Genomic DNA, 52,270 nt, shown 5'->3' with positions numbered 1-52,270 from the left:
TTTTAAGTTACTTTAGCTATAGTTGCATGGTAACCTTCATGTTTTCAACACTCCTTACATTATTTTAAAAACTAGCATACAGCTGGATAGAATCACAGACTTTCTATCAGGTTTGATTCTTATGTTAAATAATTGCTACTGAAGCTGACCTATTGATGTACATATGGAAGATCATTTTGGCAAATATGTAGCTTCATTAAATGAAGCCTTAATTATTATTATTATTATTTCATGGAAGTAACTCACGTTAAGAGGGGGCAAGAGGTTTGAAGTCTGTAACCTTATTCAATTGGTCAAAGAAGTCTTGGATAGAAGAAAAATAAGTCAGGACATGCAAGCTCTGCCATTGGTCAGTTCTTACAACTTTGAATACCACACACTTAAACTGAAAACTATAGATGGAAAAAACAACAAACGAACCTAACAGTTTTCAAACAATAACTGCGTCACTTTAATAAATTCAATTTTCATTGGGGGTAAAAACAAAAAGAAACATGAAGAAATAACTATCAAAGCTCATTGTCAGACTTCCAGAAAACATTAGGCTGTAATAAATGAGAAACTGTTGTACAAATCCATAAAAAAAATTATAACAACATAGAGTAAGGAATAATTGATGAGTAAAAACACGTTGATGAGTCAAAAAGCTTTATATAGCGATAAAAACAGCAAAAACCAATATGTCTTCTTTCTCCAGACAGTCTTAGTCAGACTTTGAGTCATTAAATAATACAAGAATGTACGCAAGCATGACAGTGAACAAAATCAAATATAACGCTATATAAATGGCAGCTTTCTGACCTTTTACACCTAAACTACAAAAGTATATATTTGTTCTAAATATGTTACCCTCAGTGAGAATGTTACACTTGAGTAACTCAAACTAAAACAGCATTGTCTGGGATAGATTTTTCTACTTTTTACAGTTTTAGAAGAAGGCCATAGATCAATTGATTCCTTCAGATATATTGAATGTTCTTTATCACTAATATCAATCTGAACCGAAACATCTAGATAAAGATAAAAACACTTCCTAAGAGTAGCACAAAAGTTCTCAAGTTCTTTTTTTATCTGCTAAAAGCTTGTGTAGTGTCTGCTAGCTTTAAATGACTTTCTGTATAGACAGTTTAAATGTAATATTGAACATAAATAGTACTTATCAGTACTGACAATAATTATACTCTTGCAAAACTTTGGCTGTCCTCCCATGATGTAGAGATTGAAAAAAAAGTAGATATTCTTAGAGAACAAAGGATATGTAAATTATGTCACAAAGCAATTGGAAATGAATACCATTTTGTTTAATTTGTAAAACTTTGTCCTTGGTAAGAGATAGATATAATGACAAAAATTCTTCATGCTAATCATTTTTATATGATAAACCAACATTATTTTTTGGTCTGCCTTATTTCTGAGTTTGTATAATGATATTGTTTTGCTTTAAATTTTGAACTCTCCATCTCTAACTGTATGGACTTCAATATTATTTACAGCAGTGTTATAAAGACTGGTCAGACGTCATTAATGTACCAGGTAGCTTAGATGTACACGGGTGCTAATCCAGTCAGTATGGCTGCCAGAACTTGAAGGATGAATGCATTTTTCACTGTATTATGATAAATGTATTACAAAAAAATCATCCATAAATATATTTCTCTGATAAATCACTGGTGTAACTTAGTATACAACTATTCAAAGCAAGAAAAGGATTTACTTCAATTTTTCTGATGCTAACGTTATTTACATTTATGCATGTTATGATATCCTTTAAAGCCGCAAAAATCCCTGCCCTGGAAGGGAGAATTTTGTAGGCGTGTTTATCAGATAAATCATGCAAAGGACGCTGTACCTTTGCTAAATTTAGCTGATGTAAACAAACACTATAGCAGCCAATTACTGATCAGCAGCTCCCTTCCTAGAGTAATATTTCAAGTTTCTACTGGAAAGTTAACACTGCCACGTGTATTTGTTTACAACCTACATTTCATGACCCCATTTACTCCGCCCCGGGATTTTCAAATTTTTGACAGTTAACTGATTTTTTTTTTCACAAAGTACATTTAAGTGAATCTTTTGTGATATTTTCTCTGCCATTTTATTTCAAATGTTGCAAAGAAGTTATACAAAAAGTTTTTAGGCAAAATACTTCTTGGTTATTTTACTATTTCAAAAAAGGGCTGTTAGATGTGAAGCATGTCAAAAATTCCATGAAAATCTGCCCCAGCGCCATCTAGTGGCTTAAATAGTCAAGTTGTAGGTTTAAATTAAAGTCTTATCACTCAGTATTATATGTAGGACAGGACGCCATCCCAACAAAATAGAGTTGTGCTCAGCTGAGGAAAAGCCCCACGCTATTTTATCTTGCACAAATGTGTAATTTTGCATTTAATTATTTTATAGTTTTGACAACTAATACCAATTTCAGTACATGTAAATTATAACAATTTAAACCTACCAATTTTGTACATCTATAATTATGTTCATTCTTATTATTATTGTTATAACATTGTGTTTTGATTACACAATAGGGAATATTGGAGGGTAGGTGGAGGGGTTAGCAAACTGACTGACTTGTAACATTTGAAGAACTGCAAATGTACAAACTTCACTGTCCTTTGATGATACCTCACAACTTTAAATACACATTAGCTTGCTTTTGTTTTAGGGGACACTTAGAATTTCAAATATTTACATTATCTCAAGCTGGAAGGTGTGGGTGGGGAGTGGTGTTGGTACTCTGTCATAGAAATTATAACTTTGACCTTGAGTATACAGTCGAGACTGTCATATGTGACTTTCCAAGGGATCTTCAGAAAAAGGTCACATATGACAGGGAGTCTCTAAATACAGTCTCAAAGAAAATTAAATTTAAGTATCATCTAGCTGTCTATATACCATTGAGATCCTTTATGTCTTGTGATTGATATTGTGATTGAGTGTATACCACACTTGCAAAAAAATATATATATGGATATAATTATGCAAATAAAACAACTTTCAAACATCAAAGAATATGTAAAATGTGTACTGAAAATATTTGTGCACATTATATTTAATCAATAAATTACATGCATTGATTACTTATTGGAAAATTTAACTTAGAATTTATAGAAAATAAAGTTCTAATTACCTCCCTTTAATGGCCTTTATTTATATTAAATGTTAAATTGGGTGATATCTTTATAAATAATGCTTATTTGAACTTACAATATTGACAAATCTTAATTTGGGCATCATATTTATGAAATAAAACCATGAAAAATTGTGTTACAGGATATTTCAACATATCCATATCCAAAGCTTTTTCTGGTTTAGTATCAATATTTTTTCCGTATTAATTATGCAGTGCGTGGGCACTCTATAATTAAAAAAAAATCTAACACAAGTCTTAACCAATTTACTCAGGCCATAATGTACATTACACACACATCGATTGCGTCATGCTTCCCATAAACAGACGCTACGTCACTCGATACCTGCATTTATACATGTCAACTGTGTAATTGAGATAGATGTGTGTAGACTTTGTTTGCCACTGGATTATAATTGGACTTAATTATTTTGGCCCTCTGGGTGTTATAATAGATATTATTTATCTGATTTAACGGACAATTAAAAGGTGTGAAAGTCGTTTAAATCAGACCAAACATTGCATTGGGACCTGACAATTAGGGTCGCTTGTCACATATGACAGGGAGTCGTTTAATTCAGACCATTTATATAGGAAAATACGTTGGGAGTACTGAAACAAGGTCGGATAAGACAGGGAGTCGTTTAAATCAGGGGGTCGCTAAGGCAGTCTCGACTGTATTATGTTTATTTTTATATTGCACAAATAATTTCAGGTCTTTAACCCTGTATTCTGCTTATACCTTACCACTCATCTACACACTTTTTGTTTCCTATATTTGCAGGTAACAAAGAACAAGGAGAAAAACAAATCAGGGGAAGTAACTCACCTTTCTAATGCATCTCCCTCAAGCACTGTTTGTACAGGGAGATAACCCAGACGAGGATGTTTTCGAAAATGCCGTTTGGTTTTGAACTTATTTTTGACAACTTTGGTGAAATCTCGAATATCTTCCCCAGAAGAGGTCTGTAAAGAAAAGTAAACAGTATAATTATCATAACAATACAATAATTTTTTTTTTAAATTATAATTATAATCATTATAATTATTATAATTACAATTCACACAAACAGCTTCAACTATCTAAAGCTAAAAGCATTTGACAGATGTAGAGTGTTTATGGCAATAATTTATAGTACAAGAAATGTACCCTGAAAAAAACTAACCAATAAATCTAAAATTTATCCGACTAAAACCTAGAACAACTTAGTCGATGTCAAGATTTCTTTAGCTCAGATTTTTTTTTAAATGCAACCTGTAGATGTGCACTCTTTACATCATATACAGACACCACAAACTGTCTAAAAGGCAGCTTTATACCTTCTTTCTATTAATTAAAATTTAATTTAAACTTTCTTATGGATCAAACCAGTGATTGCCAACACAATGATTTACCATTGTAATTTCTCCATTAACGCTTAACCTGTTAATTTCTAAAAAGGACTTGTCCGGCTTCTATTTTGGACAATTTTCCATAATCAATTATGGGGATATCAAGATGAAGATAAGAAGTTGATCAGCCAACAGTATCAAGCCTGTTCAGACAACATGGTGTGCAGGCTGGCCTGGCTCTATATTAGTGGCATAGGCTCATCACTTTCGTGTACAGAAGAGAAAGGGTTAAGACAAATATTACGATAGAAAACTTACAGTTGAACAGTATTCTTGTATAGGATGAGTTAATTTATGGTGTTTTGCCCGCCGTCCTGAGAAGAAACAATTCTGGCACATGTCGAAGCTAAAACATCGTAAACATCGATATCTGAAATTTAAATACCAACCCTACAATCAGTAAAGAAGTTCAAATTTCACATGTAAAATTTTAACATGGAAATGTCCTTATTTTAATTTACATCTGTCAATTGTTAATAAGAAATATTCCAGATATAAAATATTTATGTGACCTGACCAGACTGCAAAGATGGTTGCTGATATACACTCAAGTCATTATAACTGCTTCAACTCAAAAAGGTTTATATAGAACAATAAATTAAATAAAATTCAAAAACATGCAGTACCATATGCCAATTCTTTAAGAAGATTTTATATTTCTAAGTAAACATAATCAACTTTTTTCCTTAAAAAAATCAAGTCATTTTTATTGATTTTTAAGTAATGATAAACAAATAACGCATGACACTATATGACACTATCATGTAACATCTCTTCTGAGAATCTTATTGCATTTAAAGACCTAAAATCTTATTTTTTAAATAATTCAAAGAAAGTAAAACAAACAAATACATAAATCATATAAATACCTTAACCCTACAATTGGAAACGTTTTACAAATATTGCACTTTGCTTGATGTTTGGCATTTTCCGCTGCCGCCAAACGATGCATGACTGGTACCCAGACGAGCGATTGCGGTTCCATTCGTAACCATTCTAGGAACGTTTTAACCTCTATCTCTGGTTTACCTTTTACCTGAAAATATCATCTAAACTTTATAATAATTCTCATTTTCATAAAAAACAAAACAATACAGTATATATCTAAAGATTAAATCAACCCTTGTATAATTAAAAACACTATAACTTATAACAGTTTGAGCTTGAAACTGTTAAGAATTTGATGGTCATAATTCTTCATATTTTTGAAAGATCAAAGAATTCAGCAATTGACCCCTCTTTGCTTTTATATAAACCTTAAATTTTTCAAATATGGTTAATAGTAAAGTATAACAGATATCTTTAAAGATATTGATATTAAATTTCAGTTTAAGTTTTTCATTCAATCCACTTTGTAAAAGTAGTGAGATTGAAACAAGGTTAATGATAAAACCAGATCGCAATCATGATAAAAAATCATTACAACACTTAGTATTCATGGAATCTTCCTGTTGTTGAAGCAATTTGAAGAATACCTTTTCAAAACAGCGGCTAACATCACATAACTACAATAATTTATGTAAATCTTCTCTTTTTTCTAGTTTCAATACCAACATGAAACAATTTGAAGGATTGTGACAATACCTTTTCAAAACAACTTCTAACACTTGGTTCCACATTACTGCCACCAAATGCCGCAACCTCACCAAGCTGCCGGGGTACTTGCATACAATCATGGAGTAACAAGCCAAGTTTACGCTGATCTGTTAAACCATTCTTATCTGCTATCAACCGGAACAAAACTAAAACATAAAATATTCATAATTCTATAATGAAATCTCTATAACCCATATAATAACTAGACAACTTCAATATTAATAACCATTAATTGATTTTCTACCCTAATTATAATAACAGACTATGATCAAATTAAGTTTTTCAAAAACTGGTCTAAAAGTTAAAATGACTATATATTCTGGATGATGACCAATGATAGAGTTACCCTTGTTCACAAGTTTATACCAACACAGTACACAACCATACATGGTTTTCATTTTTATGTAAGGCAACAGATGTGCCAATGAGTACAACCAACCAATTTGGCAAAAGGGCATTTTAAACTACAGGCTAAAATCAAACTGACTTTAACCGTATTTTAACCAATGATATGGATTTCAAATCTGTTACTTATGAAAACACTGCAACCATATCTTATTTTGAAATATAAAATAGGACATTGTTATATTACATTTGCTCATATGAAGCAGAACAAGAATATAAAACCTTTAGTAGCTTTCCCTCTGGATATAAATTCCTAGTTTTATTATATTCATAATTCACTAAATACAGTGCAAAAATGTTATAGTACTTATAAAGCTACATATAAAATTCAATTTTTGTGAGCGTTTCCTTTTAGTGGCTGTCTCCACAGAGTAGTATAAATATTTATTTCATTGAAATAAGGCCAGACACAAGGTCAGACAGCATGACTACATGTGTAATATAGACAAATTTCTCCCCCATGGTTTTATATCTTGTATCAGACAATAACTTCCATATATCACAAACACTAGAAATGTCCCCACATACATTCACATTTGTACTGTCAACCTAAAGTATTTCCCACCCTGCAGAAATCCCTGGATATTTCTTTCAGGAAAAAACATGAAGCTTTAATTTATACTATTTCTTTTAGACTAAGGCACTTACAACCAAAATGATAAATCCCCAGGGCAACCAGATTCATGTCGATTTCAAATTACTTCTTTATGTTATAAAACACTTTTAAAATAATTTCATATTTTCTATGTTTCATGCTAAAATTGTATGTAAAACATAAAAGCTTTGAACTCTGCTTATTGAAAGGTGAAGCACAGCTTTCTCTCTCAGGAAATAAAACTGAAGCCATAAAGGAAATAATGAAATATAACTTCCAGCAGTAAAACAATCAGATTTGATGTAAACTTTTAAAAGCTAAAGGCACATAAATGAAACTGTACAACCAGTACATGTTGTCAGATTTTATAAAGTAATTTCTAACATTTTTTAGTGTCCAGCTTTATTTGTCATCCAATAAAATCGCTGTTTTTTTGTTAATTTTCATAGAAGAACAAAAGTCCGTTCTGTATGATATTCTGTTAATAGTTGCCTTCTATGTTTAATAGTACTTCATAGAACTGACTTCGTACAAATAGTTGTCACGTAATACAGAAAATATTAATGAAGCCAAATAAAGTTTGACACTAAGTATGTTAGTATTCAGCCTAGCTGTTCTACAGAAATTAGAAACATTCAGTCGCTATAGTTTCTGTCGAAGTTTCTATTTTCTGTAGAACAGCTAGGCTGAACACTAACATATACATAAGGTTTAATAAGCTATAGAACTTACATTTATATTTGTCATCTACGTGACCATTACACATTAATATCACACCGACCTTGAACGACAAAACACGAATTTTACCACTTCTCGTTCTGAAAGTGAAAAGAAAAATTGTTATGGATGGCATCATAAAGAAGAAACTTAAGTACGTTTAATGACGGAGCACTTTGAGCATGCTCAAAACAAATGCTGTCACTCGGCGTTCTGATAAGTGTGCAACGGGATCGCAGTGAGGAACCCAAAGCAACTCGGAAGCATCTCCTACAACTCAACAGGAAGGCGTGAAAGCGCAGAAGGATCACCAAATGAATGCCGTGGAGATTGTGCAGAGTCTCTTCTGTGCTATCACAGAGCTTTATGATTTCAGTCTTAGCATTGTGAAAGCAAAAGAACGCATTATGATGCCAAGGAAGCTCCGTAACAACACCATGATTGCCATGAAGTCTCCATGTCATCAAAAATTGCAGATTTTTCTTGCAATCTCACAAAATTTTGTTACATTTAACAACCCCGTGCAAACACAGTCTTGTGTGGCAGGGCCTTTACATGTCTATTATTATCCACCTATTATTTTTCTTATGGATATCAACAGATATCAAAAGGCAGCCACTGAATTGTACTGCCCACAAAGGTATCAATTTATATCTAGCCAAAGTAAACTATTCTTTAAAATTTATATCAAAATATTGAAAATGTGCAGCTTAAGTGTAATCACTCCTCAATGAGGCAACACACAATCGGGAAAAGAAATTCCTATATGTTCTTCAACATTATTTCTGTAATAAACTTACACATCATAAACATTTAACATCCAGTTTAGCACCAAGTCTACACAAAGTGGAACATTGATAATATTGTTGTTATTTTTAGCGGATGCTTCATACATGGCCGCCACACAGTTTATAATCTCGATAACGTCCATGAGGTTGTCATTGTGACCACGTAATCCTTGCTTCTCAAACCAGTCTGTTGCTGCTTCCATATCAACAAGATCCACTGTAAATATATCAAGACCCACATTAGATATATATCAAGATCCGCATAAGATATAACAGACCCGCTGTAAATACATCAAGATCCACAGTAAATAAAAAACAAGATCCACTGTAAATAAAAAACAAGATCCACTGTAAATATAAAACAAGATTCACTGTAAATATATCAATAAGACCCACATAAGATATATAACAGACCCACTGTTAATATAAAATAAGACCCACATTAGATATAACAAGATCCACTGTAAATACACAATAAGACCCACATAAGATATATAATAAGAACCACTGTAAATATATCAATAAGACCCACATTAGATATATAACAAGAACCACTGTAAATATATCAATAAGACCCGCATTAGATCTGGCATATTTCAGAGAGAATTTGAGAATTTAAAGAATCTGAATGATACAAAACAGCATTTTGTTAACAAACTGAGATGACTAGTATTTAAGAAACTGAAGTGTTTTAGACGGAACTTACAGCAGAGTTTTTTCTGTACTAGACGTAGTTTCATGGCTGTTCTATATGCTGCAAACCTTGCATTGTTTAGATCATCTGTAATAATATAATATACATTTATTATATACTTTATATACTATGCTATAGTTAAATACTTCTTTTAACAAAAGAATAATTATACATACATGTATCATAAAATGACATAAAGAAAGACACTATAATCACGTTAAATAACTGTCTCCACAAAATTAACCCGACACTCAATACATTCCTGTTTCTTGATGATTTATCAGAGATATAAATCTCTTATTGAAGAAATGTGTCTCAAATAAATAACATGTGGGTCTAAAAGCTTCACCAAAGTGTATGTCAAGGCAAGTATCACATTTTTCTAGTCTTTGCAGAAATGTATCATTTTCTCCAACCCTTATGCTTTATAGCATTACAAGCATCATAGCAAACTGGTAATTAGTAATTTAGAGTACCGGTAATGTAATTTTTACTATGATATCACTGTTTGATATTACCAACAACAAATGACACTGACAATCAATTAATGACATATTTTAATAGAATGACATCACTTTTAACTTCACAATATAATATACAAGAATAGACTAACATATTATTTATATAACTTACTAAGAGCTTCCATAAGTTGAGTCATCTCTGGATGGTCCCAATGAGTGGTTTGTGTTGTATGACTGAAATAAAACATGACAAAATAATTATAATATTTTTAAAACTGCTGTCCTATTTATGGTTTCTTCTTTTATTTTCATTTTGTTTAACAGCACCCCTGTTATTTGAAAAAGCTTGTTGTCAGTTGTCTAACAGTTACTTACTTACTTATTTACTTATACTCACTAACTTACTTCTTTACTTTACTTATACTTACTTACTTATTTACTTTACTTATACTTACTTCTTTTCTTAACCTTTCTTACTTACTTCTTTACTTTACTTATACTTACTTACTTACTTACTCTACTTATACCTACTTACTTCTTTACTTTACTTATACAAATGTACTTACTTACTTCTTAACTTTACTTATACTTACATACTTTAACTTACTTTGCTAATACTTACTTACTTACTTCTTTACTTATACTTACTTACTTACTTACACACACACACACACACACACACACACACACACACACACACACAAGTAACTGACAACTTCTCCACATGAATCAACAACAGTTGAGTGAAATGACATTTAAAATACTGCCTTCAACTATATATTTACAGAACAATACATACTTAAATTTAAATTTTTTTTATATACCTAACACTAACCAACCAGGTTAACATGGACGGATGCGGTCATCTATGTGCCTCATGAAACTCAATATTTTCTATATCATTAATATTTGTAGCTTATGTAAATCGTTCTTGCTATAAGAACTCAAAAAATTCCATTTGTACACATATTAACAAAATGTAAAGAAATTATTTGAAATAAGTTTTTATATTACCATTTACAATACAAGATATACAAGATGTGAGTACACTTACTTGACATAATATACAAGATGTGAGTACACTTACTTGACATAATATACAAGATGTGAGTACACTTACTTGACATAATATACAAGATGTGAGTACACTTACTTGACATAATATACAAGAATGTGAGTACACTTACTTGACATAATAAACAAGATATGAGTACACTTACTTGACATAATAAGGCACTTTGTTACCAGCAACTGATCGTTCCCATGGAGGTTCAACTGACGCTGAAAGTGAAAAGTTTCAAATAATTAATAACTCTGATAAACAAAAATAAAACATCAAATATTCTAGGCTTATTTCAGTTTAAAAGAAAACTTTTATTTGGCCATATTGTTGCAAGTTTTAAAATACTGCATGTTTGTAACTATGATTTTTCGATCACTAATCATGAAGTGTCTATAATCTATATCCATGGCTGCAGTAAATTTTCCTCAAATAAATACACTGTGCTACATAATAATTTTGTCATTAAAAATTTCTGACAGATTATATGGCGATAAAATCAACATTTTTTGCAATATAACCACTGTCTAGCATCTGCGGTTATTATAAGCTAACCATCATCCATACAGGGTTGTATAATATAACCTTAAAAAAAATCACTTATGGTATATGTTAATTGCACATGTAATTAAGATTTTTGTTTCCCTGTCATTGCTTAACAAAAATAAGGTTTGCCAGTTAGTCTTATAATTTTATCAAGATGAAAGTAGGAACTAGTAAAGTGGAGATGACAAGCATAAAAATACAACATTTCAATGTTCTTTTTCCTAACCAGTACTCATACACAAGTATGTATTAAAGTCATAGATATACATTAGTATTAGGACTGAAGTTATAGTATTTTGTTGGAAAGAATATCACCTTTATCAATAACACCTTTATAATTCTCATGGACAATTTTTTTTTTTTGCCAGTCATCTTCATATCTAACAAGTTTTAAGAATAAAGTTTGTATGATAAGATTTAATGTTTACAAGCTTCATTAGCCAATCAGAATGCATGAATTAGTCACATGACAATAATTATCTTTACGCTCTGTAATACACGATCATCCCATTAAAATCTTACAAATATCCCAGTCATATAAATAGAAAAAATTTATCTTTAAATATCTTACTTGTCAGCAAAGAATAAAAAGGAGTCAATACCATCCATATATTGAATTCTTTTTTTATATATATATATATATATATATATATTTCAAACAGATTATAGACGATTTTAAAGCACAAAATTTTGCTTTACCATGAACAAGTCATATGTACATGGACGAGTAAAATTTTCAAAATTAAAATCATTAAAATAAATTAGATAGTAATCTTGAATGGACATTCTCTATAGCAGTATATATGCAGAACATTTTATCTTTAGTCAATAATGTTCCTGTCCTTTGAAGCAAAAATTTTCAGTATTTCAATACAGAGTAAAAACAGATATAAGGGAGAGAAAAATGATAATACCTTTAAGTAAAATGTCCATGTTCATTTATTTATTAAACTTTTATAATCCTGCAACTTTTTATGCAATCACTTTATCTAACTGTCTACAACTAAGTGCTTTATATCTTATTATATAGTTATAACTTAATTTGGTAATAAGTTAATCTAGTATATAGCTGTTTTCATTATTTATGGCACAGGTCTACTTTTAATGTGTGCGTAAATCGGTCATTCTATTATATAAACAGAAACTGACAAAATTCACACTCGGACAAACTGCAGCAAAACAAAATAAAGATAAGGCAAGCATTATCACTAGGATTGACCTTATTTAGAAAATTTGTGTGAATGGCGAAGATAAAGTTACGTAAACAACCTTGAAATTTTCCGGCTAATTATGAGATAATCCAAGTTCACAAATATATTAAGAATAACAGCAGGAGTTTGAAACTTAACGAAATCTTCAACTTTATCTAGACTTAAATATCCTTAAATTAGTAAACAAACATTTTTCTACAAATTGTTGAATTTTAATCATCTTTTTTTTTTCCATCAAAAATATTATACTAAGTTTTAGGATTTGGAATTTACTCAGTTCATCACATTTTTTACTCCTTACATTTAAAAGTAAACAATACAAGTACTCCTTACATTTAAAAAAATCATTTCCCCTTAACAATACAAGTTAAGTCCATGTCAAAGAAAAATCATAACAAATTTTCAACTTAATTGTTTTTTTAATTAATTTTAATAGCATAAACAATATTTACATTTATTTCTGTTCATAGACAAAGCCATTTTGCCAAATACTCAAATTAAAACAGCACAAAAAAAAACCCTATTATTTTGTTAAGTTGTTGAATTTTTACTATATTAGTGACCATGTTTAACATTTCACAAGGTTATACTCAATCATGGGGTCAAACATCTACACAGATGGGTAATGATAAAAATAATTCTTAAAGACCCACCACTAGTTAGTCATGTCTTTAACTTCAAAGGCCCCATCGACATTGTCTTTTTGTTTTGAATGAATATATTCTATAACTCATTCTGTACAGTAACAAGAGCTTCCAGTCAGACAGTAAACTTGGTTATTTTCTGTGCTTTAATACTAAAATAATACCCTTGAAGATGTTTTTCTTATAAGAGATAGGACTTCAAAATTAACTTATAACAACATATTTTGAAGTTATACTGGGCCTTTAACTTCACCGAGTTAATAAGAGATAACGTGAGACAATGAACTCTATCTGTTAATACATCATAACATTTCAACTTGAATGAATTTTACAATATTTCATTGAACTATATATATTTGATTGTTATCAACATCAATTAAGAAAGACTGACAACCTAATCAACCATAGCTGATTTATGTATTTAGCTATTTGTTATCTCAGTACTTATTTTTGTAACAAGAGCTGTCGGTAGGACAGCAACGCTCGACTATTCTTAGTGCTTAATAGTAAAAAAAATGCTTGATAGAGTTACCTCCTCCTGTTTACAGGTTGGGGTCATGATGGTGAACAAGTGTGCAAAGTTTCAAAGCCATATGTCAATGGACTTTGAAAATATTTGAACTATTACAAAAACTTTAACGTAAATTCTAAGTCGAAAAAGGGGCATAATTCTGTCAAAATGCTTGATAGAGTTACCTCCTCCTGTCTACAGGTTGGGGTCATGATGGTGAACAAGTGTGCAAAGTTTCAAAACCGATATGTCAATGGACTTTGAAAATATTTGAACTATTACAAAAACTTTAACGTAAATTCTAAGTCGAAAAAGGGGCATAATTCTGTCAAAATGCTTGATAGAGTTACCTCCTCCTGTTTACAGGTTGGGGTCATGATGTTGAACAAGTGTGCAAAGTTTCAAAGCCATATGTCAATGGACTTTGAAAATATTTGAACTATTACAAAAACTTTAATGTAAATTCTAAGTCGAAAAAGGGGCATAATTCTGTCAAAATGCTTGATAGAGTTACCTCCTCCTGTCTTCAGGTTGGGGTCATGATGGTGAACAAGTGTGCAAAGTTTCAAAGCCATATGTCAATGGACTTTGAAAATATTTGAACTATTACAAAAACTTTAACGTAAATTCTAAGTCTAAAAAGGGGCATAATTCTGTCAAAATGCTTGATAGAGTTACCTCCTCCTGTCTACAGGTTGGGGTCATGATGGTGAACAAGTGTGCAAAGTTTCAAAGCCATATGTCAATGGACTTTGAAAATATTTGAACTATTACAAAAACTTAAACGTAAATTCTAAGTCGAAAAAGGGGCATAATTCTGTCAAAATGCTTGATAGAGTTACCTCCTCCTGTCTACAGGTTGGGGTCATGATGGTGAACAAGTGTGCAAAGTTTCAAAGCCATATGTCAATGGACTTTGAAAATATTTGAACTATTACAAAAACTTTAACATAAGTGGTTACGCCGACGCCGACGCTCGGGTGATTGCAATAGCTCTACTTATTCTTATCGAATAGTCGAGCTAAAAAATACTTATTTCTGTTAAATATCAAAAGCCAAGTTTATGTCCAATCATATTTATCTGAGGTTTTAGTTCAAATACTGTATAATGAATAGAATAAAGTTATAACTAAAATGTTTCTTTTTTATTGCCCTTTATTGGACTACGTACACAAATTCATAGCAATTAATAAATCAAGTCTTTTTTTCTATCATAAATACTTTTACATTACATAATTACTGATTTTCTTCTTTTTTATTTTTTTTTAAATTTAAATAGTTCAACTGTATTTTTACAAAAGTTGAAAAAATGGTTGCGTTATGTGCCTTTAAATTTTTAAATTTATGAAATTCTATAGAAATAATCTTCATCATAAACATTTATTATTCTTCTCAACTATGTCTTTAATTAACACCTCAAGTTCTATAATAGCATAAAAACACCTTTAAGAAAAATATTTATGTTTTTTTAATTCCCCTTTAAATAGAACACCTCGAGGGGTGAAAGCGAAAGAGGTCTAAGTGACATTTTTTCAGAAAATCACTTTTTTATATAAATGTGTTTGAAATCTGTATATACATCTTCTGTGAAAAAATCTTGAACACAACACATTAATTTTTATATATATTTAAAAAATACGAAAAAAGACTAAGTGAAATATGAAAAAACAGTCATGCGAAAAAGGTCTAAGTGAACATAGTCACTTAGACTTTTTTCGCAATTATTTTATAAAAAAATGTGATGGTCTAAGTGACAAAAATTATAAGCAGTATTTCATTTTCAGTTTTAAAGTATGTTTTATAATGATTACTGTTGATAAAAGTAGTACTGTTAATAGGATGATATCATTTTTGCATATTTTCATGTATTTTTTTCACTTAGACTTTTTTCGTATTCAGTGCTGAAACTGTGTATACTCTAGTAACTGAATGCGAAAAAAGTCTAAGTGAAAAAATGTTTGCCTATTGACAAAATTTTAAAAACCTGAATGATATAATTGTTATTTCATGTTATAAAGTCAATGTTCATTACTTTTGGAAGAGAATAACCCTTCATAATGTGACATTTTAAGTTATTCTAAAGTCAGTTTAAGCAGTATTTTAAAATGTATAAGGTGGTCCTCTCAAATAATTTGATATATTATTCCAACCATATTGCATAGTTGAGCTAATAAAAGTAGAAAAATGTAAACAAAGTAGTATTTTGACTTCCAAACAAATTCACTGTAACTGCATATACCTATAGTTAAAGATCAGATGAACTTTTGCATGTAGATCTCATTGCCCCACCGTATTTGTTTTACCTTCATTTTGATTCGTATTTCCCGAAAAAGCTTATTTTAAGCCATGCAATCAAAACATCCTTTACAGATAGGCATTAGACAAAGTATCTCTGTTTATACAGTCTATTTGCTTTAAAATGGAAGTAAAACAAATTGTTCATTTTTGTGCGAAAAAACAAATTGTTCATTTTTGTTCAAAAAAAAAAATGAAGTAATTTGAAACAAATAAATGGAAAATAACTATGCAAAATTGTTTTTGCCTGTTTACCTGCCGGCTATATAGACAACGCCTTGTCTGTTCTAGAAATAATCAAAATTACCTACTCTATATTGGTTTTCAAGTGATTAAAATAAGAAACTGCTTCACTGTCAAAATTGTGAAAGCTTACCATTATTTAAAGGGTTGCGAGAAGGTGACCTCCTGTTAGTGCCCGTCAAGGTGACCTCCTGTTAGTGCCCATCAGATCCTTAGTGTTACGTTAATAAGGGGCAGATTGGTATAAATTTAATACAAGTAATATAGTAAACAGCAGCAATGCAAGATCAGATTTGGGTTAGCAGAAGGATGTTTGTTTATATACACATTTTAATAGAACATTTTGAGTTTTTGACAAAATACAAATTGAGAGACTAATAAACGATCATACTAGAAAAAATTCTTAATTAAAAAAATACATCGTATTTAAAATGCAAAGTATGTATCAGTGACAATGATTATGATTATCATTATTTTACTTTTATAACTACAGTGCATGATGACTATAATAGTTCATGATCCTGAACTTAGATTGGTACCCAAAATAAACATTTATAAACAAGTAGAAGCATTCTGTAATTTATCTCATGGCACAATTAGTCCAGAATAACACAGAAGTAATGTAAGGCATGCACATACGAGGGGATTGAGTCAGAAAATATCCGGACTTTTGACTCTTTCTCGAAAACCATTCAACATTTTTAAAAAAAATCTTCTACTCTTTTTTCAAAAATATTCTCCAGCTACGTCTACGCACTTTTGCCATCTTCGTGGGAGCTTTTGTATTCCCGCTGTGAACCATGACGTAGACCTATGCTTTAGGTACTGTGTAACAGCAGATATCAAAGCAGCCCTGGTCTTAAATTTCTTTCCAGCAAGCAATTTTTTCAGTTCTGGAAACAAATAAAAGTCACAGGGGGCGAGGTCTGGGCTATAAGGAGGGTGAAGACAACAATTGCCATTTGTAAGAGTTGATAACCTGCACTGTAGCTGCTGCGATATGGGAGGGGCATTATCGTGAAGAAGGAGGACATTTTTCTGTTCTAACCTTGGATGCATTTGCTTCAGCTTTTCTCTGAGATTTTTCAGAATTACTTCAGAATAGTACTTGGCGGTGACAGTTTGACCTTTTGGCATGAAATGAGTAAGTATCATTCCTCGTGAATCCTAAAAGGCAACAAGCATGACTTTGCCAGCCGAAGGAGACAGCTTAAACTTTTTAGGAGGTGGGGAACCAGCTCATTTCCACTGCTTTGACTGAGCTTTTGTCTCAGGTTCGGAATAATGAACCCACATCTCATCTCCAGTGATAATGGGGTTCAAAAACTTATCTCCTTCACGATTAAAACGACTTAAATGTTCATTTGCATTGGTTACTTTGGTTGCCTTTTGATCTGCGGACAGCTGTCTAGGCACCCTCCTGGCACTTACCTTGCTCATGTCTAGGTGTTCGTGTAAAATCTTGTGTGCCGATGCCTTACCGATGCTAAACTTGTTGCCTACATCCTCCAAAGTTACTCGACGATTTTTGTTGACAAAAGCTTTAACATTTGCTACCATTGTTGGGTCACCGGCTCAGCTGGCCGCCCAGTCCTAGGCCTGTCACAAAAACACTTATTCTGCCTTCACGAAACTGAGAAACCCGGTGAAGAAGGTTGAACATAATACACATTTATCAGAAAATCTTTTTTTAAGCCTCTGAAAGATGTGGCAGGGCTTTTCACCTTTCTGCAACCAGAAACTTTATTACAGAGCGTTGTTCCTCTTTAAACACATTTATTTAAGCTTGATTGCGAAACAAGTTCTTGCAACTTAATATTTTATCACTTTCGAGTCCGCTTCCTGGAACCAACCAGTACTGGTGTCATATGGAGAAACATGGTCGTCACCCGTGAAACATGGTTGTTCCTGTAACAAAAGAGTCCATGATAGACAAAACACCTATCATATATCAGAGGGCAAAATACTGTGTATACACAAACTATCATTGAAAATAGACTGACCACGTTATTGGCGAATGAATGTAGTTTTCACCAATATATAATGTGTGTACATGTATATAGCTGCACATGGAAAGAGAGGAGCATGGAAAGTCCAGATATTTTCTCTGACCGTCCCTCGTACTATATTAGCATCCTAGCCTTCTTAGGCACATCCTTACATTTTTATCAGCACATATTATGAATTACTGCAGATTTGCTTTTTAACAATCAAGCTAATTGTAAAAGGAAATCAGCCCTAGTTCAACTTCATAATGTTCATCTTACACATTTTTTATGTATGCTGTACAATAACAAATTTTTTTTTGTTGCGTTCAGAAGAAGGAAATATAGTAACTGCCCCAATGATAAAATGATTTTGAAATTTTATATTAGAAAAATTGTTGGCTTTTTTATGTAATCAAAACATTAAAGGCCCCATTTTTTGCCTCAGAAAGCTTTTATTTTACAAAAAGCTTTTAATTTTGATGTACTTTTTATAGGAATCCCCAAACATTACTCATTGGCACAACTATCTTTTTATTACATGCTTTTCCGTGTTTTTAAGAAATATATCAGTGATATAAAACTGGTAATTTCACTTGGTTTGAAACAGTGAAAATTACCACTTTTGGATAATTTTCACTGTTTTTGAATTTAAGCCCCTTACGTGTTTCAGTTGAAATACCCAGCGTGCACAGTACTGGGTACCACTTTAATGACGTGACGTCGTAAATGACGTCACGTTTTAATTATCATTTGGCGCGCTTTTCATTCAGTATTTAGGTTAAAAATGTCTTTTTAAAACCCGTTTCTTTTTGCAGTGTAATAAAAAAAAATTTGTTTAGTTAGTGTAGATTGAAATAGATTTCACCTTGTGAACACCAAAAAGTTCGAATTTCACTCGTGGCTGCGCCACTCGTGAAATATTCCTTTTGGTGCTCACTCGGTGAAATATATTCCGATCTTACACTGAACTAAACAAATATCCTCTATTTCATCTGTTGATTTTTGGACAATTATAGGGTACATGCAGTTTACAATGACTTTGTATGGAAGTCAAAATACTACTTTGTTTATATTTTTCTACCTTTATAACAAATTATTTTATGTTTATCACTACTTTCTTTCAGGTTACATCTTCTAAAATTCTCTCTAAAACCATTATTTTATCATTTGACCTTTCTAAAGATGCTTCTGAGGCATAATGTGCCTTTAAAGCAAATAAACTATATTGTATTACATTATATTGGTTAATATTGCAACATTAATAGGGTCAGTTTTTCAGGCATAAAAATTTGTGCACAAAGGATCCTTAGTCATAATATTTTTAGTGATATTTTATTTATAAAAAGTTGGAACCTTGATGTTGTGACAATGTTGGGCCACGTGAAAGGTGATATTGTGCCAATGGTGCAGCCATAAGAAGCACACATGAAACTGTTGTCTGATTTTGACAGGTGTAGGTGTTAGAGTCCATATACTTGGCACACGCCTATTTTGACATGATTTTGTAATTATAAGATCTATATAATGCCTACATAGTTTTAAGTTTTAAATATTAAAAAATATGTTAGTCATGACATATAATAGATCTTTATATATTTAAAGATTGGATGGCTTATTTCATACAGAATTATATTTAAATTATTACAAAGAATGTACAACTCATTAAAACCTATTTAAAGCTCAAAAAGCTAATTGTCTATAGACTTACAATGTTAATTTATATCAAAATATAGTGGGCGTAGCTGCCTTTAATATTAAATGTTAAATTAAATGAGGTAACAGCAATACATTAACAATAAAAAATTAATAGAATGTCATTAAGTATAAGTATTATCCTTTGTGCAACTGTTAAGAAGTAACAAACTCATTTGTATTGCATGAAAATAAAGAAGAAAAGCACTATATTTTATAATGTAGCAACCCCATTGATATCAAATTGTCAAACTCCTTATAATGATGGTCAGTTAAAGAAAATTTAAATACTAATTTAGTGCTTTTTTATGACAATGCCACAGGAAATGCTTGTTCAGAAAGCAAATGTAAACCATGGGCCCCTCCAAAACTGGCCATAACGGTTTGATTACCTAATTTTTCCTATCAAAATCATGTGATACAGGGTGTTGTTTTCTTGACAGCTCAACAAAAAGATGCATATCACATTCTATAGTTTCATTTTGTCAGATGATTATCATATTTTATTTATCACTGTCCATAAGCATCATCCTCATCAACAGAGTTGAAATAGTTTTTGTAACAGCTGGTAACTTGCCACTTATATTTTTACTTGTGCTGTATCTTAAAAAGCTGTTATAACAATTTGCAGTGATTGGTGTTTTGTATGAATTTAGTGTAACTAGAGGTAACTGTAAATCACTGTAGCAGTCATTGGTGAAATAGCTTTTGTAGTAATGGTAACGTTTGTGATGAAGTGATAGCTGTTTACAGTTACAGAATTATAATATCTGTCATATTTTGCTGGTTTCAGATTGGGAATATTCGTCCCTACGGGACCTGCCCCATGGGTGTGTTCCAGAAGGACAGATTATTCTGATCCTTCAACCGAAAACATGTGTCAGTTATTTTTTCTTGCATAATTTCTACCATAATTCAATCATATTTTAAATACTTTATCTTAATAAAACAACTTACTCCATGGAAATTAATGTCATTACACCCGTAACTTAATTTCTTATAAACTGCGTATGAAATTACAACTTCATTTTCATTCGGCAAAGTCATATCATCCTTAGAATGCCATTGTTATAGCATGTGACTCATTCTGGCACCCCCCATGATAGATGAAATTTCAGGAATGGCTAAAATAGTGGTCTTAGTAGTCACTTTTCACTATCATTGCTACAGAATCTTCAGTTAATACTACTACTTATGTGATATCATAGTAAACTGAAGATACTATAGCTACTGGGTTGACTATAAGCTGAAAGATACTGTAGCAGCAAATAGTGATGTAGTGGTAATTATTGATAATTTAGTGGTTGTAGTACTAAAGCAGTGATAGTGATACAAAATTGTAAGTATTAAAAGTGTAATCAAAGAAGTATATTTCATGTAGTTTGCTGTTGATACTGTAGCAGTTATATTGATAGTATTGAGAGACTAGTGGAAATGTTAGCTGTTGAATACTTCAGCATTGTATTGTTTGTTTTGTCACCTGGACACTGTAAAGGTTACATGGCACTTTCCAGCTTAAAATGGTAAAGGGAAGACCATCATGCACTATTTCAGGCACATTTGGACACCTAAGTAGAACCACCATCCTAGTTGTATACTTTCTCAATTGAAAGAATAATAAAGTAATTGTAATTTAACCCACAGTTGTGAAGTTGAAGTGTTTTGAAGCTGGCCATCTTAACCAATTTTACTATGGATCCCCTAGAAGTGATAATAAAAGTAGTGTTACACTTGTGTAGCTGTTGATACTTCTAAGCAATGACAGTTATTGTAGAGTGAGACTTGAAGAATTTTTAGCTGTTGATTACTGCTACAGTGATTTTCTTTCAGTTTAGAATTGTGGAATTGTTAGCTGGAATTGTTTTCAGTGACATTGATTGTAGAGTTTGGACTTGTGGCATTGTTGCATGTTGATACTATAGCAGTGACAGTGATTGTAGAGGTGGACTTGTGGAATTGTTAGCTGTGATACTGTAGCAGTGCAGTGATTGTAGAGTTGGACTTGTTGTGGCATTGTTGCATGTTTGATACTGTAGCAGTGGCAGTGATTGTAGAGTTGGACTTGTGGCATTGTTAGCTGTTGATAATGTAGCAGTGATAGTGTTGTAGAGTTGGACTTGTGGGAATTGTTAGCTGTTTTGAAACTGTAGCAGTGGCAGTGATTGTAGAGTTGAACTTGTTGGCATTGTTGCATGTTGATACTGTAGTAGTGACAGTGATTGTAGAGTTGAACTTGTGGAATTGTTGCATGTTGATACTTTAGCAGTGACAGTGATTGTAGAGTTGAACTTGTGGAATTGTTGCATCTTGATACTGTAGCAGTGACAGTGATTGTAGAGTTGAACTTGTGGAATTGCTTGCATGTTGATACAGTAGCAGTGACAGTGATTGTAGAGTTGAACTTGTGAATTGTTAGCTGTTGATACTGTATCAGTGACAGTGATTGTAGAGTTGGACTTGTGGGCATTGTTGCATGTTGATACTGTAGCAGTGACAGTGATTGTAGAGTTGGACTTCTGGAATTGTTAGCTGTTGATACTGTATAAGTGACAGTGATTGTAGAGTTGGACTTGTGCTGGAATTGTTAGCTGTTGATACTGTAGCAGTGACAGTGATTGTTAGAGTTGGACTTGTGGAATTGTAAGCTGTTGATAATGTAGCAGTGGTAGTGATTGTAGAGTTGACTTGTGGAATTGTTAGCTGTTGATACTGTAGCAGTGACAGTGATTGTAAAGTTGGACTTGTGGAATTGTTAGCTGTTGATACTGTAGCAGTGACAATGATTGTAGAGTTGAATTTGTGCAATTGTTAGCTGTTGATACTGTAGCAGTGACAGTGATTGTAGAGTTGAATTTGTGCAATTGTTAGCTGTTGATACTGTAGCAGTGACAGTGATTGTAGTGTTGGACTTGTGGAATTGTTAGCTGTTGATACTGTAGCAGTGACAATGATTAGAGTTTGAATTTGTGCAATTGTTAGCTGTTGATACTGTAGCAGTGACAGTGATTGTAGAGTTGGACTTGTGGCATTGTTGCATGTTGATACTGTAGCAGTGACAGTGATTGTAGAGTTGGACTTCTGGAATTGTTAGCTGTTGATACTGTATAAGTGACAGTGATTGTAGAGTTGGACTTGTGGAAATTGTTAGCTGTTGATACTGTAGCAGTGACAATGATTGTAGAGTTGAATTTGTGCAATTGTTAGCTGTTGATACTGTAGCAGTGACAATGATTGTAGAGTTGGACTTGTGGAATTGTTAGCTGTTGATACTGTAGCAGTGACAGTGATTGTAGTGTTGGACTTGTGGAATTGTTAGCTGTTGATACTGTAGCAGTGACAATGATTGTAGAGTGAATTTGTGCAATTGTTAGCTGTTGATACTGTAGCAGTGACAGTGATTGTAGTGTTGACTTGTGGAATTGTTAGCTGTTGTGACTGTAGCAGTGACAGTGATTGTAGAGTTGAATTTGTGCAATTGTTAGCTGTTTGATACTGTATCGGTGACAATGATTGTAGAGTTGAATTTGTGGAATTGTTAGCTGTTGATACTGTAGCAGTGACAGTGATTGTAGAGTTGAATTTGTGCAATTGTTAGCTGTTTGATACTGTATCAGTGACAGTGATTGTAGAGTTGAATTTGTGGAATTGTTAGCTGTTGATACTGTAGCAGTGACAATGATTGTAGAGTTGAATTGTGCAATTGTTAGCTGTTGATACTGTATCAGTGGCAGTGATTGTAGAGTTGGACTTGTGGAATTGTTAGCTGTTGATACTGTAGCAAAGTGACAGTGATTTGTAGAGTTGGACTTGTGGAATTGTTAGCTGTTGATAACGTAGCAGTGATAGTGATTGTAGAGTTGGACTTGTGGAATTGTTAGCTGTTGATACTGTATCAGTGACAGTGATTGTAGAGTTGGACTTGTGGAATTGTTAGCCTGTTGATACTGTAGCAGTGACAATGGTTGTAGAGTTGAATTTGTGCAATTGTTTAGCTGTTGATACTGTAGCAAATAATGATTTGTTGTTGGGCTTTTGGAAAAGTAAACAAAGTTGATACTGAAGCAAATGGAAAAATGATTGTAGAAATTTTATTGTGGGAAATTGGGGAACTTTATACTGTAGCATGGGCAGTGATTTAAGTTGGACTTGTGGGAAAATTTTCAATTTTATACAGTTGCGTGACATGGGTTGTTTTTTGGTTTTACAAATTTGAATTGAAGAAACTAATTCCTTTTCCCGTATCTGGTTTTTGTGATTATCTTATTAATCCAAAATTTAAAAATTCCGTTTATGCCAATTAAAAAAAAAAATCCCTTTTTTTTTTGAAAATGAATGCAATAAAAATAAAGGAAACCCAAAAATTTGCCTTAAAAAATTTAAAAAACTTTAATAAATTTTTTTCCTTTAAGATAAAAGTATCGGTTAATTTAGGGCCCAAATGTCACTTATTTATCAGGCAAGTTTTTAAATGACCATTTACTGCGAAAAAAGGTCCAAGTGAATTTTTTTTTTAATTTATATTATTTTCTTTCCAATTCTATATCAGAATAGTAAGTAATGATTCAAACTTATTCTGTATTGAGCATTTCTGTCTAAATAGGGTGTTTATTTCCCGTTTTCCGTCACTTAGACTTTTTTCGCATTTACCAAATTTGTGATATTTTGACAAATATTGAGTGCGAAAAAAGTCTAAGTACATTTTTACAAATAAAATCTTTTTCTTCATTTTTTTTTTTCAAGTAATTTTTTTAAATGTACAATATAACTGATTTTCATTTCAGAGTACACAAATGTTAAATTATATATATAACCTGAAAAAAAACAGGACAGTTTTTTATGTCTCTCCTGAAAAATTTACAAATATGCACTTAGACTTCTTTCGCTTTCACCCCTCGACCTGTTCTCTAATACTCTAAAATGGCTGGGATCCAACTAGGATTTATTTATTTGTCTTGTTGATCTAAATTCTACATTCCATTTTATTACGTAACACTTGAGAAGTCCTGAAACAAGGTCAATATGACTGATTAATATGACTGATAATTTAATTAAACCCCATTTTAATAGACTGCTTATTGAGTTAAAAAAATGTTGATTTTAAGTAAACAAGAAAGAATGTAACAGAAATGCAACCTTAACGACATGATAAGTTTAAAGTCAATGACAACATCAGGGTAGAAATAACAACTGAAAAGTTTTTTTCAGGTACTACAGCTGTGTGGACTTGTTGAGTTAGGTAAGTTAATACATGTGAAAAATGTTGAGGTTAACCTTTCAAATACCCACCAGTGATAGAAATTGATAAATTTATTCATGGTCCCCAAAGACAAAGTTGAGTTTTACATGAGTAACCAGTGTAAAAATACATCAGATTCTGTTAAGAGCAATGCCTATCAATGACCAAATTTTTGAATATTATATGACCAAATTTTTAAAAATATTCAAAGTTAAAGTGACTTTATGCTTATTATTTATTGTAAGCTAAGCTGAATTGGCTATACATTTCAAAAGGTTAACTTATTAGGATGATTATAATGGTGATTGACCAACAGATGATATTAGGTAAAATTCAGTATAAAATATAAATCCCCCTTAAATATGAAAAGACTGCATGTTATTTTTATAAATAGAACATTATGGGTAAAATTCTGATGGATTATATTTACAGAAATTTCCTTGGGTCAATGTTGAGATTAAGAGAATAAGTGCAAGAGAATAATATTGAGGTTAGATAGATATATATATCCATACATGCCAATATTCCAGGCCACCCAGATAGGGGGATTTTGGCCTTTTTAAAAAGCAGGGGGATTTGGACCAAAAGTAGCCTGGGATTTTTAAGCAAGCACAAAAACCAGTCGTTATCTTTAAACGATGCCCAAAACATTTTAATTTAAATTTCCCCAATTTTATTATGAAAATGAACATTTCTACAAAAGAGCATTTGATATTTCAAGTTTAACATACATGACTGTGGAAAGAATAATATGTAAACAATTGCAAATAAACATAGTACTTAAAATATTTGATGAAATAAAATAAGAATCCCTGCCTAAAACAAAATAATTTTAATGTATGTTTATCATATAAAATACATTTTTATATCAGATATATATTGAATCATTTTAGTACAAATAACTTGAATTTTTGGCATTCAAAATCATTAAAAAAAAATATACTTTAACAGCCAAAAATTTTTTCTCTTTAAAAAAGGTATCAACATTTTCCACGGAGAATTTTTGTAGCCATAGAAAGGTGAAATAAAAAGGATGCTGTGTTAAAATTTCCGTTGACACTTTCATAAACCGTAAAAAAAAAAAAATCTGACACAAATCTTAATCCAGTTTACTCAGGTCATAGTACTTCACACCAATTTTTTAAACACATCGATTGCCTTATATGCAGTAGGGGAGTCTAGACACTACGTCACTTGATACCTGTATGTACATGTAAACGTAATTGATGCAGAGTTGTGTAAAGGTTTTTTGGAGTGTACTGGACAACTGGATAATAATTGGACCTAATTATTTTGGCCCTTTGGGTGTTAAAACAGGTATTATTTATTATTTATCTGATTAAACGGAGATTTTACCTCTTTCAATCCCTCCTCAGTGTTTTTGCTTACTGTGAGACAAAGCTAGTTATATTATTTTTGCAAACAACATAGATCACATTACATAAAAAATAATAGTTTCAAAACGTTCTAATCTGTATTCTTGAGATTCTATTGCCTGATCATTTTTTTTATCTTCAAAAACCCAACGCCGACAACAAACTCAAGGCGGGGTTACATAGCCCAACAAAAATTGATACGTCACACATTCAGTATCGACGCTGCCAAAATTGGTTAAGCACCTGCAATACTGACACTGATTGACAGTTTATCAAAGAGAATTTGTTATTTCCTTGACAGCTGAAGTGTGTCGGAGTAACTAACAATACAATTATCTGTTAGCCCCTGCTGTTTAATTGGAAACATTACTTCAGGCATATATAGTTGTAAAAGTTGTTTAAGTCTAGGATTGTTTAATTATGTTTATTGGTAAAAATGATGCTTTAATTTTTTTGTTGTTGAATTTTTTGAAAATCGGGGGATTTCGATCCCACGCGGGAGATCGGGAGACATGGTCGAAAATCGGGGTTTTTTGTCCCCCCGGCGGGGGATATGGCATGTATGAATATATCTGAGAGGAAATGTTTTGAGATACATTAATATATACCTGAGAGGAAATGTTGAGGTAATAAATATATACCCTGAGAGGAAAGTTGAGGTTAAAAAAATATATACCTGAGAGGAAATGTTTGAGCGTTATATAAAAATATATACCTGAGAAAAAAATGTTGAGGTTAATATAAAATATATACCTGAGAGGAAATATTGAGGTTATATGAAATATATACCTGAGGGAAATGTTGAGGTTATATACCTGAGAGGAAATGTTGAGGTTATATAAAGTATATACCTGAGAGGAAAATGTTGAGGTTATATAAAATATATACCTGAGAGAAAATGTTGAGGTATATAAAATATATACCTGAGAGGAAATGTTGAGGTTATATAAAATATATACCTGAGAGGAAATGTTGAGGTTAAAAAATATATACCTGAGAGGAAATGTTGAGGTTAAAAAATATATACCTGAGAGGAAATGTTGAGGTTATATAAAATATATACCTGAGAGGAAATGTTGAGGTTATATAAAATATATACCTGAGAGGAAATGTTGAGGTTATATAAAATATATACCTGAGAGGAAATGTTGAGGTTATAAAATATATACCTGAGAGGAAATGTTGAGGTTATATAAAATATAAAACCTGAGAGGAAATGTTGAGGTTATATAAAATATATACCTCAGAGGAAATGTTGAGGTTATATAAAATATATACCTCAGAGAAAATGTTGAGGTTATATAAAATATATACCTGAGAGGAAATGTTGAGGTTATATAAAATATATACCTGAGAGGAATTGTTGAGGTTATATAAAATATATACCTGAGAGGAAATGTTGAGGTTATATAAAATATATACCTGAGAGGAAATGCTGAGGTAATACAAAATATATACCTGAGAGGAAATGTTGAGAGTTCGGACCAAAAGCACGGAAGGCATCATGGAGATTTTTTAACCTATCTTCAGCAGATAACTGGATTTCTTTCCATCTAAACATAGAAATAACATACAATTATAAAGGTTAATATAATCATAAAATCATACAACTATAATTCTGACTGATTAATCATTGTTCACACTTCCTGCTAACCTTGTTAGGTAATTCTTGTAGACTCTTTACATGCAATGCTATTGATTTCTATAGTAAATGACATTTATACACAGGTAGGACTTTGATTAACAGTGAGTTACTCACTTCATTACCTGGATAAGCATCAAATTTTCAGGATATTTACTTCAATACTTTTTTTTTCATAAAATTAAAAGACCATTCTGTTTAACAACAATAAGAACCATTTCAAATTGTATATGTGGTGTACTTAAAATGAAGAAATAGAGCAACTAACTGTTTCATCCTTTTAAAGTAGTCATTTCTCAAGGAATATAAATGCATTAATGAATATATGCCTACAATTTCACACAAAAACTTAGAATTACATAATCCTGCAGGATACAGGAGTTTAGTACATGTATATAAAATCCTAGATTTACACTTCACTGTGGTCACGTAAGCAATAATAATATTACCCTTGTTTATAATCTTCTAATTTATGTGACTTAAACATGTGACAGTACAACATTGGCTGCCTCAAAATCATTAACATGGTCGTTTACATTGTCTACCTGACCCTGTATAGGGGCTACTGCTTGCTGATATGTCTGAAATACAAAACAAATGTCATGTTTCATTCCAAATCTTAAATCTGTCAGTTTTTGATAATGAATTCTAATTAGTTGAACTTCAAACTAAACATATACTATTAATGTTATCTGGCAACTTTCAAGAGTCACAAGTTGAGAAATGTCAGGTGCCTTATTCCTGCATTATTACTGACAAAAGAATAGACATTAGTACAACCATCAACCAATCCGATGCTTTAATTTTTACATTGATCATGTTGATATATCTCTTAGGCTTTTTATCTCACTTCTTATATTTATTTGTACATATCTCATACTGCAGGGCTTGATTTTACTTTAGTTTTCTCTATCTCATACTGCAGGTTTTGTTTTGATCTCTTTTACTTTTGATCTCACTTACTCGAGTGTTTTTTTTTTTGTATCTCATACTGTTTTTTTGTTTTTGTTTTTTTAATCTCATTTACGTAATTTTCTCTATCTTATAGAAAGTGTTGTTTTTTCTCACTTACATTAGTTTTCTCTTTCTCATACAACTTTCTATCTCACTTAAGTTTTATCTATCTCATACTACAGTATTTGTTTTAATCTCACTTTAGTTTTGTTTTTATCTCACTTACTTAAGTTTTCTCTATCTCATACTGTAGGATTTGTTTTTATCTCACTTAAGTTTTTGCTATCTCATACTGTAGGTTTTGTTTTTATCTCACTTACTTTAGGTTTCTCTATCTCATACTGTAGGTTTTGTTTTTATCTCACTTACTTTTAGTTTTCTCTATCTCATACTGTAGGTTTTGTTTTTATCTCACTTACTTTAGTTTTCTCTATCTCATACTGCAGGTTTTCTATGAGGATGTCACCTACAGGCTGCCAGCTATCCTTCTCATGTTCGGCTTTAACTAAACTTTCATTTAAATCATCCATGGAATCTTGGAAGAATGTCATTTTCTGTAGGAATGCAATGTAAGATTTAGTATTCATTTAAACAAATAAATAGCAGATCTACAATTTAAACGACTAAGAGAAGAAGAGGATATGCTTAAACAGTCTGTATAGTAAGATATTGGACAATCAAATTTACAAATACATACACAATCAACAGGAGAATATTAAATTTTCATGTCACTATTCAACCTATTATCTTATTTAAAATAAAAAAGAAACTAAACATGCAGTAGATAATAAACTATTCTATTCTTACCTCTGAGACCTCGTCTAAAATGGCTTGCCATTGGTTACAATTTTGGTTAAGCTCCGCCCACTTTCTATTTAAGAGGCGGATCTGACGTCTAATCTTTTTAATGAGCTCCTGAGCTTCATGCTCGGGTGATTTCTCTAAACTTATATCACCTAGAAATACAAATTATTCACAATCAAATACCCATATATCATGTTAGTTATATATCTTTAGAACTACTATGTTGCTATTGCATTTCATCATTTTAGGATATAGAAATATGTAACAAAATTGAATCAAATAAAATTATACATTGCTTGCCTTTCATGCATTTCCAATAATAGCACTAGACAATAAATATGTCTCAAAGAATATTATAAACATAATTTTCACATACGAAAAGAACAAAATGTTTCAATTCACATTACATTGTGTGAGAGTAATTATATCATCTTGTTGCATGGAATCTGGGTTAAAGTGGTTAAGATGATTTTTTTTAAAATCTTTTGTATCAAGTCTGTGTTGGTTCAAGTCTCACCACAGACTGGTTTGTCCTATGAAAAAGGTTTCCAGGAAGTGTGAAGGTCTTTAGTGTACATGTGACAGAAATATCGGGTCATCTACTGTCTAAATCAACCAGAAAATAAGGTTATAGAAAGTTGCAGTTACCGTATCACCTTTACAGCATTTGACTGGTTTAAAGCCCAACCAAAATAAGAGGAAAAATTCTTGATGCCTAACTTTTAATGACAATGATATATATTAAAGCTATGCATAAGTCTTGTGCCCGGCTTTACTATATTGTGTTATATATTTACCTGTCTCGCTGCTGTCTCCACTATCTACACTGAGCCGGTTATCTTCCCCTTCTTCCTGCAGGTACAGGCGCCCGGCTTCCAACGTCTGCTCGACCAACTGACGCTTCATACTCAATTCTTCCCGTAAATTCTAAATAAACGATAAAAAATAATTCAATAAAGTCACCATCATACCTATCACGACCACCAACCTCGTTACCTTGACTTTATAAATGATGTACGATGAAATATAGTATAAAAGAGAGAGTGGAAGCAATTAGTTTTATCAGATTATAATAAATAGCTGTCGGGTAAAAACAGTAAATTTATCTGGCTGTTATTAGGGAACGATTTATCAACTATCATTCCATATAAAAAATACTGTTTGCTGGACTACTTTCTTTTCTAGCAAAATTATTATTAAAAATATATAGGTAATTACATTCATATCAAATTTATGTTTCAAAAGAAAATTGACAAAGTCTTTCAAAACTTCCTTGTGTTGTTTTGCTATATATTTAAGGTTAAACTAATCTTTAAGAGACCATATAGAAAAGAAGTACAAAACCTGTACAGTGTAAGCATGGGCTTAAAGTATGCGTAACTTTCTACAGTATGGTCAAAATACCCAATTTGTCTAACAATCAAGATAGAGAAAAGGGGAGTAATGCGGACAGACCTTATTTGACTCCATCTGCTTTTGCAATGTAGAGTTATCTCCCCCAACTGGTCGTTGAGCTTTGAGATCATGCTGTTTCTTGAGTATCCATGCCAACAGGTCTTGTATTGTGTGAAGCAGACGTAACCATTGCTCTGCATTTGTCTCCAGACGACCTCTGTAACAAAATTTCTACTGATATTAAAGGTCAAATGGGTGTAAATAACATAGAAAAATATCTAAGGATTTTTTATTTTTTTAGTTTGTCTGTTGGTGTAACACTAATCTGTTACATATACAGAATAGTTTAGTTTTCTTACAAGATGTTCTAAGACTCTGTAACGATGATGTTAGACATACTGTCTACAGAAAAAATATGTGCCTTGCCCAAAAATCTTCTAGGTAAATGCCTCCCTAATGGGAAAATAAGATAGGCTACCAAAGATTTAAAAACAAAAAACACAAAGTAAATGCAATAAAAGTGTTATATCCCTTATATATCTAGATTTATATTGCTGGAAACATATCATATTCAATTACATGCGAGACCTATAGCTAGAGCTAGATTAGTCTAATTTAAATGAAAGCATTCTCATTCCTTAATTTTTCTGTTATGGCCTGTGTGAGGTACCTTGAATAAATGCCATTATTGTAGGATACACTACACAGCCACGGTAACAATCAAAGACAGGCCAGCCATGGTAATATACATACCAAATTCATCATTACCCTTCTCATTGTTTATATCACCACATCAAAGTATTATAAATGAATAAAAAATTATCATTCTTTTCTTTCCTGCAGATTCATTTGCTGCAGCCTATATAATTTATTCATTTAAATGCATTTTAGAATTTTATATTTCAAGAATTTAGCGAACATTAATTGGTATTCTGACAGTATATCAACCTCATTTGAATAACAGATATGCAAAAAACTGCAACATTTACAAAGAATTATTTATTGACTTTTACTTCATGGCATTGTTTTTGTTTTAACAAACAATCAAAATGAAATTTTCATTTGAAAATGCATCAAACATTATTGATATTCAATTAAATGTGCACTCCCCCCCAACATCAACAAAACTGAAATACAGTACATTGTACCAGACAGAGGAATGATATATACATGTAGGAATAATTTAATGCTGATATCAGATTCAGGCATTGAACATGTTGTAAATTATTCATTCATCACAGATGATAGGGAAACATGGACATAAAATGATATCAGAATATCATAGGATGAGATATCAGCAGCAGTTACCTCAGTCACAATGCTATCATCTCAATATATCAATGTTTGAGCCGCGTCACGACAAAACCAACGTAATGCGTTTGCGATCAGCATGGATCCAGACCAGCCTGCGCATTCGCGCAGTCTGATCAGGATCCATGCTGTTCGCTTACAAACCCTATTACAAGTAGAGAAACTGATAGCGAACAGCATGGATCCTAATCAGACTGCGCGGAGGCGCAGGCAGTTCTGGATCCATGCTGGTCGCAAACCCACTATGTTGGTTTTGTCGTGACACGGCTCAAATTTTATACTTTAGATGTATGTACTTTAAAAGAAAACTTTTTTCAGTCTAATACAGCATATACACACCATCTGCTTCAACGGTGAAAGGATATTCACACATGATCTCATGTTGGGTTTTCAGACAGTGCAGTAACAATAACTAAGCATATATACCTTTTATGAAAGTTTAAATTAAAGAGAGATGTAACCATACAGTACTGCATCTTGTCTAATCCCTGGCCTGTTCTTGCAAGCATTGTTTGGTATGCATTAACCCTTAAAATGCTATACATATATATACACAGTATCTTAAATGGATTTGTCTTTCAATTAAGCCTAAACCATATTACTTTTATAGCCAGTTTAAAGTAATGTATAATGCCAGGCTAATTGTACAGTAAGCCTAGTTTATACAGTTAGGAAAGAGTAAAGCATAAGGCTACATTATTAGGTATGGAATATAGAGTTAGGCTAGTGTACAGTAAGGCTAGCGTATAGAGTTAGGTAAGAGTAAAGCATAAGGCTACATTATTAGGTATGGAATATAGAGTTAGGCTAGTGTACAGTAAGGCTAGGTATAGAGTTAGGTAAGAGTAAAGCGTAAGGCTACATTATAGACTATGGAATAAAGAGTGAGGTTAGAGTAAAGAGTGAGGCTACATTATAGAGTATGGAATATAGAGTTAGGCTAGCATATAGAGTGAGGCTAGAGTAAAGAGTGAGGCTACATTATAGAGTATGGAATATAGAGTTAGGCTAGCATATAGAGTGAGGCTAGAGTAAAGAGTGAGGCTACATTATAGAGTATGGAATATAGAGTAAGGCTAGAGTAAAGCATAGGGCAACATTATAGAGTATGGAGTACAGAGTTCAGCTAGAGTATAGAGTTAGGCTAGACTAGAGTATAGAGTTAGGTAGGCTTGGGTATAGAGTCAGGCTTGAATACAGTCGAGGTGGGGTTCAGAATAGAGCCAGGCTTAAATATTCATTGACCCTTGAAAATAATTACATTAACATTAGACTTTATAATTACTTGCATGGAAGGAGTTTAGAGTGTAGAGAAGACTTATATATATATTCAAAGCAATACATGAAATAAAAATAAATTGTGTCAAGGAAACAGTAGCAGTCCCTGTCAGTTCATACATAATTGAATAACATAGTCTCTGAGTTCCTAAACCAGAATTGTTATATCACCCTGAGGTGGAAACTGTTAACTAAATGATGGTATCACAATCTATCAGACATAATGAAATCTTTTATTTGATCTTTATATAAACCAGAAATGCTGGTTTGATCAATTCTATACTTGTGTACATTACTGATTGTATTGGTGGAGGAAACTGATGGGTTTTCTCTGTTTACTGCATGCATGGAAGCTTAGAGCAGTTCCTACCATTTCATTTACTACCTTATAACTTTTACACCTACACTATAAAGTCTATTACAAAAATGTTAAGCTAACTCTATTAAATTGAAATGTGAAAGTCTGGGGGCTACATATCTCTGGACATCATGATAATGGGAGTAAAGTATTTTAAGCCTTAACCTCTGGTATTTAAGTGAGCTTAGATTTAAATCTGGAACTGCCCATAGAATTTTTATCAATTTCAATCCAGAAAACACTAAAACTTGGTCTGCTCAAAAATTATACATGTATGACAGTTCAAACTGCACATACGTTGGTATGCATGCTCACCTGGAACTATAATGGTGACTTCAACAAGTCATTACAGCTGTTGTAGACTGGTTATATTAACTTGTGATTAATTTGTGTGTGTGTGTGTTTTTTTTTAATATTAACTTGTGATTAATTTGTGTGTGTGTTTTTTTTAATATTAACTTGTGATTAATTTGTGTGTGTGTTTTTTTTGTTTTTTTTTTCAATAATAACACTGTCAAGGTGATATAACATCTGATCAATATCAAGGTCATATAACATCTGATCAATATCAAGGTCATATAACATCTGATCAATGACAAGGTCATATAACATCTGATCAGTATCAAGGTCATATAACATCTGATCAATGACAAGGTCTATAACATCTGATCAATGTCAAGGTCATATAACATCTGATCAATGTCAAGGTCATATAACAGCTGATCAATGTAAAGGTCATATAACATCTGATCAATATCAAGGTCATATAACATCTGATCAATATCAAGGTCATATAACATCTGATCAATGACAAGGTCATATAACATCTGATCAATGACAAGGTCATATAACATCTGATCAATATCAAGGTCATATAACATCTGATCAATATCAAGGTCATATAACATCTGATCAATATCAAGGTCATATAACGTGTGATTAATATCAAGGTCATATAACATGTGATTAATATCAAGGTCATATTACATGTGATCAATATCAAGGTCATATAACATGTGATCAATATCTCACCTGATTTCCATGGATTTTGTCATCAGACTAAGCCAGCGTTGGTTCATCTCCTCCAGACGTTTATGTAGTCGCTGAATATCGGTTCCCACCATTCTGTGTGATAACTGGTTCCCAGCTGTGGTCAATGAATCGTATGTACTTTCCTGGGCATCAACCTCAGCTTGCAGATCCTGAAAGTAGAGAGAACATTCAAACATTACTATCGTATTCCATACTATTATCAAAGATTTGGCTCTAAAACTACAGCTATAATCCTGTACATAAAGACCAGGCTAAAAATATGAGTATATGTGTAGACAAATGGTCTGTCAATGCAGGTCACAGGTTAAACATTATAATCTTATTCTATTATACTATAATCAAAGCTTTGGTCCTACAACAAAACCCCCAAACCTGTAAATAAACACCAGACTTGAAATATGATTAAATATGAGTACACAAGTGGTCTCTCAAGGGAGGTAATTATCTTTTTTTGAAAATGCCAGATAAACTAATATTATTCCTATGATTATCTCCCCTTAACATAATACTCTGTTAATCTGCTACGGAATTTTTAAATATGAGGACAAAAATACATGGTCAAGATGAGAGACAAGAAAAAAATGCATTAACACCAATGGTTCATTTCCAAACTTGAGCTAAATTGTAACCAATCATGAGCAAGCATTGTCAAATGCTAATTTTAGATTACAGATACATCTTCTAATACTATTTTAGGCTTAAGTATTCAGTCGGTGAATCTGAATGAATGGGCAAAACCTCTAGCAGAAACAAATCTACCCAAAGATTACAAAAAATAATCCAGCCTGACACTGACCAGGTAAAGTAAGCATGGGATAAAAGAGAACAATAAAATAGTTTGATGAAAACATCCATACAGATTTGATATCTATCTGAAAATCCTATTTAAGTGAATGCCTGTCAAAATTGTAACATCGTGGAATTCCGTTAATCTATAGTTTAATATCAAATAAACAAATATATTATATCGGGTTAGAGATCTTAAAGGCATCAATTCAATGAGACATATTAAGCTGGATTTTTCATCGAATAATTGGGACATAAAAAAACTTGCATTAAAGCAATAATAGCGTATCTGCAACATTAATAATTGAAGAGATATAACAGTCTTGCATGATGTTACGACGTTTTTCATTCATTTCTCCGTTCAATGGTCAGTGATACTATATCATTGTCGTAATTAGCCTTATAGAAAATGTGCAGCCTTAATTTGATTTCACTATATAATAGATTGTATATTGTAATATAAGCTGGGTTTAATGTCTAATATTAGATAAGAACTAGACTAATTAGTGTGTCAATTTATATATCACATTAAGTCCAGTTAATTATCAGCCAGTCATCTAATCAGTATGAAACATCACAAACTATTATAAATATTATAGTCAAACCAAGGTGTCTGTATAATATATCATTATGCCCAAGGGCAATAACTCCGTGCGGTCAATACTTCACTGATATTTTCATATCTAAACTACCTCAGGTAACTGATGTGTTTAATTGAATATAAGTTCAGTTGTGCAAAAACAATTAACCTAAAAACATTATCCTATAGTCCTTGATATTTATTTATTCATATATTGTATATAATCATAAGGGGCAGACCCAATAGGTGTTTGTTAAGTAATTTTGCAACCCCCTCTGGAATAAAAAATCCTGGATCTGCACATTAGCCAAGGGGTATAATTCTGAAAGCAATACTTTCAGAGTTATGCCCCTTTTTCACTTAAATTTTTTACCAGACTATTTTTAACACCACATACAGTGCTCTAAGATTCACATCCTCAAATTAAAGTTGTAAAGATTATGAAGGCTGAAGCAGAAAATGATAGGGCCCATATGCTAGACAAATTTTGTGAACGTTCTGATGAAAAACATCAATGTAAAGGGCAAACATCACTGTAGTCAACACTTTTATTAAATTCATTAAAAACTTAATAATTATATATGTAGCATGCTACATTTCCTGTAAAAACTCAAAACATTGACATATAGAATGAAACCATGCTTCATTCACAGTAAACTTGGTACTTTAATTAATAACACTAATTTCCTACACAAAGAAATAATAACATATTCAGGCAATAAACTTTCATATCCATTTGTTAACCTTTAAATTTTTTCCTAATGTAATTAAATCTAAATTTGTTCTTTTATGTTTAATGCAAATAGAAATGGAAATACAGAGGGGAATGAAAGGGGTCACCAAGTGTAATCAGAGAGATTTAAATTCACACCTTATACCAGCTATATAAAATCTGAAAGATTTATATTTACCTGAATTCAGTATTGACTTGTTAAAAGTACATAATTAAGTTAAACATGGTCAGCTGTGACCAGTGGGTTACGATCAGTAAAATGATTCATCAAACTGTTTGATTGATTAGGGAGACATATTTTGAAAGCTCTCTCGTCTGAACTAGAATTACTCTAGAATTAAGAATATTTTTGAGTTTTTATTCCCAGCTTATTTCAGGGTGCAAACAAGTTTTTAAAATTATAACTTCAAAACTAAGGCAGACAGGTTGACTAATTTATTGTGAACAGTAGAACATCATCAAGCCATTAACAGTAAACTGTAAAACACAATATTTTGCCTTGAAAAAACCTATATTTTGCCTGGAAAAACCCATATTTGCAGAGTTCCAGATAAAATTTATTGTTATAATCACTTTTCTATGAAAACAAGTATAGACATAAGCCAGAAGTTTCACTCTAAACATGGCTTCATACTGCTAACTTCTTTGACAAAAAACCCCTACCTCAAAAAACAAAAACCTTCATTAAACATTATCTTCTCAAGGTAATACTGTACCAAATTCCAAATTCAAAGCAAAAAAACAAGTGCAAGGGTTATAAGCTGTAACAAGATGCTGAAAATATTGCTGACTGGTAGAGATCTTTCCTTCAGGAATGAATTATTTAAGCCTGTATTTGCCATTAGAATTTCACATTAAAAGAAATGGTCAATTTAACACATACATCTAAACAAATCTCTACCAGTGTACCAATGACCCCTAACTGTCAAAATTCATAACTCATCAGTCCCAGAGAAGATTTCCAGGAATATTCATATAATAGTTTGTAAATGATTTATTACTTTCCTTCCTCTAATTATATCAACATTGGCAAATATTCCATATACCATGTATAAATGAACTTGCCCTGGTCTTTCAGGAATCTACTGGTGGTTAAACACCTAACCTGCTTGGGGGGTTCAGTCTTTTTTTTTCACTTTTGGGGGAAGGGGGTCCGTGCCCTTTGGAGGGGGAAAATTGCAATAGGAGGGGGAATTTTAATTTGTTAAAATATGTTATATTGTGTTTTTCTGGTATAAAAGGGGAGCAACTCTTGCAACACATTATAAAAAAACGTCGCTTTTTCTTAAACATACTATTTTGAGGGGGAAATGGGGCCGAATTTCGCCGAATATTTTGGTAAAAAAAAACAAAACAGTGGGGTTACTGAGTCTTTCCATGTGACCAGTGAAAACCAAGGTCACTAGCTCTCTATTTTTAAACATTATTGGCCAACATATGAATTTTTTATACTTTCACATACTTCTGTACATATATTGTACGATATATAAATTTAAAAGTAAAACTAATATTTATTTCAGGAATTATATTACACATTAAGATCAGACTATGTACAAACATGTCTATTAAAGTAACATCACACAAACATTCAAATGGTAAGAAAATCTGAAATCAATTAAGATGATACAATTAAATGCTTGAATAATCTAACAGGGAAAGACATGAATAGTTTAGTATATCAAAAACTAATTACAGGTTAAACTGTTCACTATCTCCAACATAATAAAACACAGTTCTCATTCAATTAAAATCCCAAGGCGGGTCATTAAAACAGGCATTCAAATCATTGAATAACACAAAAAAATCTTATATCACAGTAAAGGGAGGTAATTCACAATATTATCTTAGTAAAGGGAGGTATATCACAAAATAATCTTATGTTAAGAGCCCTTTAGAGAGATTAAGTAATTAATCTCAAGTAGATACATCTTCTTTTTAAGTGGTCAACATTTAACTTTTCTGTAATCTTGTTTAAATCTTTACCACTTGAGACACCAAGTGTCAGACAATTCATCGAATTCACAAGCAAGGGAGACAACTTTTGATCAATTTAAGCCAAATACTAAATGAAAACAAAATCTAAAGTGTCTGTTATTAACCAAGAAAAAATTGAAAACTTATTACAATTACACCTTTTATCAACAAAGGTCATTTGTTGTAGAAGCAAATGTTTCTCATAAATCCATTAATTACACTTGCTTTTCCATAAATCATTTAACTTCTAAACAATATAGAACTGCTGGTGTATGGTATAAGATAAGGGGCCATCTTCATAATGTACAGAAGATAATATCCAGTGATAAAACTAATTTGTATAATGGGTCAAGATTCCATTTAGCTGATCAAAAATTGATTAATAGACATCATAGAAAGGGATATAATGAGAATAGACAGAAAGTATTTGTCTTGATAAAATATACATATGTTCCTACATGTTTCTCTATAGTTTAAAAATACTGTTGGAGTTTCAAAAACCAGAACAAGCTAAATCATGTCTTCTATTCTCTAGGTTATTTATCTTTTCTAACTTTGAACATGGATTAACCCTAACTCACATGAATTTCTTAAATGAACTTGTCCAACTTTTATTTTAGGGGCTCTCCATTATGAACTTTCGGGCTACCAAGATGAAAATGTAAAGTAAGTCTGCCAACAGTGTAAAGACTTTAAAAATGCATTGATGTGCAAGCTGGCAAACTTCTGTTTCAGAAGGTCAAAGTAAAATGCAAAGTTCAATAATTTTAGATAGAAATGTACAATTAGCATAGTACCAGTTTTATTGTATGATTTCAATTTGTATACCCGTTTTATTGTATGATTTCAATTTGCATACCAGTTTTATTGTATGATTTCAATTTGCATACCCGTTTTATTGTATGATTTCAATTTGCATACCAGTTTTATTTATGATAAAGCCTGTAATATTTGTTTTGAAACTTTTATTTCAATTTTTATTTTATTCTGACAAGCTTTCCATTACGATGATGTAAATCATCTTTTAACAGTGGGTGTTTATTATAAGAGCTTAACAGTATATTTCTTTTATTTTCCCCAGCTAATCTTCAATAATTCGGCAAAAAACACATTTTTACCTTCGCATCAATACATCAATTATAATCTTGACAGGAGAAGCTTTCTTCTTCACAACTTCTGATATTACTGCCAATTAACCTTTTATTCAATTTGGTAAAAAAAAAATGTACACCAGATACTGGCGGTAACAGACTTTCACCGAACATTTTCATTTTAAATCAGGTGCCATCGGCAAGCGGCCAAATTGTAAATACTCATGAAACAGCTGTTAAATATTTTCAATTGTGTGGCACGAATCACGTTAAATCAAATTTTAAATTTGTTTACTAAAATTGGGCAATTAGTAAACAAACAGTTACTCTACACATCCTGGTACCATTTATATATCTGATGCTAATTTCAATGGAACAGAAATGATTTTGCCACTTTGAAATAAGTTATTTTCTAATTAAACTATATGATGAAAGCTTCATTAGTAACCAAGAACTTATTCAAGACAAACATTCCTTTCTGAAGTACAAGTCCATCTTAGAGACAAAGAGAAAGATTTAATGACACAACTGCACCTGTATCCTGCTAACTTCCTGCCCTATATTATCATACAACTAATTGACACACCTCTAATTAAAGAACAAATAGAATCTTGTCACCATGATGAAACTTAAAGAGCTAAATTTCTCTATGACAACAATATCTATAATTACAGTATGTAATTATATGATTAAAATATTCTACTGCATTTTGTATTAGTACCCTGAAACTGATATAAAACCTGAGATCCGACCCAAATATATTGGATTGCCGATGATGTCATTAATATAAAAGGCAAATCAGTGAAAAAAATAAATTTACTCTGGTGAATTCAAAGAAGGGTAAGCTACATGTACCAATTTAACACCACCACCACCTACATCCCTAAGTCATATATTACTGACAATCAGAGAAGAGTTATCTCTCACATAGAAACCATACCATATAAAATGATATTTACCTCCCTTGTCTCAATCCAATACAAATACATATATACATATCATACAGACAGACAGACATTGAATATACATGTATGTATCTTATTTTATACCTGTTCAAATTTTCTAAGCAAGTGTTTGAGGTTCATCGTAATATCAATGAGATTTGGAGACAGCTGGAGTTGTCTTCTCCTGCCCCTTAATTCCTGCGATGTCGTCTGCACCAGGTGTGACAAGACATTGGCTAGCTCGGAAAACTCCACTTTTCTAACTTATTCCGCCACCCTTCCAGAATTACCTTCCCCACTTTGATGACAAGCCAACTAAATACAATTATTTTCCTCATTCAAACTAATTTCCTTTTGCATTAACTCCCTTTCCTTTAGCAAAACCACTTTTGAAATTATCTCCCTTGAATGCAATCGAAAATATTCTGGGAGTAATTTCTAATTTGTGAATAAAATTTATAAAAGTGTCATCGAAAAGATAATTTCTCACTTATTCTGTACACATGGATGTAACATCCTGAAGTTAAACATAGATTCCCCTCCCTGACAAAACACAACAATTCTTCCTTGCTATTTGATCAACACAGTGTTAATTAAAACAATCTGTTATGTAAAACTGTACATACATACATTTTCATATACCTCATGTTAATGAAATTCCAATTGATGTGGGCTGTTAGTCTTCCTCACAGATTAACATATACAATTAAACAAAAAACATAAAATCACAATCAAAACTTTAAAATAGATGCCAATGCTATTTTAATCCATGATAAAAACAAGATTGCATTTGTGAAAAATGCTATGCCACCGCATTAAGACAACACTTAAATGGTGTAGAAAAAGAATTTTTTTATTTTTGTTTCTGTACAATTGAACTTTTCCTTTTGACATCCAAGCAATGAGTAATTATAAGTGATATAGGATTGTGTAATAAATATTTCATCACTAGCTAGTTACTTTATCAATATACACGTGTTGTAAAAGCTCACTCTATTAGAGCTTCCTAATTCACCAAATATTTATAAAAAAAAATTATGAAAAAAAGACAAAACAAAAGAGGAATATGAAGTGATTATTAGTAATCATTTGTTATAAAACCATTCAATTTATATCATTTTGATCTTGTTAGGAAAGAACAATATATGGTTAAATGATAATAAGACTGTACAAATATTACAAACTGTTAAATAAAAAGCAAAGGGTAAGCATTCAAATATTACAATCTGTTATGGGTAAACATTCATTAATCTTAATTAACATTAATTATTCAAAATGTCAATAACGTTGGTTATTTTATTGTCAGCCAAAGGTATAAACATATTAGTTTTGTTTGTTTGTTTCATTTTACGCCTTTTGCCAACAGTATTTCAGTCATATAGGCCGGTAGTTTCCTAACTATCATTCCTGGCGAGTTACATCAGTACTAGACTACCTCCTCCCTGCTAACCTATGAAAACATCTCACGGGGATCAAACCCACGCCTGAGAGGTAACTGGATTAAGTAATTGACTCTAGCCCCTTGGCCACAGAGGCGATTATATAAATATTAGTAATATACATGTTAGTAATAAAACATGTGGGGTCATGTTCACTCTATAAAATTGAAGGTGTGGGGTTTTGACCACCCTATAAAATCAGGTGTGGGGTTTTGTCCACTCTATAAAATTAGGTGTGGGGTTTTGTCCACTCTTAAATTAAAAGTTTGAGGTGTGTGGGGTTTTGTTTGTCTTCCATGAGTAAAGGAGAGAGAACAACTTTACTATTTTAAATTTTTTATTTGTTTTAAAACATTTTTCATTAAGATAAAACAAAATAGAAAATAAAACAATAAAAACAATCAACTTTAAAAAAACTAAATATCTAAATGTTTAATGCTACCTGCATTAATACATCAAAGTTATAAAAAGACTTACAAAAGGTAACAATATCTAAATTTTAATGCCAGTTTGTATGTTATAATATAGAACTAAGTAATAAGATCTTTTGTATGACAAATAAATATTTCAGAAATTGTGGATAAATGGTTTATTAATTCTTATATCCTCTAATCTTGAATGATTTTGAAAACAGTGTTCTGAAACATATGCAATACAAGGAAAGCAACATTTAGTATATTGTTTACTTGATAACTTGCAGTACTAGAAAGTGATTTTAGAAAGCTCAATAATTGACAGGTTAATCATTTCTGTTTAATATTTTGAAAAGTGATGTATATTATCAAAATGTTTAATTTATTAGGTTAAATGCATCCAACAGCTCCAGTTAAAAGTTCAAACATGAAGAAATTGGTCATGTTCTTAGAACTACTTTCCATCTCTGATAATGACAAATTATTTCTGTTTTTTTTTTGTTTTTTTTTTCGTTTTAAAGACATCACAACAGCAGTGAGTGATGTGGTCTAATTCAGTCAACTATTTAAATACAGTGTAAAAATCAAAGGCAGAAACACAGTGTTCAAAGCATGAATTTGTTATCTACCTTGTAAGCATCTTGATAAAATCATAAAAGAAAAAGCTCAAAATTCTGGAACATTTAACGAAACAAAATTTAAAAAAAAACATAACAATATGTAAAGGATGAATGCTGCCTGCATTATAGTATAAAAATCATAAATATCACTAAAAATCCACTACCAATGAGATCAAAAGTTTACAGAATAAAATTTCAAGTACATAAATAAATAATTATATGATAAAAATGTGCACTTAAGTCTTATTATGTATTACAAGTTGAATTTAGAAAAAAATGTGCATGTTTTTATGTAAATATTTTTTTCCATTAAGAGACCTATAAGGAAGGAGATTTTATCAACTTAGATTTCAAACTAATATTTATTTGAATATGAAGTATAATTTGAGAGACTGTATTGTTTCATGATATTAAATTCAATTAATTTTGTTCTCAGCTGTTAATTCTAAAAATAAAATATTGAGAAGTTTATGAATGATAATGGATCTTTAAACACAAAAATATGTAAAGGTTTAATGCTACCTGCATTATTATATCAAAACTATCAAATAAACATTTGAGTAAAAAAACAAAAACAACAACAACAATATATAAAATTTAAATGTTACACATAACATTTTGTTCTCTAACTACAATATATAAACTTTAAATATTACACATAACATTTTGTTCTCTAACTGCTACAACTACAAAATGAGACTATTTCAAATCACTCAACAGTTAAATTCTGTTTAACATAATGATGATAATAGAAAACTACAAAGATAGCAATTTTTCAATAAAACACGCTTTAATTTTTAAATATGACATAAATTCTTTATATAAACCACAGAAATACTTGGTATCTAGTAATCAATGATTACAACTACAGTTATCATAAATTTCTTCATCACTGATTACAATTGGCAAATAAAGTAAATTTTGCATTAGTAACTGTTGCTCATCCAATACTTTCTAATATGAAATACTCTTTAGATTATATGAATCCAAGAATTTTCCTTGTGATATAAAGTAATTTTTTGGGGAAAAAAAGCAAATAAGAACATTCAAAATGTAATATGCCATATAACAATATTAACAAAGTTTAAAAGGAAACAAAACAAAAGAAAAATATTATTTATTAATTTTACAAAACAAAAGAGAAATAAATTTAACTTGCATTTTTTTTGATTGAATAGGAATTCATGGCAAATAATGAACCATGATCTATTGCACAAAGCAAACATCAAAATGCAACTTCTGACAACAGGCATTCACAAAAATGACACATCCCTGAATTCTTTTTCAGGTTTAAAAATATGAAATTGTCCCTAGTATATACACAATCTTTACAATGATTACTTATATCTTAAATAATTTGAAAGTGTTTATTTGTGAAAAAGGATAAAAGCAAAAGTATGTAATAATACAATGTACTACACAATGAAGCACACACATAACACTCACATACATTAACTGTGCTGCTAATTGCAATTGCTATTTGTATTGTAATTCTCACATGTTTTTAAAAAGAAGCAGTGGAAAGGGAAATAGCTTTTGTGACTGAAAAATACTTCTAAAATTGGTAAGAAACAAAATGAGGGCCATGATGGTCCTGAAATCGCTTACCAGTATATAGGCCCCTGGGCCAAGTGCAATTTTAAACCAGGGGCTTTTATTTGAACAAACTTGGTAGACACCCATTAGAAGATGTTTCATACTTAATATCTAAGCTCTAGCTATTTGGGTTCTTTTTTAATTTTTCAATGACCCCCGGGGCAGGGCCAATTTTGACCCCAGGGCATTTTTTTAACAAACTCGGTACACACTGACTTGATGATATTTCATGCAAAATATTCAAGCTCCAGCTCTTTCTGTTTTCTAAAAGAAGATATTTTAAGTTTTTGCTTTTGGTTGCCATGGTACAGAGTTTTGCTTGGAATTAAATTCTTTGAACAATTTTTAAAGTCGACTACCAAAGGAACATTCCTGTGAAGTTTGGATGAAATTGGCTTTGTGATTTATGAGGAGATGTCGTTTGAAGTAAGTTTATGGCCGGACGGACGTTGGCCAAAAAGCGATCACAAAAGCTCACCATGTCTCTTTTTGACAGGTGAGCGAAAAACAATATTATATGTAATAATCCACAAGTTCAGCAACTTGGCTTCCTTCTTACATATATTATTTAAAGTACAAATGTATTCTGTTTGTAAAGTTAATAAAATTTCAGATCATGTTAAAAATGTAAAGGGCAGTTTATATCAAAAGTCAATTGAGTTTTTTTGTGACAATATATGGTGTCAGTAACTTTTGAATGCACGACATCAAAAAACATTCAAGTTTTTTAGTTATATGTCTGCAAATTCTGTTTGAGTCTCAATTTCTATGAGACCCTTCACATATATTTGAAATATAAACTTACTACTGATTGGTTGAAAACTTGAAGAAGGAAAATAAGAGGGAACAAGATGGAGGGGATCAAGTTATTCCAATAAATTTTGATAAGTGTTTTTTTTGGTATAATGGCATGTCTGAGCCATTCTAAGAAAAGATTTGAAATAGAGGATATTGGACGAGTGTAGGTTAATACTAAATTTATTTAAGGAGTTGAATAAAATCATATGTAAGGTTATGGTGAGCAAAATACCGTTTTATAATGAGTTCAATAAATTTAGTATTGAAGCTACACGTAAATAATGTTCTTTTAAATAATGTTCTTTTTATCATATATTCAAAATAACAACATATCAATGTTAAAAAGGAGCCATTTTGCTTAGACTCCCCTACAGTGTTACACCAACAAAATCACACTTCAACACTACAACCAAAATGAAAGTTTTTTCTGACAATCTTATCATCAACAGGGATCATATGGACAGTCATTTTTAAATACTGAAAATTCAGTGTCCAAAATGTTCAGAAACTTACTGGTAACATATATCAGTATCATATCAGTCATTTTGTTACTTTCATTTTGCGTTTGCAAGATAAGAACAAGTTCAATAACTTACTTTTGTATGTTTGTAAGGTTAACAGAGTGAAAAAATCTAAATATTTGATAATTCTTCATTGATTTACAAACCGAGTGTAAAATTCATGAAATCATAAGACAACCATTAAAATTTGGAGCTGTTAAGTGCCTTCTGTATAAGGAAAAACACCAAAGGTGGAATTGTATTACACAAAATTGTCATATAACACTAACAGCATTTTTTTTCTTACATATGAATAAGGAACTAAATCACAGTCAGTGTTTCAAAGTTTTTAGAATCAATCCACAAATTCTATTAATTTAGCTAATTGTTTCATATTTTTTCTAAAACATTGATTAAAATCTCAATTTGCCATTGTGTATGTAAATTTTCATTTTTATTGAATTTCACAAATTGGCAAATTTTTTTCTCTTAAAATTTAGAGGCATAACAACCTAAAAAAATCTGTTTGTAAGACAGTATCTCTATTCAAAATACTTATTAAAGTCAATTGGCAACTTTAGCTTATAAGACCTTTGCACAAAAATCTGACCAGCTTCTAAACTGAATAATTGTGCAAAACATCCCATCTTAAGACTGACCTACAATGATCCCTGCATCAGAAATAATCAAAGGAAGTGGTTGAAGTTTTTAACAACTTAGATCTTTTTTTTCCTCAATCCAACAACGTTGTTTCCTTTTATGTTAACTTCGCAGTGAAGTAACATGTCATCTTCCAGGTCAGAAAATGTTTTTTCATTCCATAATGGAAAAACATGTTCAAGCATATTTTTGGCAATAGTGAACTCCTTGTTTTCAACTGAAACTTTTATTTGGGTCACTTTCTGTATTTTGGTTGTCAACATTCTTTTTTTGCAGTGGCTACATTTAACGGTCATGCCTTGTGGTTCAGAAACAATAATAGCAGATTTGCAACTGAAGCAGTGAGATGTGGATATTATTTCAATAGTATCAATGTCTGTCCACACATCCTTAGGTAATTCAACTTCAACGGTTTGAAATTCATCAATTTCTTCTAACTCTGTGTCTAAGGTGGTAGACAAGTAAACTTCCTGATTAAAAGATTTCACTCGAACATTTGTAACTCTGTAAAAGCAATTTTCTGTTGCTTCATCTATGAGCTTGTTCCAAAGAACAAGTGTGATGTCGGCACTTCCATCTATGGCTGTGACACTTACTTTGTCCAAATTTTGCTTCACACTCTCTCGCACACTGAACCCAGTCAGTTTACATTTAACAGTGACCTATAAAATAAGATATTTAAATGGTGAAAAACAAGACATATAATTCAAAGACATAATTAAAAAACAGCTATTTCTTTTTAAAAATCTTCCAGATTAAATCGGAAAATTGTAAAATGAAAGTGGTACAATTCAACTTTAGTTGTATAAGAAGGCAAGCTTCGAAACACATTAAAAAAAACAGCACAACAACATTCTGAACAATGGGTGCCGTTTTCAAGCCATGTTTTATCAAAAACAATGCTAGAAGAATAGCATTAAAATGACATCTGTTTAACTCATATGGAACAAATTCTTTTGAAGTTGTTTTTGAGCTATATGCGACACAAAATAATAACAGACAAATGGAAGGACGGATAAGGGTAAATCTAAATGCTCCCCCTAAAGTTGGGGCACAAAAAACAAGCAATTATCATAGTATTGCAAGCAATCCATAAGTCCCCTACCGGTAAGAGCCCAAGCAACATTCTGAAGGGCCATTGGCCATTCACTTAGGTTCCTATTTTAAGTAAATTTGTTGAAAAAGTTGATCACAGGAAACAGTTTTTATGTACGAACAGACGGACTGAAGGACACTCTAAAGTTATTTTTTAAACATTCCATGTTATCAAAATATAACATTTTTAAAATCCTATCATGATTGAAGAAGTTGGAGTAAAAATTACCAATTTCTCAAAAAAAAGTCTAAGTTCAAAAGGGGCATAATTCTGGAAATAGTCTTGCTAGAGTATTGAACACTCACAAATGTTGAGTGACAATAAGAAACATTTATATGAAGTTTGAAGTAGATATATTCAGAAAAAGAAGTTATTAAAATAAAATGTTTTTTTCATGAAAATTTTAAGTTAAAGGGAGGTAATTCTGATAAATTTTGTGCTAGAGTTGTAAACCTTGTCACATATGATGTGGTTGATGACAAGCAACTTATATTTAAAGTTTGAAGAAAATACCTTAAGAAATAAAGACCTTATAGTGAAAAAACTTAAAAACTAGAATCAGAAATCTTGAAATTCAGTCTATTTGTTGCCATAGCAACCAGAATTTTCAACATAGGAAGATAATAAAGGATGTGCATAATTTCCATACTGCCATCTTCCCATATGTCAAGTTTCATAAACATATTTTCAGTACTTTTTGCGTTATTGCGGGATCCAGGTTATGTGTAAAATTTGCCATGTTTTCAGTCTATTTGTTGCCATAGCAACCAGAATTTTCAACATAGGAAGAAAAGAAAAAGACGTGCATAATCTCCATACTGCCATCTATCCATATATCAAGTTTCATAAAAATATTTTCAGTACTTTTTGCGTTATTGCGGGATCCAGGTTATGTGTAAAATTTGCCATGTTTTCAGTCTATTTGTTGCCATAGCAACCAGAATTTTCAACATAGGAAGAAAAGAAAAAGACGTGCATAATCTCAATACTGCCATCTATCCATATATCAAGTTTCATTAAAATATTTTCAGTACTTTTTGCGTAATCGCGGGATCCAGTTTTGTGGACGGACGGACTGACGGACGGACAGACGGACGGACGGACGGACGGACGGACAGACGGACGGAGGGTAAACCTAAAGTCCCCTCCGGTAAACCGGTAGGGGACTAAAAATACTTTCAAAATGCTTGTATGAAGTAAATGTGGTAGTAAATTGCGTTTAAAATAAATGGGGCATGAATGAAATCATTGCTAATCAGATAAAATGCTACTGAAATTAGCATAGTACTATTTTCGTCCTGAACATTTTATTCTGTTTACATACAATATTCATGTGTGTTCAATAACAGACAATTTATGATACTGTTTACATACAACATTCATGTGTGTTCAATAACAGACAATTTATGATACAACTCTTTTGAGAATCAACCATAAGATTATGGAAGCAATATAATTTTACTGTTAATACATGTTCTAAAAATAATTGATGAGAAATACCTTTATACCCTTCAAACATAATACAGGAATATAAATTTTCTTAATAAGAATTCTGTTTGGAAATATGTTGGAAAAACACCAATGCATGAATATACATACCATGTCTTGCATTTTTGAATTTGACTTTACTTCTAGTATGTTCATTAATTTGCAAGATTCCTCTTCATTTATGGCTCTGTATGGAAAGCTTATTGCTTCCATTGGACTGGTTATTTTCGAGTCATGACTAAATTTGATGTCAAAGGCTCCCTGTTTCTTCAAGGACGGAATGGTGCTTGTCTGTTCCAGACATACAGCTGTTCTGAAATTTATTTAAAGTAATTGAAATTTTGAACTGAATATTGTTAAGACAGGTAAAACTAAATGTTGCATACATATTGGGTAAAGGAACAAAAGTTAGACATATACTGGAATGCGAGCAGTTCCCGTACAGAAGCAGTACCCGTATTTTTCATTTAAACGCTTGATTTTTACATGCATTCTTCAAAAATTCATTTTTAATCAAGCAGATACATAAACGAGACAAAATCTAAATGTCAGTTCGGCAGTACGTATAAAAAGTCTCATTTTAAATAACTTACACCTGTGCGTTGTCAAAACGTGACCTTGTTTTATCCGGGGGATTCCGTTCTTGCGCACATGCGCAAACATACTTACACGTGAGGCATGTTAAAGGGTTTTCCACTTATACCACCTGTTTACTGATAAGAAGGCAATGTGATGAAAACTTGTTTAATTATCAGAATTTTGACCAATATTACTATATAAAATAATTTTATGGCTTTGATGCGTAAAAATATCATGCATACAAGCATGCCATTGCATGTGAATGCGTTGGCGGTAACGGTACCGGGTAATAGATACACGCGTTTAGTCTTTCTATTTCCGGAATTACATTACATCTATTTATCTCTTAGAAAATGGTCTGTTCAACAATTATAAATGAAAAATAGGTCTGATATAATAAAATTGTATAATTATAATGGGTTAAATTTTATGTACGGGAACTACTTCTCTTCATACAAAATAATGGATAATTTCGGTACCCCATATGAGGCCTCATAACTAAGGGTTATTCTATGTTTAGAACATGATGGAATTTCCATGATTTCTGTGACGAGCCGAATATTGATGTGTAACGTTCAAATTTTGGTGAGTGAGCGTAATAAAAAATAATGTTTAAGTAACTACGATTTTTGTATGGGAACTGCTCGCATGCCAGTAGAGTCTGACATTTTACCAACTTCTTTCCAAGGTGAAATATTGGACTTCTCTAAACTTGATAAAAAATTACATATTACAAATCAAAACATGAAAGTTCCCATAAAAGATTGCCCGTCAGTGGTCCAGCTTTTAGGAATGATTGCTTTTCATGCAAAATATAGTTTGAGCTTTATTCTGAAAATTTTTGAAGAGATAAATATTGACGATACATTGACTTTGACAGTAGATACAATAAAATTTTTTTATATGTGTGTTATAAATTGGGAACATGGTGTTATGCATGCTTGTATTACACATCATAAATACTTCAAACTAACAGAAAGTTATTTTTTCTGTCATTTTTTGTCAATAACATTTGAAAGCGGAGTTTAGAGTTCAAGTTAGCCAAGAGGACAAGAAAAAAGTGACTTCTCTTATAAGCCAAAATAAATGCCAGCTAGAGTAATTTTTACTGGCATTATAAGATTTTAACTGGCATTTTATTTCTGTTTTAGAAATATAATTTTTATGACATAAGCCCGATCGGCCTGTTAAAAACTTTAAAAAAAATTTAGATCTAGGAAATTTAGAGATCTAGATTCTACTTACTTCTGTTTTGCCATTTCAACAAACGTTTGATGGTCAAGAGTATGGAAACTGATAACATCTTCGTACCCATTGATTGTTTGAAACACAGCCTTAAAATACTGAGTATATACTGAGTATTTTTTCGACCCGTTTTTACTGGAGAAACATTGTGGATGAATCCTACAGCAGATGTACGACGTTTTTTCTCGGGAGTCGCCATTGTTGTTGTTGTCGTAACTTCCCGCGCTTCGAGTTGGGTCAGACTACACTATTGATTTTTCTGTTGGGTGATTTGATTTATATGTAATTAATACGACCATAAACCTTCAGAGTATTTTACATTATAATCATGTTAACTAATGAAATTGACGGGT

General features: G+C 31.6%; 2 protein-coding genes across 2 annotated transcripts; both read right to left on the bottom strand.

The window, feature by feature from the left end:
* Positions 1-3,918: 3,918 nt before the first annotated feature.
* On the bottom strand, positions 3,919-42,007 carry LOC132758603 (dystrophin-like). The gene is made up of 17 exons (XM_060750296.1): positions 41,589-42,007; positions 35,355-35,524; positions 31,436-31,592; positions 30,778-30,907; positions 29,984-30,132; positions 29,596-29,730; positions 28,704-28,803; positions 28,039-28,146; positions 10,999-11,059; positions 9,951-10,012; positions 9,330-9,404; positions 8,636-8,840; positions 7,851-7,936; positions 6,107-6,264; positions 5,392-5,558; positions 4,781-4,892; positions 3,919-4,096 (listed from the first exon to the last, which is right to left on the bottom strand). The coding sequence occupies exons 1-17, from the start codon at positions 41,622-41,624 to the stop codon at positions 3,956-3,958; spliced, it is 2,052 nt and encodes a 683-aa protein (XP_060606279.1). The 5' UTR covers positions 41,625-42,007; the 3' UTR covers positions 3,919-3,955.
* Positions 42,008-42,253: 246 nt separating this feature from the next.
* Positions 42,254-52,017, bottom strand: LOC132758602 (uncharacterized). Its single transcript, XM_060750295.1, has 3 exons — positions 51,918-52,017; positions 50,205-50,406; positions 42,254-48,171 (listed from the first exon to the last, which is right to left on the bottom strand). Exons 1-3 carry the CDS (start codon positions 51,929-51,931, stop codon positions 47,566-47,568), a joined length of 822 nt encoding a protein of 273 aa, XP_060606278.1. The 5' UTR covers positions 51,932-52,017; the 3' UTR covers positions 42,254-47,565.
* Positions 52,018-52,270: the final 253 nt, after the last annotated feature.

The sequence above is a fragment of the Ruditapes philippinarum genome, unplaced genomic scaffold, assembly GCF_026571515.1.
Source record: "Ruditapes philippinarum isolate M1 unplaced genomic scaffold, ASM2657151v2 ctg6401_1_1_1_1, whole genome shotgun sequence".
NCBI lineage: Eukaryota > Metazoa > Mollusca > Bivalvia > Venerida > Veneridae > Ruditapes > Ruditapes philippinarum.
Note: the sequence above shows the minus strand (reverse complement) of the source record. Positions and strands in the feature narration are given on the sequence as shown.

Coding starts and splice junctions, on each gene's coding strand:
- LOC132758603 (XM_060750296.1), bottom strand. CDS start 41,624: ATGAACCTCAAACACTTGCTTAGAAAATTTGAACAG. Junction 30,133..30,777: donor TGGAGACAGCAGCGAGACAG/GTAAATATATAA, acceptor TTGTATTTCTAG/GTGATATAAGTTTAGAGAAA. Junction 4,097..4,780: donor TACAAGAATACTGTTCAACT/GTAAGTTTTCTA, acceptor TTTTCTTTACAG/ACCTCTTCTGGGGAAGATAT.
- LOC132758602 (XM_060750295.1), bottom strand. Junction 48,172..50,204: donor ATTCAAAAATGCAAGACATG/GTATGTATATTC, acceptor CTTATTTTATAG/GTCACTGTTAAATGTAAACT.